Below are 71,759 nucleotides of genomic sequence, written 5' to 3'. Positions count from 1 at the left end.
TGTACTTATCTTTTGTATCTAGCACACATTTGCTCATTCTAACCTAGTGAGTTTGTGTGCTCTCAAGCTTCTCTACCTTGTGTGTGTGCATTGTTGCAACCCTAACCCTAATTCCAACAATTGGTATCAGAGCTAGCTTCCTTGACATGTGATCTAGTAATTTGCCTCCCTCCTCACGATCCAGTTTTCTGTCTCCGATTAAGATACCCTCTTAGGAGAAGGAGGTATATACTGTAGTGTTTTCAGGGTCCGCGGCGTGATTCGGGCGCGTCTTGAGCACCGCAAGGTTTCTGTAGACGTTCTGGAGAGGCATCATTTTGGATTGTTTCTGCTTGATTTTGGGTGTTTGGGCTATGCAGCGGCAAAGATTTGGTGTGTAGTAGCATCTGCAGTGTCTTCAACTTCGACCATCATACTTTCACCAGTAACACTCTATTCTCTACTCTGTGTTATTTTTCACACACTTTGCAGGTGATTCAGTCAGCTGCTGCTGTTGGCAGCCATCCGGGGTTGCATTCAGTGAATACTGAGTCTTGCAATGTGTTGAAAGATTTTGCATTTGGTAGACAATCATGGCTGGCAGTAGTGTCGTATTCAACATGTTGTGTGCTGAGGAGAAACTTGGTGGGACTAACTACCCATTGTGGTCCTATATGATGATGAGGCATGTACTGTGGTTGCTAAAGGCCTTTGGAATGTGGTCAGAAGTAGTGAAACTCGTCATGTTTCACAACTACCAGTGCAACCAGTTACTGTAGGTACATCTGAAGTAAAATCTAATACAGATGTGGCTCCTCCACATGCACCACCAATACCTCCCACTGTTGCTTAAACGAGATGGGATGGAAGAGATGCACAGGCACATGCATTGCTTGCACTTTCTGTGAAGCAAAGCATTATTCCTCATATTCGGTCATGTAAGACTTCGAAACATGCATGGGATGCACTTGCTGCATTATAGCAGGTGCGCAATGAAGCATGTGTTGCATATCTACACAAATAGTTGGAGTCTGAGCACATGAATGAGGGAGACTCAATGCACAGCTTCTTGGCCAAGATCAAAGATTTTAAGGAGCAACTCGCTAGTGTGGAGGATGAGATATATCCTGATTATACATTGGTGCCCACAGTTCTCAATGCATTGCCGAATTCTTATCAAAGTTTTACCTCTACCCTTAGGCTTATATAATGAAGGGAAATCCGAATGCCCTTACATTTGATCAGTTGGTTTCGGTACTCTTGCAAGAAGAGCAGTCTAGGCATAACAGATCTATTATTCGAGTTGGTGACCAAGCTTTTGTTGCTAGTCAAAAAGGCAAAGGTAAAGCTTCTTCGCATGATGGCTATAAGCCAAAATGAGAATCCTCAGGATGCAGAGAAAGAAGGTGATAAGCCTAAAAAGAAGGGAAAGTGTCACTATTTCAAGAAACCAGGGTACTACATAAATGAGTGCAAGAAAAGACTAGAGAAGGAGAAAAAGAAAGAATCAGACATGGCTGTGGTGTTGATGCATCTGCACCAAGTGCAGAGAAGAAGGAATCTATAAGTTTTGCTCAAGATGGTTGGGCGTGGACTGTACATTGCAATTATGACTCTTCTATTTATGATGTATGCATGTCAATGGCAGAATTGGATGCTTGATACTTTGACAGTGGTGCTAGTAAACACATTACTTCACAAAAAAATTTATTTTCATCTCTGGAATCTATCTCCCAAGTGCAGGAGCCGTCACATGGTTCCTCATATCCTGTCAAAGGAGTTGGTAGAGTTGTGCTCAGTGCTGCAAATGGGGACGCATTTACTCTTTCTAAAGTTTTATATGTGCCAGGCGTTAAGAGCTTGCTGTCAATTTCAACCTTAGCCTTGTCAGTCTTGATGGTGAAATTTGTGGATGATAGATATACAGTTCAGGATAGAAATGATGATTATTCTATCATTGTCTCTGGTAACTTGTTTCATGGCCTATACAAGATGGATGTATTTAAGAAGTTGCAGCATATGCTTGCTCAGTCTCTATGACTCGTGCTATGAGTGATGCATAATTATGGCATGCACGATTTGGCCATTTGAATTATGGCAGTTTGTTACGCCTTCAAAGGCATGATATGGTGTCTGAGTTGCCAGTTCTTGAGACACCTGCTATTAGACATAAATATGAGGGGTGTAGTCTTGGTAAAATGCATCGGGCATCATTTTCAAAATGATGGATCTGTGAGAGCTGTTAAGACATTACAGCTTGTACATAGTGATGTATGTGGTCCTATGAGGACACCATCTATTGGGGGATATCTCTACTTCATCACTTTTATTGATGATTACTCCAGATATAGATGGGTGTATCCATTAAAGCAAAAGTCAGAGGTTTTTATGTGCTTTAGGCAGTTTGTATCCATGGCTGAAGTAAAGTTGGCACCCTTCATTCAGATCAAGGGGGGGAGTATATGTCCAAGGAATTTCATGCATATATGGCTGAAAAAGGCATAAGGCATCAATATATAGTGCCATGCACACCTCAGCGAAATGGTATGGCTAAGAGGAAGAACACGTCTCTCATGGAGATGGCACGATCTATGGTGAAAGCCCAAGATTTACCTCATGGTTTTTGGTTAGAGGCAACTATGTGCGCAAACTATGTGTTGAACAAATGCCCTACCAAGGCCTTGCAGACTAAAACTTCTTTATGAAGTCTTCTGTGGCTCATTTGCGTATTTTTGGTTGTCTTACTTATGCTCTTGTGCCTAAGCAACAACATAGTAAGCTTGATGATAAGGCAGTTAAATGCATATTTGTGGAATACAGTTCAAAAAGCAAGGGATATAGACTCTACCATCCGGCCTCAAAGCGGATTTTGGTAAGTAGAGATGTTGTTTTTGTCAAAAACTCAGTTCAACCCATGCTTTCATGCAAAAAACATCACAATGTATGCTCATAGGACATGTTTGATTCGCTCCTACCTTTGTTTAATGGAGGGCAGCCATATGTATGAATGCTCAACCAAGTGCTGAAATTTAGCCTTTTTGCAGGTGCAAAATCAGCCTGCAAATTAGCCTTTTGATGAGGCAATTATTGAGGATATAGTGGATGAGGAGAGAGCAGCCATAGAAGAATCTAGGTGTATGCCAAAATGGCTTGTGCAGACATTGAGGGATAGCAAGTTGGCAGCTCCTTTACCTAGCAAAACTCGTGCAGGTTCTCATCATGCAGACTATTCTCATGTGGATCATGTTCCCATTTCTACTTTATGTAATAAGGAGGAACCTGTTTCCTTTGAGGAAGCACATGATGATGATCATTGGATGCATGCTATACAGGATGAGTATAACTCTATACTCAAGAATGATACTTGGTATTTGACAGATCTACCTCATGGCAAGAAGGCCATTGGTATTAAGTGGGTTTACAAGTTAAAACGCAAAGAAAATGGTAGCATTGATCGCTACAAGGCCAGACTTGTTGCAAAGGTAGTATGCCCACCAACAAAAGGGCATTGATTATGATGAGACCTTTGCACCCACATCTCATATGACTACCATTAGGTGTCTCATTGCTTTGGTAGCACATCATGGGTGGAATGTAGTGGGATAACTTAACTAGGTGACTTGGCACTCTAGCATCATTCATTTTAACACGCCCCAGTATGCTAGATTGGGTATAATTTTTAGGATTTCACTAGACTTCCTCTCTCTCCCTTTGTGCTAGGCTACTTTGGAATTATATCTACTTTGGCTATGAATTTAAGCTTGAGTGCATCATATGGCCTTAGAGACTGATTACATCACGCTTTTTACAGAGACAAGAGGGGTGAAAAAAATGTAATGGTTCTTTCTCTAGAAGAGTGCTTCTTCTATTGGGGAAGCTTTGGCCTCGATGTAGTTTTCTTGCTTCTTTTTGTGATAGCAACCGTCTTCTAGGTGACCAATTTTTCCACAATAGTCATAAACAAGTTTTGGTTTATCTTTATTGTGACATTCATTCTTGGTATGACCAAGTTTTTCGCAGCGATAGCATCTTGGAAGTTGAGATGTTGATTGATTTGTCCTTTGAAATCTCCCACCCTTTGCATATAGTGCTTGCACACTTGAATGTGATTTGAATGGTTCTTTATCCTTGAATTCCTATTCATGTTCAAGTAGAGATGATTCTATATCTTGAATTTTAGTATTGGGGACATTTTTAAGTGTAGCAATAAGTGATTCATAAGGTTCTTTGTCAACATAGTTGCATGCATTCAATGATTCAGATTAGGCTAAATGTTATGACACACGAGTGTCCACTAGTTTGTTTTGCTTTCACCTTGGTGATTCATGTATATCATGGCTCAGCAAGAAGCAGCCTACATTGGCCATTTCCAGCTGTGAAGCTAAGTACAGGGCATCTTTTACAGCTATAGTTAAGTGTGTGTGGCTCAGACGCCTTAATTTGGGTGTTGGATAGTCGTCTAGCACGACGATTTTCACTGACAGCTAGAGCGCATTAGCAATGTTTCATGCTCGCATTAAGCACATTGAGGTGCATTACCACTATGTCAGGGAAAGCCTCTCTGTAGTAGAGATCAGCTTAGTCTATGTGCCTACACATGACAACATGGAAGATTTATTCACAAAGGCTCTTCCTCGTGAAAAGTTCAAAGCTTTTCGTAAATCTTTGGGCTTACTGCCTTTTCAAGATTGATCGGCCATACCTTGTACATGTCCACATCATCACTCGAGAGGGGATTTGTAGCATTATATGGTAGTGATGTGTAAACACAACTAGGACCGCCGGGGCACTTTTTCCTTCACTAGGAGGTTTTTTCTCCCGTGCGTATGTACACCCTCTTATCTACTCATTTTGGGGTGTGTACTTATCTTTTGTATCTGGCACACATTTGTTCATTCTAACCTAGTGAGTTTGTGTGCTCTCAAGCTTCTCTATCTTGTTTGTGTGCGTTGTTGCAACCCTAACCCTAATGTCAACACAACTCTCTCCTTCACTCACTCATCAATCATTTGAGATTTTTCCATGCATTCTTCACTCTACTGGTGTTGCTTGAATTTAGAACCTTCCAGACAAACACACTTTGATGTGTGCTAACTAAAGGACCTAATCCAATACTTCTATGGTAGGAAGATCCTTAATAGTTAGATGCACTATCCTCGAGTAATTTTATCTCTCAAAATCTTTTTGGATCTCGAGTGCATGTAAAGATATTTCAATAGGCAATGGGCCAAAGTTCAGTGCCTAGATTCAATTTTTCTCTATTTAAGAGCCTCTAGTTACCTAAGGGCTGTGAGTTATTCATGGTGTGAATAACTTTGGTTTTTTACATCTAGAAATTTCACTTATCCTTCAAGTTCACGTTGATAACATTGACTAGTTCTATTCCCACAATTAAATTAGACTAAGCAGCATCCATAATTAAGCTAATCCAAAAGATAATCATGACGTGAATATCATCTAGGAGGTAGTCATGCGTGAATATCATCTAGGAGATAGTCATGTGTGAATAACTCGAGATAGTCATGGCAGTGAAAAACTTTGGTTTTTTTATGATAGATAAACTTGATCTTTTCATAGTAATTTTTTTACCAATGGATTTTATTAGTCAAGGTCTGACCTTTAGTCACCTTGGCAATCCAAAAAGATAAACTCTAGTTTTTCGTGACAAATTCTAGTTTTCATGTCAAATTTTTTTTATCTTTTAGACTCAAATTCACTTGAAATGAACTTAAACAATCATTCTAAATCATGTAGTCACCTTAACAACCTCAATAAATGAAATTATTTTGGCATGAATTTATCAAGAAAATCATGGCATGAGTATCTCCGAGATAGTCATGCATGAAAAACTTGTTATTATACGATCGTGAAAAAACTCTAGTTTTTCACACCAAATATTTTTCAAGGTAAGAGGATAAATATAAGGGATAAGAATTTATATTTTTGATAAGGAAATCCCTCAAACCAAGAAGTGATTTTATAGTGTGAGTTTCTCGAGTTTTTCCAGCCCGTGAAAAACTCCCAAGCATGAAAAACTAATATTTATCTTTGATCTAATTTTGGGGGTCCAAATCTTATTTTTACATGCTCAAAAGGTATAGTTTAACTACTTATCATAGCTAAGGCAATGAAATCTTCAACAAGACTCAAATAATAATACTTTTTTAGTTTTTTTATTTTGAAAAAGAGAAAAAAAATACCCTAGTTTTTCACGTGAAAAAAGTAAAAATGTTACAAACACAAAAAATAAAAATAAAACATAGTTTGGATTACTTCTCTCCATGCATATACCAAGTACCCACAAACTGATCCTTCAACAAAAAACAACAAAAAATAAAACTTATACTATACTTTTCATCATTCTACAACAATCTTATTCACTCAAATCTTCACACAAAATCTCAACAAAATTGAAAATACAAATTTTTAAGCATGCAAGGAAGGAGTTGAGTATTCTAATAAGAAGAAGAAAGAAGCAAGATTAGTTTCCCAAACAATGGTGCCAAAAATGTTACAACCCATTTCTACCCCTTCAAGAACTCTCTCTCATTCATGTAGGTATTGTAATAGACAACAATCGTCGTGGGGATACTTACCTTGCTTCCGAGCCTAGAATCTCTATGACCTCCAAGCTCCAACAATGCTCCACGAATGGTTGTTGCCTCCAAGCTTCCACTCTTACTGTTAAACAAGAGGCCAAGCTTCCAAGCCTCTCTCTTACTATTAACAAGAGGTTTGTTGCACCTCCTTGCAAGGACTTGCCTCTCTCACTCTCTACACTCTCTCACACACAAAGCATGGCATGTACTAGCACCAACAAGCAACTATCTCCTCTCAACTCTCTCTCTCACACACATATATGTACACAAGACCAATAGCAAGGAGCTAGCAAGAACTCACTTAGCATAAAGGGGGGTTGTCATTTCATTATGAAAAAGTGTCTTATGTACAACTGGCCCTTATGGCACCCAAAACTTAAAAACTAAGTAATAAGCTTAATCATTGACCAACTTTTCTCATAATCTTTACAACTTTTGTAATGCCTTTTCATGATACTTATTGCTACTCTCGTGAGTAGTGGAGAGTGCTTCTATCAATCCCAAACTAGGATTCACACACACACACACACACATATATATTTATATATACATGTGTGTGTGTGTGTGTGTGTGTGTGTGATCTATATTTATAGCATATCCATAGCCGAACAATAAATTCGAGAACCCAAACAGTCTTGATAAATGAGGTGTTAAACATGATTACATAACAATAGTATTGTCTACAATAATCATGTCATAAGTTACAGGAGATTGTGTCTCAAATAGTGAAACATGTGTCGCCAGAAAGCTTAAACTACAAGATATTTGAGAGGGTAGATCCTGTTACATGCATCCATCCAACACAGACAAACAAATTGTTAGCTTGTATGTATATTATAGGTGTCTTAAGACCTACCACATGTTATAGATGTCACTCAGAGACCCCAATGTTTAAGCTATGGTTGAGTCAATTAGTCCCTTTTTAATAGGATAGACTTCAAGAGTCAATTCCCAATTTTTAGATTGATAACCAGTATAGATAACACATCTTGTAAGACAAATAAATGGCATAATAGTCCTCATAGTGGGTAAACTAATGGGCCTTGTATGTCCATGCCCAAGTTACATCCCGCTGAAACTAGTCATGTGTTCTATTCCTAGTCATCCAAGGTTCAGCATATTAGTTTCCAGCCAACTACCAACATCATCAGAAGTAAGAGATAAGTGGAGTGAGCTATGATATTTTGCCATAGCATCAAGGCCCGAATTATCGATAGAAAAATTAGAAAAGGGGAGAAGATCCTCTTAATAGATATAACCATAACCTACCAAATGCTTATCATGCATCCAAGAAATAAGAGGGTCAGATTACTTGTAGTCAACACTATAGGTATAAACCTGCCCGAGCGATAGATGCCAATAGACAATGAAGTGGACCTATCGACGACAGAGTCATCGAATTATCGGAAGCAAGTATGTGTATCCACAACCAATAATGAATGTATTCCATAAATAGAAAAACAATTCAGAATGCCTGGTTTGAAATCAACTGTGTTACCACCATAAACAACATCACCCTTATGTGGAGATCAAACATTACAATTTTCAGGTTATTAGCGATCGATTCTAACAATCCTAGAGCAGGCCATATGAGCTAAATATTGTTCTCTCTGCTGCAACAGCCATGAATCAATATATATATCAAAAAGCCCTCTTAATGCAAGGTTTGAAATTAGCAATATATTATTAAACGATAATATCCAAATTATTATACAAATCATGCATTACGACTAAACAGTAATAGCATGGTTTGAAATTAGCCCAATATAACTCAACAGTAATAGCGAGATCATTAGTGCTAGCCAGTAATAGCCAGATCCTTTGAATCACAAGCACCTTATTAAGGACTAACAGTCATATTATCAAAAAAGTGAGAACCCCAACCAAAAAATATATAGATGCACTAAGTAAAACATATAGTGTATTAAAACCCACATATTCTACTGCGGTGTGAATTAACAGATACACGAAGCCCTCCTGTCCGCTTTCAGAATTGAAAAAAAAAACACTCTTATTCCAAGCAACATTCAAAATATCATGTCAACAAATAGACATAGGATTCTTTAATGGTGGAAATAAAATATCCTTTGAAAGAAATGCATGTGCATTTTTTCGGCCAAATAATCACATATATTAATAAATTATCAGAGTTTGTATATGCATGTATATTATTTAGGGTTAAAATTCAATTTTACAGAAAAGCAAGAGATTATCAGAGTTTAAATGAGTCAAACATGCAAACACCATAACATAGTAACAATACTCAAAAGCCCTTCAAATGGGATTCAAAAGATCATTATCTCATGAATGCAAAGATTGCCATCGACAACAAAGAATATATGACCCAAATCCATGGCATCGTAGTTACCTGAGAAGATGAACTTCCAGGCTGAAGCCAGCACAATCGACATAGCTGAAAACCAATACTACACAACATGCTAAGTGAGTTTGTATAACTCACACTAATGGTAGTCTTTTTATACCCGCGGTCACGCAAAGGATTCCAGCTACCATCACCATGAGCGTTCAAGGAGAATCAATCTACGATTTTGTGCATAGCACCCACTTCATGTGTTGCCAGGCATGACAGGTGTGGTTATGCCCAATAATGGTGGTACAACCAAAAGTGATCAGTCTAGTATTAAAGCCATAGGTAACATTTATCTGTCAAAAACAACCTTAAATCGATTAAGTTAAGAAACTATATGAGTGTTGTGTGTGTGTGTGTGTGTGTGTGTGTGTGTGTGTGTGTGTGTGTGTACAATATACACACACACAATATGTATGTATATATACACATATATGTGTGTGTATATGTGTGTGCTCACATGCACGTGTATAGCTTTAGGTTAATTAAGTAATTAATGTATATTAGCATTTTTTATATTTTTACTACATTTAGCTTAATTTAGACATGAATCTTTATATTTGTTGTTTGAGTAGATAATCATGGCATTTACACATATATGTGTGTGTATATGTGTGTGCTCACATGCACGTGTGTATAGCTTTAGGTTAATTAAGTAATTAATGTATATTAGCATTTTTTATATTTTTACTACATTTAGCTTAATTTAGACATGAATCTTTATATTTGTTGTTTGAGTAGATAATCATGGCATTAAGGTGTTGCTATGCATTGCTATTATGCTAGAAAACCCCCAAAAAAAAAATCTAGAAAAGGCCTTAAAAAAGCCAAAATCATAATGTATTCTCTCTCTCTCTCTCTCTCTCTCTCTCTCTCAAAGAACCATGACGGCAAATAAATAATTTTTTTCTTCAAAATAGTTAGATTCCCAATTGCCTAGCCATGCACTAATAAGTTCAAAATGAAGACATCTAAATAAATGGCAATATCCATGAAGACCAATGGTACACTATGGGATACAATATGTTGCAAAGAAGCCACTACAAATTACCCTCTTGGGAAAATTTAAGAAGGAATTTCCCCAAGGACACGAGCCAAACAAAAGAAAATACATAGAACACACGATATACTTGCAAAAGAGAATTACACACCACACCATTTCAAAACCATCAAAATTTTCTTTAGGACGTCTAAAAAAAATGCAAGCACTATATATATATAATATATATATAATATTATATTTTATATATATATATATATATATATATATAGTACTTGCATTTTTTTAGACGTCCTAAACTAAATAATTATACATATATATGATTTCATATACATATATATATATATATATATATATATGTGTGTGTGTGTGTGTGTGTGTGTGTGTGTGTACACACACACATACATGCATGTACATATATATATGTATATGTACACACACATATGTATATATAGATATATGTATGTATTATATATGCGTGTGTGTTTGTACATACATATATCTATATATACATACATATATATGTATGTATATGTGTGTGTGTGTGTGTGTGTGTGTGTGTGCATACATATATATTTGTGTATATATAGATATATATGTATGTATGTATATGCATATATATATACACACATAAATATATGTATGTATATGTATATACATACATACATAGACTAGAAGGTTGGCAATATACGACACACTAGTGTAGAATAGCAATATAAATATATTTCCTGACCCACCACGAGTGTAGAATATATTTTGAATACATCATGTGATCATGTGACTGAGAAAGATTTGAATGCATTTCCCTTATGTATATTTTGAAGCTACACAACAAACTAGTCCAACTACCCAAGAATCCTAGTTCATAATTGTTCACACTTCCTTGTTTATAGTGTTGTGTTGTGTAGTTTCACGTGTCCAAAATTTCAGATCTCAAAGAATTAATCCTTCATTCCAATAGTTTCACGCATGTTGACTTACAAGAGATCCCGACAGTGCAGTAACCTGATTGGCACTCTTCATGACTTTCCGACAAGTCAACCCAAGTCACCAACAGTGTTAATTACTTCAGCACACTCGAGATATATAGCATCAAGGATAATCACAAGGAGAAAAACGACCTAAAGTTTAATGGTTTCCAAAATTTGGATACCACAATTTGTGGCAAGTTATTGATTTGAGATCTAACCAACTGGTATAGTAAATGTGGGTGCCACCATTAATCAAGGTAAGAACCCCTTGAGCTTTATTGTTCTTGTTAAATATGCTTGCATCCTAGTACTACATAATTGGTGGCTACAGGTTGCCAACGCGACCTACTAGAGATGCTATCATATCTTTTACTTCAATGGGAAGATGTTGGGTACTTGCATCACACAAAACCATCGAATCTCACCTAATCCATGCCACCCACATTGCACCATACGACATTCTCAAATCAGTACAATACCATATGACTTTCAACTTCTGACCACTCTGAGCGTCGGGTATTTCGATGATGCGAGACACGGCTTTCTTTTGACATTAAAACCACACAAAATGTTCACCCCTGATCTGCCTAGTAGCTGTAGGCAAAGAACCAAGAAGTTGCTATAGACTATCATATAGCTTTAAAATATTTCAATGAGGCAAGAGTCAAGACACCACTTCACCCACAATTTTCAAAATATACTTTGACGTGCAAGCCAATCCAATCACCCCTGATCTGCTCAATAGATGTAGGCAAAGAACCAAAAAGTTGCTATAGACTATCATACTGCATTAAAATTATCTGCAGCTAATCTCCAACACACAAATATAATCAGATGGAAGCTTGGATTTGAAAAGGAGATCGAAGTCTACACAATTAGCTAGAATGCCCTTGGTCCCAGGTCCCACTACAAAATTAAAAAGAGGTAGGACTCAAATCTTTGAAGGTTCGCCTTCTAGTGCTTTGAATATGTCCGTTCTTGTAACAATACCTGTAAACAGTAAAGAAGAACCTGTAAGAATGCTGCAAACATCTGCTTACCTCATGCGTCGCTTTTGTTCATGCTCTAAGAATGATGCAAACATATGCTTAACTCATTGACAGAGAAGAATCCCTTAGAGCCATCCTGCCTGATGCATCAATCACTGGTGAATAGATCTGCTGGACTGCAGGATCACCCAGACAAAGGATACATACTTCACACCACTAGCAGACAGGTTCACCTTTTTCTGCATGCCAGGTAGCAGCCTCAATTCTTAAAAAAACTGTCCATCACTTTCCTGATGGCCAAGCTCACCATGGCTTTTGTGCAGGCCAATCAGAGCACACCATGCCCTGGAATCGTGAGCTTGACTTTATAGTGGCAGTTGCTCGGGTCTACCAGCACCCATCCATCAACAGCTTGTAAAGCCACAATCCGCATCACAAATGGTGCCCAACCCATTCTTCTTGCAAACTGTCGGATGGCTACGCCATAATTGTACCAGTTTTACTTTTTAAAAAGCAAGACTCACCTACAACTTGATTTGCCTCATTCACTACTGGAATGCGATGTATCTTATTTTTGAGCATCAAGATGGCAGCATCTGCATCAAAGACACCAAACAGAAAAGGAAGAACAGCATTAAACAGCTGTGTGTACAGTAAGATCTTTGAGATTCATACCCAAACCAGAAGCTTTGAGAAAAGATTCACCATTCACTGTTTTGTCGGCTGATAAAGAGATAGGAGGTGAGGTCATGACTTCACCCACCGTTGATTGTAGCTACAAAAGATCAAGGAAGCATCAGGCTTAGGAATCAAAAATTTGTGCTGAAGCATGAAAACTACTTTAAAAGCATCTTCAAGAAGCTCAAATGACCACAAAATAAGATATAGAAAGCTCAAATTCATGAAGAGAAAGAATCAACACTCTAGAAGTCCCCTGTGAGAAAAGAACCCCTGCCTGAAGGATAATCCAAAACACTTAAGGGCAGACAGCTGCTAAGGATGGTCTTAAACTCCAGCAGTATCCTGACCGCTGAGCCCCCTGTGCTGGTGGATCTCACTATCAAGCCAAACCTCTGGTAAGTGATCCTGTCACACCAACTTTTGTGACTTTTCCACTATACTGACTTCTTGGACTTGCGCATGTGTGCTGAGGATCCTTTTGGAACCAGATGACATGGCAAGATTGTCTCTGAGGGATACGGATGACGGAAATATTTGTCCATGAGGATAGAGATGACAGGAATATTTATCTTTGAGGATTCATATGACGAATGCTTTTCTTATATGTAAACATTTCTGATATCATTAAGGGCTACCATATTTTGTGCGCACGGAACTCATCGAATGGATCAGGGTTATTCAGCTAGATGACCGGTGCAGGTTTAGCTACCCCTAGCACATTTAAATTCCAAGTACATGGAATTGGAATAGATGGTTTATTATTTGGAACATGCATTCATTCATGCTTGGCTGAATTTCTTTTTTTTAGGTGCACATGTTTTTAATGCCTACATGTGCGTGGTTTTTATGGCATGTGTGTAGGAGGGTTGAGGATGCCTAAGAAAGCCCAAGGATGAGAGTGCTTACTTTTATGAGTTTTGTGGGCTTAGATGTGATCACATGGCTTAAAGCCATAAGTGTTTCCATGTATTTATAAGTGGGACCACCCTTTTTTTCCCGGAAAAAAGATACTTCAATTAGTTAATGAGAAAAACAGCCACAAAGGGCTAAGTACAACCACGAAGGGCCAAATACAAACTCACCTCATATAAGGGCAGAAAACAAGTGATCATAAGGGGAAGAGATACTTCTCCTCCGGCTGGCCGCTCTATGAGGAGAAGGCTAACTCATAAGGGGGAGGGGGGGGAAACAACCACACAGGTGGTCTGTAGTGCCAAATGGGGTCACCGGCTCTATCTATGAGGAAAGGGCCAAGCCTCCAAAGTCTCAAGAAGGCTTCCTGCCGCTTCTGCATGCGGTCCAAACCTCCCTGCAACTTCCCCCACTGACCGCGGAGGGTGTGAATGATGTCGAGCCATATGCTCTTGATGGTCTCAGCCGGCGGAGTGTGAGTACTCTCGATGGCCTCGCTGCATCTAGCACGCCAGATGTGCCAGGCTGTTATGCTACTCCAAATCTCCCAGTGCTGGCATGAGCCTGGTCGCCAAATGTAAACGAAAGGGCAACTGAACACGGAAAATCTATTCAATCATGAAATCTGAAAATACACATAAGCATGTTAGATAAAACAAGATGACAAATCTACACAGTACACCACACTATAGGGGCCAAAAGATGGGCTGAGACCCCCCCCCCCCTCTTCTTTATGGTTAGATTACCAAAAAGGAGTTTGCTTCCAATACAACTTTGCGGGTGCCCAAGGTTCACCACTGGCTGCACCTGTTTCTTCCAATACAATATGAAAACAAGAAAACATCACATAAACTCAATTTGCTGACAATTCTCAGCACAAATGAGCATTCCCAGCATTAAGCACATGCAGGACAACTATGGACAGCCCATAGCACTCCCACATCGGCCCAGAACAACTCAACATCATCTTCTTCCTGTTTGGCTCATAGAGCAAGTCGACCAGTCCTCAAAGGCTGTTTTCAGCAGTCAACCAGCCCTCAGTACCCTCAGAAGAAAGCGACCAGCAATTGTACACAAGCCAGCAAACCCCCAGTCGGAAGGAAAACTGTCTAGATGCCCACGACCAGCTCTTCCTCTCTGTTTTTAACCTCTGTCCAGCCTCTGTTCAAGCTGTAAATCAACCGACCAGCAATGGAGAACATGCAGAAGGAGTCAGTCAGCACCTCCCACACACCTGTTAGGTATTCGTCGCGATAGAAGGCTGTAAACAGCTTGGAGAAGCAGTCGACCAGTCCCCGTGCACCTGGAAAAACAAGCGCCTACCTCCAAACTAGAGTTTTCTCCCATAATAGGGCTTCCCTGCTGAAAATAGCCCACACGTGTGCTTTTTTGGTCCAAGACTCCAAAAAGGGGGTGCCTACATGAAGGAGGTCCAAATAATGTCCACGTGTATTAAATAAGTCCTGCTCAATGTGTACTCACTTGTAAGTTGTCCGGCCACTTATAAGTGAGTGTGAACCTACATCAATAATTATTAGCATGTGAACTCATAAAGCTGTAAATTGAGTTTTTGGGAATACTTACCACTTGCAAAACACATGTAGACTGTAAGATCCCTGTTCCCACCGAGCAACGGATTCGGGGTACTGGCAGCGGAAGTAGCGCTTCTCGCGCGGGACAGGGGTCCCACACTCGGGGCCTCGCCCACGGATATCCGGATAAGAGACTAATCCGTCGGTTGTTCCAAAACCGAACCCGGAAAAACTTCCTTTACCGGAAAGCACGGGCGATTCCACCAGGATAACTTTTTACTCTAACGTAGTCAAGATCATTTTTGATCGAGATGATCCGATTACATCTATAAGATACTTAGTCAGTTCAAGGAAGAAACTTGCACTTGGATCATTGGGATCAACGCTTTTTTCCCCATTCAAGAGGCACAGCCGTTGATTCCTATCCATAGAACAGTTACTGTCCGGGATTTATTTATTTTTTTTCTATCGTAAAAACAAAAGTTTGAGTCTCGGTTTACGGATCCATCAGTCCAGCCTAACCCCATCCGATCCCATGGGTTAGCCAACCGCCCAACCACTGTAGTGATGGGATCCAATTAAAAATTTGGTTAGGTTTTGTCCCGGGTACCAAGGAAAAGAGTTCCAAGGCCCCCTAGCCGGATATTCATGCAAAATAAAACTAGTCACACCACTCACACACCCAATATGAAATTGCCTTTTTCAACCAGATTCAACCAGTTTAAAACAATCCTTTAATAAAACCATAGTATCATTGATCACCATCTTCCAATTTATCCAATTGATTCTTAATTCCCATCATTCCTTCATCAGAGTATCTATGGCATCATTGGCAACTAGAACGCTCAGGAGCCGTTTCGATAGTTCCTAGCCCATAATACTTGGCAATATAATCACTTAACAAGATGGACTCTCATTGAAGATCAGCAAGATCAACCAACAGATCCATATAAGGAGCCATGGACTCATCCATTGAAGACCAGCAAGGTCAATCAACCAGATCCATGCTCGAATTCAGAAAACAACTCCAACTCTGATCCAATATCTTCCTCGACGCACGCGTGGGTATCCTAGGCGACCCAGAGCCCGAGCACCGTATGGTCAGCACCCTCTAGGATCCTTCGCAGGTAACCTAGCGCTTCACGCATAGGCCGCTTCCTTGGCCCCTCATCCACCGTACCGGAAGCTCACCATTTTAATCGCACCGAGGCTGGTCAAGACCTCGGCCGACCTTGCTACGCGAGACGTCCTTCATTGACTCCCCGTCAGCAGTTGCAACTTTCTCATCACGACCTTAATCACAAGACGGTCAAAATGCTCCCCCCAGCATTCTTGACATAAAACAATCATTTACAAACAGCATTTACAAACAGTTTACAATACAATTTCTATTTTAACTTTCATTTTTCCACATTATCTCTCCTCAATCTACATTACTTATTCCATATTCCATTTATATGTATACTCATCCCATCACCTCATTTCCATCTCATCACTTCAGATTCCCTCACATCACAATCGTATATTCACATCCATACATCCACAACTATATGCGTACATTCACATCTACATGCATACATCTACATCCCTATGCATACATCCACATCCACATTCACATTCACCTCCATACATCTACATCTACATGCATACATCCACTCCACATTCACATCCACATCTATACATCTACATCTACATGCATACATCCACCTCTACATCCACATCTACGTCTATACACCTACATCTACATGCATACATCCACATCTCCATTCACATCTACATCTATACATCTACATCTACGTATACATCCACATCTCCATTCCCATCTACATCTATACATCTACATCTACATATATACATCCACATCTCCATTCTCATCTACATCTATACATCTACATCTTCATGCATCCACCCACCTCCACATCCACATCTACATCTATACATCTACATCTACATGTATACATCCACATCTCTATTCACATCTACATCTATACATCTACATCTACATGTATACATCCACATCTCCATTCTCACCTACACCTATACATCTACATCTACATGCATCCACCCACCTCCACATCTACATCTACATCTATACATCTACATCTACATGCATACATCCACCTCCACATTCACACTCACATCCATACCTCTACATCTACATGCAAACATCCATATCTCCATGCATAATAATATTCTTTTAATTAATCTAGGATGATAGTTCCTAGGATATGGTAGGAAGTCCTCTTTTTATGCTTTGAATGAATTTATTTTATGCGTGATTTCTATAAAAATTTTGCCATAGCTCCGCTACTATGACTGATAAATCTCAATTTTTTTTCTAAGGGATAAAGCTCATTATTAAAGAAATAATTAGAATGGTCTCTAATTGGATCATCAATCCATAATGGTCTCTAATTGGATCATTAAGAAAACAATTAGAATGGTCTCTAATTGGGTCATCAATCCATAATGGATTGAATCATCAATGTGCATAAACTAAAAGCATAGCAAAAAGCCATTAATTTGGCCTCAAGCATAGCTTAATCTTGGATTAAGGAAAAGCTTTATGAAAAGCTTCATTTGGATTGAGAATGGGTCATGAGTATGACCATTTCTTGACCATTAGAATTTAAATATAAGTGAAAATTAACTTCTATAGCATTTATTAAATTATGTAACTCTTCACTACTATTCACCAATTAACTTCAATAGCATTTAAAAAAAAACCATACCAATTAAACTTCTCAAGCTTGAGAGGGGTTGAGAAGGGAGAATCATTGAGAAATCATAGAAAAGATCAAAATTCAATATACTTACCTTATGATTTGCTTGATTCTTTATTCACGGTAGAGGCCCCCAACCAATCAATTGGTTTAGTGTGTTGATGGAGCCACCAATGGGGATTGAAGAAAGAGAGAAGTATCAAAAACTAGTGAATTATTAAAGAATTCACAGTTCTTAGCTTAGGTAGAGTAGAGTAACAATGCCTAAGACACTCTATATTTTGGCAAAGCATAAGAGACTATATATTTTGGCTTAGGTGGAGTAGAGTAACAAAGCATAAGAGACTATATATTTTGGCTTAGGTAGAGTAGAGTAACAAGGCATAAGAGACTATATATTTTGGCTTAGGTGGAGTAGAGTAACAAGGCATAAGACTCTCTCTAATTTGGCTTAGGTGGAGTAGAGTAACAAGGCATAAGACTCTATATTTTTTTTTCAACAAGGGAAGGCTTCTATTTATAGGAAAATTTGAGCTCCTAACCAAACAAACTGATTCTAGAATTTTCCAAGTCAGTTTGGTCACTTTTTGACCATTTTTAGGTCAGTTAAGCTAACTTTTTGGAACTAGACTTGAATTAGGAGAGAGGAGAGATGAAATATCTCAATTTTTATGAGTTTAAAACTCATTCAAGCATGTGAAATATGCACCTCCTTTAAAGAATTCCCCTTCCTTACATATGTGTCAAAATTGTATTGCTCATAGTTTTTTACTAATAAACCTTGTACATTTTCAACTCTTCATCTTATGTGAAATATGCACCTCCTTTAAAGAACTCCTCTTCCTTACATATGTGTCATAGTTTTTTACTAATAAGCCTTGTACATTTTCAACTCTTCATCTTATGTGAAATATGCACCTTCTTTAAAGAACTCCCCTTCCTTACATATGTGTTTATTTACTAATAAACCTTGTACATTTTCAACTCTTCATCTTATGTGAAATATGCACCTCCTTTAAAGAACTCCCCTTTCTTACATATGTGTTTATTTACTAATAAACCTTGTACATTTTCAACTCTTCATCTTATGTGAAATATGCACCTCCTTTAAAGAACTCCCCTTCCTTACATATGTGTTTATTTACTAATAAACCTTGTACATTTTCAACTCTTCATCTTATGTGAGCATTTACTCATTTTTGGGTATCTTCTTTTACAATTTGGATTTATCTCCTCCCTACACATGGATTGATGCTATTGGCCCATAGGAACCTTAATTGGACCATAATCCAAAAATTTCTGAAAATCTAAACCCTTAGACTAAGGTTCTTTATACCTATTTCCAATTAATTCCCATTGCACATTGGAAATTTCTTTTTTAAATATCTGTTTCAGGGAAACTTATTTTAATAAGATGAGTTATTTTTCTATCCAAAAATATTCATAATCTGAATATTCTCTCTCTAGAAATTTTCTCTCTCTAGGTTAAAACAATTAGAAACAAGGTCTTTATATTTCTGAAGAGGGATTGATTACAGGGGAAGATACTAGACATCAAAAAGGGGTTGGGGGAGGAATCTTACATTCTACCCCACTTAAAAAACGCGAGATGTCCTCATCTCGCAACTTGGAATAATTTCGCAAGATGCACGAATATGAGACTTAGAGAAAAATTTTAATCACGATTAACCACCAAGAAAAGTCCTAAAGAGAGCAAGATTCAAAATAAGAACAAGATTTAAACTTTATTCATTCTCGGAACTTATACAGTAAAGATAGAGAAACTCTTTACACTTCCATAAGCCCGTCCATCATATGGTCACAAAAGCAGTCCTCACAAGCTGCACAAGTATAGGGTAACTCATCTATGGGAATGATTCTGCTGGTTATTGCCGCACCTATCTCAGTGGTATGAGGTGATCTAACAAAAGGACCTCTGAGAGGCAAGCCAAAAACGGGGTAAAGGCATATCTTCTCATGAGGAAGAAAACACGCCAATAAGAAGACCCGCTCAGAAAACCCAAGATGCCTTGATCTCATGACGCAGTAGTATCGGGGACCCAAACCCAAAGCTTGAATAACCATGGCCAAGCGGACATTGTTACGAAAGTGCTGCTGACCCCAGGGTGTTACCCTAGTTATGTTTTGATAGGTCCGCCATTTGGTCTGCGCTACAGAAGTTCCTAGGTGAGGAAAAAGTGAGCGCTCATATTGTTCTATAAAGTCTTTCTTCACAGACTCTCTTGCGTCTTGAAGGTGAGAAATCATCATGGATAAAACTAGTTCTTGTTGCCAAGCCATGAAGGAGATTAAGAAAGAAAGGAGATTGATGGGAGTAAGATTACTGTGAGCGACAAGTAAAAGTTACGACTTATATAAAGGAAGGAGCTAGCGTAACCTAGAAGCCAACGGTAACTTGCCACTGAAGTTTTACCGTCTTTCCATGATTTGTGTTTGACCCCTTTTTCTATAGAAGGCATTAAGAATTTTGAGATGAGGAGATAAAAGAAACTTGTAGGCTAAGTCACCTACTTTCATTGAAATCAGATATAAGGATCACAATATCTGGGGGATAACTTCTTATACTCCCCAAGAGATAAAGAACTTCTTTTGGGCCATACTCGAATGAAAACCAAAACCTTGGTATCCAAAACACCGATTCTCACTTCTAAACTCATTGTTCTAAATCCTTAAAATAGGCGTGACTCCTGAGAAGTATTTTAGGAAAAGGGTATTCTTTTTTTAAACAGAAACTTTCTTTTATTTTAGAGAGGGAATAATTATAAGATCAGAAAGGGAGATTCTTACTCGTGTATACCTCAAAGGCTGGGGAAGAATCTTACATTCTACCCCACTTAAAAAGTGCGAGATGTCCTCATCTCGCAAGGTAGAGGACAGCTCTTTTTCTTAAGATCCAAATTTTATTCTGGGGTTCCTTATATTCTGGTCAACCCAACAGAACACTGGGATAATTATCCCTTATATAGAACTCATCATTAAATAACAATTCATTTAACATGGTAATGGTCCATTAGACCGAAAAATTTCCTTCGGAACATTGCTCCACGGAAACTTCAGTCAAGCAAGTTCTCAATTTGACATCCCTTAACTTGATCTACCGGTCAAGTATTAATAGCAGCAATCTGACAGCACAACCCACTAATCTCATAGTGATTTGCTGAATTCATTATCATCATTCTAGTTATGAATATCATCACAGGGACTCGTCCCATTCCCCCTCATTGTGGTTTCATTATATTTCAACTAATTTTTAAAAATCAACATTTTTCAATCAGCATTTTCAATCAGAATCCAAATCAATTCATTCATTCTCAAACAGAATTAAAAATCATATCAATCACATTCGAAATCATCATCTAGATAGCATTAACGCTTATAATTTCAAGTCTTAGATTTACTCGTATATACTGTCAGTAAAGAGCTGCAGTATACTCTCGGTATATACGGGTAGTCACGGCTTTTGGAATTATAAGGTAAATACTATCATGTCTAGGCCTCAAGCAAGTCAGGGTTTCTATATAATTGCGGTACTTCCATCTGAAGAACCAATTACCAAATTATGAATTTCAGTTTGAATATCAAATTGTATGAGTTATATCACACAATTATAACCTTTTTGTGTTTCTTGATAAATTTTTGACATATTTATCTTCTCAGTTGATCTTTATTAACCAAATGCTCTGATACCAACTGTAAGATCCCTGTTCCCACCGAGCAACGGATTCGGGGTACTGGCAGCGGAAGTAGCGCTTCTCGCGCGGGACAGGGGTCCCACACTCGGGGCCTCGCCCACGGATATCCGGATAAGAGACTAATCCGTCGGTTGTTCCAAAACCGAACCCGGAAAAACTTCCTTTACCGGAAAGCACGGGCGATTCCACTAGGATAACTTTTTACTCTAACGTAGTCAAGATCATTTTTGATCGAGATGATCCGATTACATCTATAAGATACTTAGTCAGTTCAAGGAAGAAACTTGCACTTGGATCATTGGGATCAACGCTTTTTTCCCCATTCAAGAGGCACAGCCGTTGATTCCTATCCATAGAACAGTTACTGTCCGGGATTTATTTATTTTTTTTCTATCGTAAAAACAAAAGTTTGAGTCTCGGTTTACGGATCCATCAGTCCAGCCTAACCCCATCCGATCCCATGGGTTAGCCAACCGCCCAACCACTGTAGTGATGGGATCCAATTAAAAATTTGGTTAGGTTTTGTCCCGGGTACCAAGGAAAAGAGTTCCAAGGCCCCCTAGCCGGATATTCATGCAAAATAAAACTAGTCACACCACTCACACACCCAATATGAAATTGCCTTTTTCAACCAGATTCAACCAGTTTAAAACAATCCTTTAATAAAACCATAGTATCATTGATCACCATCTTCCAATTTATCCAATTGATTCTTAATTCCCATCATTCCTTCATCAGAGTATCTATGGCATCATTGGCAACTAGAACGCTCAGGAGCCGTTTCGATAGTTCCTAGCCCATAATACTTGGCAATATAATCACTTAACAAGATGGACTCTCATTGAAGATCAGCAAGATCAACCAACAGATCCATATAAGGAGCCATGGACTCATCCATTGAAGACCAGCAAGGTCAATCAACCAGATCCATGCTCGAATTCAGAAAACAACTCCAACTCTGATCCAATATCTTCCTCGACGCACGCGTGGGTATCCTAGGCGACCCAGAGCCCGAGCACCGTATGGTCAGCACCCTCTAGGATCCTTCGCAGGTAACCTAGCGCTTCACGCATAGGCCGCTTCCTTGGCCCCTCATCCACCGTACCGGAAGCTCACCATTTTAATCGCACCGAGGCTGGTCAAGACCTCGGCCGACCTTGCTACGCGAGACGTCCTTCATTGACTCCCCGTCAGCAGTTGCAACTTTCTCATCACGACCTTAATCACAAGACGGTCAAAATGCTCCCCCCAGCATTCTTGACATAAAACAATCATTTACAAACAACATTTACAAACAGTTTACAATACAATTTCTATTTTAACTTTCATTTTTCCACATTATCTCTCCTCAATCTACATTACTTATTCCATATTCCATTTATATGTATACTCATCCCATCACCTCATTTCCATCTCATCACTTCAGATTCCCTCACATCACAATCGTATATTCACATCCATACATCCACAACTATATGCGTACATTCACATCTACATGCATACATCTACATCCCTATGCATACATCCACATCCACATTCACATTCACCTCCATACATCTACATCTACATGCATACATCCACTCCACATTCACATCCACATCTATACATCTACATCTACATGCATACATCCACCTCTACATCCACATCTACGTCTATACACCTACATCTACATGCATACATCCACATCTCCATTCACATCTACATCTATACATCTACATCTACGTATACATCCACATCTCCATTCCCATCTACATCTATACATCTACATCTACATATATACATCCACATCTCCATTCTCATCTACATCTATACATCTACATCTTCATGCATCCACCCACCTCCACATCCACATCTACATCTATACATCTACATCTACATGTATACATCCACATCTCTATTCACATCTACATCTATACATCTACATCTACATGTATACATCCACATCTCCATTCTCACCTACACCTATACATCTACATCTACATGCATCCACCCACCTCCACATCTACATCTACATCTATACATCTACATCTACATGCATACATCCACCTCCACATTCACACTCACATCCATACCTCTACATCTACATGCAAACATCCATATCTCCATGCATAATAATATTCTTTTAATTAATCTAGGATGATAGTTCCTAGGATATGGTAGGAAGTCCTCTTTTTATGCTTTGAATGAATTTATTTTATGCGTGATTTCTATAAAAATTTTGCCATAGCTCCGCTACTATGACTGATAAATCTCAATTTTTTTTCTAAGGGATAAAGCTCATTATTAAAGAAATAATTAGAATGGTCTCTAATTGGATCATCAATCCATAATGGTCTCTAATTGGATCATTAAGAAAACAATTAGAATGGTCTCTAATTGGGTCATCAATCCATAATGGATTGAATCATCAATGTGCATAAACTAAAAGCATAGCAAAAAGCCATTAATTTGGCCTCAAGCATAGCTTAATCTTGGATTAAGGAAAAGCTTTATGAAAAGCTTCATTTGGATTGAGAATGGGTCATGAGTATGACCATTTCTTGACCATTAGAATTTAAATATAAGTGGAAATTAACTTCTATAGCATTTATTAAATTATGTAACTCTTCACTACTATTCACCAATTAACTTCAATAGCATTTAAAAAAAAACCATACCAATTAAACTTCTCAAGCTTGAGAGGGGTTGAGAAGGGAGAATCATTGAGAAATCATAGAAAAGATCAAAATTCAATATACTTACCTTATGATTTGCTTGATTCTTTATTCACGGTAGAGGCCCCCAACCAATCAATTGGTTTAGTGTGTTGATGGAGCCACCAATGGGGATTGAAGAAAGAGAGAAGTATCAAAAACTAGTGAATTATTAAAGAATTCACAGTTCTTAGCTTAGGTAGAGTAGAGTAACAATGCCTAAGACACTCTATATTTTGGCAAAGCATAAGAGACTATATATTTTGGCTTAGGTGGAGTAGAGTAACAAAGCATAAGAGACTATATATTTTGGCTTAGGTAGAGTAGAGTAACAAGGCATAAGAGACTATATATTTTGGCTTAGGTGGAGTAGAGTAACAAGGCATAAGACTCTCTCTAATTTGGCTTAGGTGGAGTAGAGTAACAAGGCATAAGACTCTATATTTTTTTTTCAACAAGGGAAGGCTTCTATTTATAGGAAAATTTGAGCTCCTAACCAAACAAACTGATTCTAGAATTTTCCAAGTCAGTTTGGTCACTTTTTGACCATTTTTAGGTCAGTTAAGCTAACTTTTTGGAACTAGACTTGAATTAGGAGAGAGGAGAGATGAAATATCTCAATTTTTATGAGTTTAAAACTCATTCAAGCATGTGAAATATGCACCTCCTTTAAAGAATTCCCCTTCCTTACATATGTGTCAAAATTGTATTGCTCATAGTTTTTTACTAATAAACCTTGTACATTTTCAACTCTTCATCTTATGTGAAATATGCACCTCCTTTAAAGAACTCCTCTTCCTTACATATGTGTCATAGTTTTTTACTAATAAGCCTTGTACATTTTCAACTCTTCATCTTATGTGAAATATGCACCTTCTTTAAAGAACTCCCCTTCCTTACATATGTGTTTATTTACTAATAAACCTTGTACATTTTCAACTCTTCATCTTATGTGAAATATGCACCTCCTTTAAAGAACTCCCCTTTCTTACATATGTGTTTATTTACTAATAAACCTTGTACATTTTCAACTCTTCATCTTATGTGAAATATGCACCTCCTTTAAAGAACTCCCCTTCCTTACATATGTGTTTATTTACTAATAAACCTTGTACATTTTCAACTCTTCATCTTATGTGAGCATTTACTCATTTTTGGGTATCTTCTTTTACAATTTGGATTTATCTCCTCCCTACACATGGATTGATGCTATTGGCCCATAGGAACCTTAATTGGACCATAATCCAAAAATTTCTGAAAATCTAAACCCTTAGACTAAGGTTCTTTATACCTATTTCCAATTAATTCCCATTGCACATTGAAAATTTCTTTTTTAAATATCTGTTTCAGGGAAACTTATTTTAATAAGATGAGTTATTTTTCTATCCAAAAATATTCATAATCTGAATATTCTCTCTCTAGAAATTTTCTCTCTCTAGGTTAAAACAGTTAGAAACAAGGTCTTTATATTTCTGAAGAGGGGATTGATTACAGGGGAAGATACTAGACATCAAAAAGGGGTTGGGGGAGGAATCTTACATTCTACCCCACTTAAAAAACGCGAGATGTCCTCATCTCGCAACTTGGAATAATTTCGCAAGATGCACGAATATGAGACTTAGAGAAAAATTTTAATCACGATTAACCACCAAGAAAAGTCCTAAAGAGAGCAAGATTCAAAATAAGAACAAGATTTAAACTTTATTCATTCTCGGAACTTATACAGTAAAGATAGAGAAACTCTTTACACTTCCATAAGCCCGTTCATCATATGGTCACAAAAGCAGTCCTCACAAGCTGCACAAGTATAGGGTAACTCATCTATGGGAATGATTCTGCTGGTTATTGCCGCACCTATCTCAGTGGTATGAGGTGATCTAACAAAAGGACCTCTGAGAGGCAAGCCAAAAACGGGGTAAAGGCATATCTTCTCATGAGGAAGAAAACACGCCAATAAGAAGACCCGCTCAGAAAACCCAAGATGCCTTGATCTCATGACGCAGTAGTATCGGGGACCCAAACCCAAAGCTTGAATAACCATGGCCAAGCGGACATTGTTACGAAAGTGCTGCTGACCCCAGGGTGTTACCCTAGTTATGTTTTGATAGGTCCGCCATTTGGTCTGCGCTACAGAAGTTCCTAGGTGAGGAAAAAGTGAGCGCTCATATTGTTCTATAAAGTCTTTCTTCACAGACTCTCTTGCGTCTTGAAGGTGAGAAATCATCATGGATAAAACTAGTTCTTGTTGCCAAGCCATGAAGGAGATTAAGAAAGAAAGGAGATTGATGGGAGTAAGATTACTGTGAGCGACAAGTAAAAGTTACGACTTATATAAAGGAAGGAGCTAGCGTAACCTAGAAGCCAACGGTAACTTGCCACTGAAGTTTTACCGTCTTTCCATGATTTGTGTTTGACACATTTTTCTATAGAAGGCATTAAGAATTTTGAGATGAGGAGATAAAAGAAACTTGTAGGCTAAGTCACCTACTTTCATTGAAATCAGATATAAGGATCACAATATCTGGGGGATAACTTCTTATACTCCCCAAGAGATAAAGAACTTCTTTTGGGCCATACTCGAATGAAAACCAAAACCTTGGTATCCAAAACACCGATTCTCACTTCTAAACTCATTGTTCTAAATCCTTAAAATAGGCGTGACTCCTGAGAAGTATTTTAGGAAAAGGGTATTCCTTTTTTAAACAGAAACTTTCTTTTATTTTAGAGAGGGAATAATTATAAGATCAGAAAGGGAGATTCTTACTCGTGTATACCTCAAAGGCTGGGGAAGAATCTTACATAGACCACCTGTCAGTCCCAAACAGGTGTGCACATACACGTCCACAGGGTGCCCATGCGTCCCCAGCCCCATGGACAACACAGGCAGAAATCTCAGGCATTGTCCAGGCAAACAAGACAAGCCATCCAAAGATAAAATCAAAGTCATGCACACACATGAGTGCAATTATATTGGAAGAAATACCCATCTGCTCAATTGTATCCGATAAAATGTCCAGAGCTCATGATCCTTCTAGAACCTTCCCAGAACATAAATACAAAAGATCTCCAAGATAGTGAAACCGGCCTTCAAAAACTTGACGGGCGGTGAAACAAACACTCGCACACAAAACACTTCAACACCTTTGAGGACCTGAAAAGGAAAATAAACAAGAGGGAGCTAGAGTGCTCCTGCAAATAGTACACGCACACCGATTGGCCCCAAATCGCAGTGGCACCCCTTGCGGTATTTCTTTACTTGATCAAATTTGAGTACAAAGTACAACTTATAGAATCCTCCACCAACAGGATCCCTTGTAGTTTCACCCAGGTCTTCTAAATGAGAACTCTCGTTATTAGAGCACCGCATACCATACACCTGTACAACACCTCTCTACTTCCAAAGGTCTTCTCCATCTCTACCATGGATCCCTCAAACCCTTTCCCAAATAGCAGTAGGGTTGTACCATACCACATGTCCTTCCCTATAGCCATAGCTTGCATATAACCTCGAGAAAACTACAACCTCTTCACATGAATCCAAAGACATGTTTTCCACATGAAACCAAAGACCTGTATCTGATAAACCAAAGACTCGTATCCCATAAACCATAGGCCTGTTTCCTCAAAACCAAAGTCCTGTTTCCTCTCGGAAACCAATGTCCTGTTTCCATGATACACCATCCAATCACGGTGCCAAAACCAGGGTTGTTTTCCTTAGCAATACCCTGTGCCTTTTTCCATAACCCAAAGAGAGAAAGATAGAGGATGTGTCAAGCAACCCCTAAATACACGTAAGTTTGAGACGAAGAGGAACAACACATCTCTTCCATGAACATCCTCCCGTGTATCTTAGCTTGATCTTCTGTATCCAAATCTCTTCAATTGTGATGGCACTTCCAAGTTGAACGATCTTTAATCAACCCCAAAGAACAATCCAACTGTCGAGTCATATTGCTTTCTTTCTTCCATACTAAGTGCATCTGGGTGATGAAAAAAAAAATCATGCTGCACAATAAGGCCACACCATCACATCAAAGTGACGAACAACTCTTGCTTGTTCCTTCAAAACCTGCAGCAAAAGTCTAAAACCAAGTGGAAACACGTAACCAGTGTTTGCATCATTCTACATATGACGCACATATGCATGACACATATATGCATTCACAAACAATATGCTCCTCAAGATGCTCTACTTATTCCAAAGTAACAATCTAAGGGCTGATCACAAGCCTTACGCCCATGGACATCCCGCAGGACCCACGACTGGAGGTACAACATGAGCATATGAAAGCACTCAATGCATCCAGATTCCAAACAATACATCCACCAAGTACTTTCGACATATATCTCTCTTGATGCTTTACCCACTCTGTACATGGCCATCCCGCAGGAGCCACACCCAGTGATGCATCCATGAACATAATAAAGTACTTGATGTATCATACCAACAAACATGGCTCACACGACACAATCGAGAGTATTACCCATGTATTCTCAAGGATACCAGGATCCAATGGCACCAGAATACAATAATACCTCAGAAAGTGTATGCATACATGCACAAATAGAGTTGGATCCATATATCCATGAACCAAACCAACTCTAGGACTGCTCGCAAGACTTATGCCCTCCATAGAGTCTCGAAGTGTTAGCTCAGGTTGCTGCAGACTTTGAGCTCAACCAAACCATGTCATTCCAGAGGAGATCAACTCCACAAATAGCATCATCTCAATATCCAATTGACTAATCCTGTGGTCAAGAACAGCCAGAACCATATGACAAAGATCAATGTCCCAATCGTCCTCAATCATACCTTAGTTCCAAAGGCAAAAACCATCCATAGTTGTAGTTATAGTTCATGGTGCAGTCGACTATGAACCATACCCAACTTTACCATCTCATGTGACTAGTACACAATATCATAGAAGTCCCATAAGCAGATATATTGTCAGCCTCAGTACCTTCGGTTGATTACAAAGATGTCACCAAGCGACTCCTAGATTAAAAACTGAGCATGTCTGTAACAAGGGAACAAAACCAATCTGAGTGTCATGGATCAAGTCTGGGAGGGAAGGCTGAAGGCGCCTCCTGATGGCCTTGGCCAAAAATCTTGTAGGTCGTCCCTAGAAGGGTGATGGGTCTTCACTACCAGATCTCCAATCTATCACCACCCTCCTTGGGAATCAAATGTATCAAGCCCTTTGTGAGCCTCTCTGGCATGGCACCTGTGAGCATAATCTCATTGAAGGCAGCACAAGCCTCTAAAAGGAAGAAGTGAGCAAGTAGCTAAGTAACTAAAAGGAAGAAGTGAGCAAGTAGCTAAGTAATTAAGTCCTACAAAATCGAGGTAAGAGTAGTACATGACAAGAAGGCTCAAAGGAGCCCAGGTGGAGAGCCACATGCCTCACATAATGGCCCCAATGAGTTCAAGGAACACCTTGGTGGCTCATGTGAAGGAAATAAGTCAATGTTCATTGCCAAAGGACTCCCCCCCTGAGCAAGAAGAAGAATAGAGAGCCTTGCTCAAGGAATTTCATGATGTGTTTGCTTGGAAATACAGTGACATGAAGGGAATCCCTCTAGAAGTGGTGAAACACACCATCCCTCTACATTTCATGATGTGTTTGCCTAGAAATATAGTGACATAAAGGGAATCCCTTCAAAAAAGGTGAAACACACCATCCCTCTACATGAACATGAAGAAGAAAGAAGAAAGAAGCGCATCCGTCCTCGGGCATTTTCCCCTGGGTAATGCCTTCACCGCCTCCGCCAAAACCGAAGAGAGGGGCGAACCACCTCTCTCGTGTGTCTCCAGACTCTTGCGCGCATCCATCACCTGGGGGGATAATGGGCCACATGTTGAAGTTACCGCCCATGCACCAAAAATCAGCCTGGGGAAGGGCCTGTCAGACAGTGCTCCAAAAGATAGCTCAACCTGCAGCCACATTCGGGGCATAAATGTTGAGGAAGCCAACGCTATCCTCTCCAATCAGAATGGTAACCCATTGAGCACGTCCTCGAACTATGACTTCTGATCCTATCACAAACGACAAAAGTTGCTCACTGACAGAGAGAGACACTCCTCCTTGCGTCCCTGAAGGGCCGAAGGATGGAGACCAAAAAGTATGACTCCTACCTGGTAGAATCTTCCTGCAGCGGCAAGTACGCCCCTCAATAAGATGGTGCTCCTAAAGGAAAAGAATGTCGATAGATCCCCCACCATAGCTCAATGCAGCTCTCCTCTAAGGACGCCTCGTCTCTGAAAGCACTTAAGGCCCACCTAAGCCCTGAATGTTCCATGAGACAATCCTCATATCAATCTCGGTAGGAGGCGGAACTATCGGAACTGCCCTCCACTCCAAGAGTATTGGGCACGGGCTTGGACGGGGAATAGTCACAATCGGTCCTAGTGCGGAGTCGCGCCAAGTGGGCGTGGATCCTGCCCTCCATGTACTGCCACTCTGCCCGAGCGCGAGAGTATGCATACTCCGTGCTCCATCGATCACAATGGAGGTATCTATAAGAAGGGGGGAGAGGTATGCATGAACACAAAAAGCAACACCTCCAGTGTAGAGGTCACCATTGTTAGAATACTAAATGTATGAATGAGCTTGATCTCATACTCAATGGATGAGCTATGGTGGATGGAAATGAGCCATATCATAAAGCTAGTAATTAAGCACTAGTTAAGCATGATTAGGGAGACTTAATCACAGCATAATAACAACATAAATGGGGCAATAGAATTCGTATTTCTTCATTAGGAATAGCCTCTTAAATAGACATGATACAACCTTTACAAAGAGCCAAAAGGCATCTCCTAAAATCTCTCCATCTCCCCAAAGGTCATTGTCCTTTCACACACCCAAGAGGTACTACATACATCATCAGTTATGTCATGACAGAATCTACCTCATTTACTTGATCCTCTAGCTTTTACATTGCCTTTAACCTTAGGCCATGAAGTACCCTTCAACCTTAGTTCTTTTGACATGACTTTGGATCATTCCTTCTAACACCCTTCCTTGATCAAGGCATGTCATAGTGTAATACCCTTCCTTGACCAATACATTGCATAAAAGAAAATAGCATGGCTCATAGGGAGCATAGCTCTACATTGCATGAAAGAGATAGCATAGCTCATAGGGAGCATAGCTCTACATTGCATGAAAGAGATAGCATAGCTCATAGGGAGCATAGCTCTAAAAACTGAAAAAAACATAAACATGAAAACATGTCTCTCCAATACTCCATATCCATGAACATTGTGCCTCATGTGCACCATCATGTGTTGAGCATGGAGACCCAACTCCCATCAATCCCCCCCTTGTGGGCTACATGGCCAACGTATGAGAACTGTGAGCATACATCATATCACATGACCTACATCATCGGTGGTCAGAGGTGAACATACATCTTGAGTAAAGGAGAGCATCATCATGGCTTTAGAAAGCCCATTCATCATCAGGTACCTCTTCATCATTATAAGAGGTGGATATATGATTACATTGTTCGGTGGTAGTAGTGTTGGCTGCATTGGTTGAAGTGCTAGCAATGTTTGCTTCCACTTTGTTGTAGCATTTGTCTGCTAGATGTCCTGGCTTTCCACAAATGGTGCATTGACGCTTTGGTTTGTCTTTGTGGTAGCAGTTCTTTATGGTGTGTCCCATTCTTCCACAGTGTGAGCATTGAAGAGCTTTACCATTTTGTTTTTGAACAAGATATGCAGGAGTCATAAGTTCTGTGGTGGCCCTTCCTTTAAGTTTCTTTTCTTCTTCTAGAAGGACACTTTCAATGCCTTCTAAAGTGGGATCTTGCATATACTTCAAAGTGGGCATTATGGTGTCATATTCAGGAGGCATAGATTTGAGAAGTATAGCAATGGCATCACTTTCTTTGACTGTTTCATTTATGGCTTCTAGTTGAGCCATTATGCTCTTCATTTTGTTGATATGAGACGCAAGTGTCTCTTCCATTTTTAGCTCCAAGCTGTAAAAGTCAACCTTTAAACTGATTTTACTGTGTAGACCTTGTGCTCCAAAAGATTTGTCAAGTGTGTTCCAAGCTATTTGTGACGAGTTACCATTACCAATGTAATGAATGTAACTATCTTCCAATCCAAGAGCAATGAGAGCAAGAGCTTTCTCATCCTTGGTTTGCCATGAGATTTCCCCTTCTCTAGTGTTGGGCTTAGGTATAGATCCATTGACGATGCCCCAAACACCATCTTTCATCAACAAAAACTTCATTTTGACTTGCCATGTGTGGAAGTCATGGCCATTGAATTTTTTAATGAGGATTTGAGATGACATCTCCATGAGAAGGTCTTACCAAACAATGGCAGTGTCTAGTCTCATGAGAAATAAGAGAGTTCAAAAACTAGAAGGCACCATCACAATACAAGTGCATGTTGTTACTTAGAAATTCCCCAAACCCTAAAGCTCTAGCATGATGATAGTAGTAGGTTCTAGTTTTTACCCGCATCCTTGGCTTTCTGATTCTTCTTGTGCTTTTGAGGGATTTTCTCACATATGATTCATTTGAGGATTCTGCATCACTTTCCATCATGATAAACATCATCACAATACCATATGATAGTGAAGTACAAAATCATATTGGATTAGCTCAAACCTTATCCATTCATATGAAGGCTGTCCCTAAAACAGAGTTGACTTTGAGTGTTTCATTGAAGAGCTTCCCAAATGATTCACTTAAAATGCTTTGAACACAATGAATAGCAGTGATTTGCTAAGCTATTGAGCTCAACACCATCCAAAACAAGTGAGTAAATCACTGATATGAGCCTCAACACTCCAGACACTTTGAAAACTGATGAATGACTTGAAGCAGCAGCTACAGTGCATCAATGCTCATGAAATTCAATATGTATAAGCTTCATAACATTGCTAAAGTGCTCACCAAAGGAATTAGTAAGCCATGGACCATGTCTCCTGCTGTAGCTGATTTTTGCAGAAAAAAAGCGCCGATTTGCAGGCGTAATGGCGACGCGATGCTGGCGATTGAACTCACGGGCAGCTACACGCTGAAAGCGCCGCCTCTTAGCTTTCTTTTGCACCAAAAAGTTTGTGAAATGGTTGAGTATTCAGCCCGCAATCAGCAAAAGACCAGGGTTATGTAGTTGAAGCTTCAATGGAAAGCTTCATTTTGATGAAAATGAAGACCATGGTTTAATGCCTTGAAGATGATGATGATAACTAGGCCTAGGAATGAAATGTGGCTCTGATACCATGTTAGAATACTAAATGTATGAATGAGCTTGATCTCATACTCAATGGATGAGCTATGGTGGATGGAAATGAGCCATATCATAAAGCTAGTAATTAAGCACTAGTTAAGCATGATTAGGGAGACTTAATCACAGCATAATAACAACATAAATGGGGCAATAGAATTCGTATTTCTTCATTAGGAATAGCCTCTTAAATAGGCATGATACAACCTTTACAAAGAGCCAAAAGGCATCTCCTAAAATCTCTCCATCTCCCCAAAGGTCATTGTCCTTTCACACACCCAAGAGGTACTACATACATCATCAGTTATGTCATGACAGAATCTACCTCATTTACTTGATCCTCTAGCTTTTACATTGCCTTTAACCTTAGGCCATGAAGTACCCTTCAACCTTAGTTCTTTTGACATGACTTTGGATCATTCCTTCTAACAACCATCTCCCCTCCCTCGTCTCTGTGTGCTGATCCACCAAGCTCCATCCTGGCCAAAGGCCATGGATGAGTAAGAACATCGGTGATCCGGAGATCCTGCAAATGATGCGATAGCTCAACTGCCTTATCCTATATGGTAGCGGCCACCAACTATGGATCCCACTTTGTCTCGAGGGCTACCCTCAAGGGGAAAGAGAAGATCATCGCGCCGTTCTCTCGCGTAGAGGGTCTGGAGTGGTGGAAGACCACACATACTCGAATAGGGGCTACGGTCTCCTCGAACCTGTTTGTCCCTTCCATTGGAAGACACCAAAAAAAACTATAATCCACAGGCTACCCCAAGTTCCGTGGGGGGGGGGGGGTGCCGCCTGGAGACTCAGGTGGGAGAGCCCTCACTAGTGATGAAACCGGTCTATGGACACATAAAGCGGTAATTCATTCACAAATAACCTGGACTTACTCAGACACACAATCACAGAATCCTCGCTCCCTCGCTCAACAACACATTGGCCCCGAAGTCCGGCGCCCCTTGCGGTATTTCTTTATTGTTAAAAAGTTGGAAAATACAAAGCTCAAGTGCAACAGAGCACTCTACTTGCAGCAGCTAAGTTTTACAAATTCTGGGAGAAATTTGCCAACATAACTGCACTAAAACTGTTCCATAACATTCAGATTGAGTCCCAACTGACAGGCTCACTTCCATAGGCATCAGACTACCCAGTGGAGTCCAAAACATCACAATTCAGCTTGCTGTAATTTTTTGCACAGACCTGTTTTCAGCTCTGTTTTCAACCCAAAATAACCCTTGTACTGTCCTAGAGGACTTTAGCAAAGTCCTACTGCATTTTGGCATCAACCGGGCAACATAACAGCCCAAAAACAGCACCTAAACAGTGCTGAAACAGCGTTGTATTGAAGAGGTTATTACCCTCTTCCATCCCTGCTTTGGTGTAGGAACTAACTACACCGGTTCCTGTTCAAGGAGGCAACTAGCCTCTGCATATAAGCATGAAATTCACACAACTGTACCTGATTTTATCTGATGAGAGCATTACCATAGTCTGCGAGAGAGAGAGAGAGAGAGAGAGGCTGTGGGGAGCAAGCTCAACCCTCAGTACATGAGTTGCAGGGCAAGGGAGTGCACCACCATAGCTCTTAACCTGCAACAATCCACCATCATGGCTGCAAATGAGCCTCCTTCAGCCCAAAATCCCACGCTTCCCTCTTCCCAGTGTGGAAAATGCACATAAATTTGACACTTGGCACATTTTTAAGCCTTTTCCACATGCAATCTTCCAAGCTAAAAATCTCCTGACTGGTTCACATTCTCACAACAGTCCTTTGCCAGCTTTTGGTCCCCTTGACATTCTGCACAAACTGACGCGAACACTTTTCAATTCCGACACTGCCCAAAATAGCAGTTTCCTAGATTTTAGGGATGATGTCATCTGCATTCCTTCTGGTCTCCTGACCATCTTTGACCACTATGGTCACTTCAGAATTTGCTTAGAATTCAAGATACATTCACATTTCGGTGGCGGCCACTTACTAGTGTAAACCGGCCTATGCCCTCATTCAGTGGCCATGTGTTGGACACTGTCATTCATCTTTCAGTGCAGTTCTCAGGCTTAGCCAACCACTGGTCCAAAGTCCCACTGGCTGACCCATTCTGACATTGCAATGGCCCAAGCCCTTCCAAGAGATCCCGCGGGAAAACAACAGCAACCAAAGAGAAAGAAAAGAAAAATATATATTTATAAAGAAATGTAAATAAAGAAAACAACTGCAAAAAGTTTCACCTCCTGGTGACATACCCCCCGAGGCTCTTGAAAGAAGCAAGCGACCTCGATTGCAAGTCCACATGCAAACGGATGACACAGGACGATCACAAGATTCCCCAGGTGATTAGTGTCATCGCATGTATCTCCTGCCAACGGATGACACGGGGCGATGATAGGAATTCCCCACTACCATTTGTGCCATCGCAGGTTCAAGCCTTTCAAATACATGTTTCCGAATGCAACACAGGGCGATAGCACATATCTTGTACTATTTGTGTTACAACATGTAAATCATTCATTTGAAGCGTAACAGATACAACTTCAAAGCACTGAAAGTTCATTCATTGATTAGGTGATTGACAATAAATGTGAAAACTGTACATTGCCAAACATATAATACAAATGTACAGGTCATTCATAATTTAGCTTCAAAAAGCATATTAAATCACTGCAGGTTCTAACAGGAAGGCTTCCTTGTAAAGTTGCATCAACTGAGGTGAATCAGCCAGTTCAACCTCATCCATCCATTTAGCATCCATTGGTGAATAATTTCTGAATTTCACCAAGTATCTTCTTGCAACTTGTCCTTTCACTTTTCTGTCTTTATGGGCCAGAATCTGCTCAGGAACCAGAATTTCATTCAATTCCTCCACTTCAGGCTATTCCTCTGGCACCATATCTTCTGGCACATTGCCAATAAAAGACCTCAACAGGCTCACATGAAATGCATTATGTATCTTCCAGGTTTCTGGCAATTTCAACCTGTACCTCTACCTGGGTAACATGTTGCACTGGATCAGCTAGTATCACAGCTGCCTGCTCAACATGCTCTACCCTCATTTGCAACTGTTCTTGTGCCCTCTCTATTGCATGCTGGGATGCTTCAGCCTGGGAATCCCCTGTACGTGACTGCAAAAATTTCTTCATTCTAAGATTCTTAACTAGCTGCTGAAAAGTTCCAAGCATGCTAAGAAGCTGTGCCTGAAACAAATCCTCCTGTTCCTGTTCTTCCTCTAACAAGGCTGGCTGTACTACTGGCTCCGTCCGAGCAGAGACTGACACCTGGGCACCTGTCACCTCTATACGCTGTCTGCGAGTAGAAGAGGAACTCTCTTCGGCAGGGAGCGTGCGTTTCCCTTTGTCTGTCATACTGTCAACTGAAAGTTTAAGGGAACCTGTATCCAAAGAAAGAGACCGTACTCTTTCTCACCTGTAATCAGTTGTACCTCACTATGTGTGTCTCCTGTTCACCCAATCCAATCCGTGTCCGGGCTCTTGCAGAAAAGAGGACCCTATCCCGGCAATGGAACCATGAAACCGGTCTATGGACACATAAAGCGGTAATTCATTCACAAATAACCTGGACTTACTCAGACACACAATCACAGAATCCTCGCTCCCTCGCTCAACAACACATTGGCCCCGAAGTCCGGCGCCCCTTGCGGTATTTCTTTATTGTTAAAAAGTTGGAAAATACAAAGCTCAAGTGCAACAGAGCACTCTACTTGCAGCAGCTAAGTTTTACAAATTCTGGGAGAAATTTGCCAGCATAACTGCACTAAAACTGTTCCATAACATCTCAGATTGAGTCCCAACTGACAGGCTCACTTCCATAGGCATCAGACTACCCAATGGAGTCCAAAACATCACAATTCAGCTTGCTGTAATTTTTTGCACAGACCTGTTTTCAGCTCTGTTTTCAACCCAAAATAACCCTTGTACTGTCCTAGAGGACTTTAGCAAAGTCCTACTGCATTTTGGCATCAACCGGGCAACATAACAGCCCAAAAACAGCACCTAAACAGTGCTGAAACAGCGTTGTATTGAAGAGGTTATTACCCTCTTCCATCCCTGCTTTGGTGTAGGAACTAACTACACCGGTTCCTGTTCAAGGAGGCAACTAGCCTCTGCATATAAGCATGAAATTCACACAACTGTACCTGATTTTATCTGATGAGAGCATTACCATAGTCTGCGAGAGAGAGAGAGAGAGAGAGAGGCTGTGGGGAGCAAGCTCAACCCTCAGTACATGAGTTGCAGGGCAAGGGAGTGCACCACCATAGCTCTTAACCTGCAACAATCCACCATCATGGCTGCAAATGAGCCTCCTTCAGCCCAAAATCCCACGCTTCCCTCTTCCCAGTGTGGAAAATGCACATAAATTTGACACTTGGCACATTTTTAAGCCTTTTCCACATGCAATCTTCCAAGCTAAAAATCTCCTGACTGGTTCACATTCTCACAACAGTCCTTTGCCAGCTTTTGGTCCCCTTGACATTCTGCACAAACTGACGCGAACACTTTTCAATTCCGACACTGCCCAAAATAGCAGTTTCCTAGATTTTAGGGATGATGTCATCTGCATTCCTTCTGGTCTCCTGACCATCTTTGACCACTATGGTCACTTCAGAATTTGCTTAGAATTCAAGATACATTCACATTTCGGTGGCGGCCACTTACTAGTGTAAACCGGCCTATGCCCTCATTCAGTGGCCATGTGTTGGACACTGTCATTCATCTTTCAGTGCAGTTCTCAGGCTTAGCCAACCACTGGTCCAAAGTCCCACTGGCTGACCCATTCTGACATTGCAATGGCCCAAGCCCTTCCAAGAGATCCCGCGGGAAAACAACAGCAACCAAAGAGAAAGAAAAGAAAAATATATATTTATAAAGAAATGTAAATAAAGAAAACAACTGCAAAAAGTTTCACCTCCTGGTGACATACCCCCCGAGGCTCTTGAAAGAAGCAAGCGACCTCGATTGCAAGTCCACATGCAAACGGATGACACAGGACGATCACAAGATTCCCCAGGTGATTAGTGTCATCGCATGTATCTCCTGCCAACGGATGACACGGGGCGATGATAGGAATTCCCCACTACCATTTGTGCCATCGCAGGTTCAAGCCTTTCAAATACATGTTTCCGAATGCAACACAGGGCGATAGCACATATCTTGTACTATTTGTGTTACAACATGTAAATCATTCATTTGAAGCGTAACAGATACAACTTCAAAGCACTGAAAGTTCATTCATTGATTAGGTGATTGACAATAAATGTGAAAACTGTACATTGCCAAACATATAATACAAATGTACAGGTCATTCATAATTTAGCTTCAAAAAGCATATTAAATCACTGCAGGTTCTAACAGGAAGGCTTCCTTGTAAAGTTGCATCAACTGAGGTGAATCAGCCAGTTCAACCTCATCCATCCATTTAGCATCCATTGGTGAATAATTTCTGAATTTCACCAAGTATCTTCTTGCAACTTGTCCTTTCACTTTTCTGTCTTTATGGGCCAGAATCTGCTCAGGAACCAGAATTTCATTCAATTCCTCCACTTCAGGCTATTCCTCTGGCACCATATCTTCTGGCACATTGCCAATAAAAGACCTCAACAGGCTCACATGAAATGCATTATGTATCTTCCAGGTTTCTGGCAATTTCAACCTGTACCTCTACCTGGGTAACATGTTGCACTGGATCAGCTAGTATCACAGCTGCCTGCTCAACATGCTCTACCCTCATTTGCAACTGTTCTTGTGCCCTCTCTATTGCATGCTGGGATGCTTCAGCCTGGGAATCCCCTGTACGTGACTGCAAAAATTTCTTCATTCTAAGATTCTTAACTAGCTGCTGAAAAGTTCCAAGCATGCTAAGAAGCTGTGCCTGAAACAAATCCTCCTGTTCCTGTTCTTCCTCTAACAAGGCTGGCTGTACTACTGGCTCCGTCCGAGCAGAGACTGACACCTGGGCACCTGTCACCTCTATACGCTGTCTGCGAGTAGAAGAGGAACTCTCTTCGGCAGGGAGCGTGCGTTTCCCTTTGTCTGTCATACTGTCAACTGAAAGTTTAAGGGAACCTGTATCCAAAGAAAGAGACCGTACTCTTTCTCACCTGTAATCAGTTGTACCTCACTATGTGTGTCTCCTGTTCACCCAATCCAATCCGTGTCCGGGCTCTTGCAGAAAAGAGGACCCTATCCCGGCAATGGAACCATGAAACCGGTCTATGGACACATAAAGCGGTAATTCATTCACAAATAACCTGGACTTACTCAGACACACAATCACAGAATCCTCGCTCCCTCGCTCAACAACACATTGGCCCCGAAGTCCGGCGCCCCTTGCGGTATTTCTTTATTGTTAAAAAGTTGGAAAATACAAAGCTCAAGTGCAACAGAGCACTCTACTTGCAGCAGCTAAGTTTTACAAATTCTGGGAGAAATTTGCCAGCATAACTGCACTAAAACTGTTCCATAACATCTCAGATTGAGTCCCAACTGACAGGCTCACTTCCATAGGCATCAGACTACCCAATGGAGTCCAAAACATCACAATTCAGCTTGCTGTAATTTTTTGCACAGACCTGTTTTCAGCTCTGTTTTCAACCCAAAATAACCCTTGTACTGTCCTAGAGGACTTTAGCAAAGTCCTACTGCATTTTGGCATCAACCGGGCAACATAACAGCCCAAAAACAGCACCTAAACAGTGCTGAAACAGCGTTGTATTGAAGAGGTTATTACCCTCTTCCATCCCTGCTTTGGTGTAGGAACTAACTACACCGGTTCCTGTTCAAGGAGGCAACTAGCCTCTGCATATAAGCATGAAATTCACACAACTGTACCTGATTTTATCTGATGAGAGCATTACCATAGTCTGCGAGAGAGAGAGAGAGAGAGAGAGGCTGTGGGGAGCAAGCTCAACCCTCAGTACATGAGTTGCAGGGCAAGGGAGTGCACCACCATAGCTCTTAACCTGCAACAATCCACCATCATGGCTGCAAATGAGCCTCCTTCAGCCCAAAATCCCACGCTTCCCTCTTCCCAGTGTGGAAAATGCACATAAATTTGACACTTGGCACATTTTTAAGCCTTTTCCACATGCAATCTTCCAAGCTAAAAATCTCCTGACTGGTTCACATTCTCACAACAGTCCTTTGCCAGCTTTTGGTCCCCTTGACATTCTGCACAAACTGACGCGAACACTTTTCAATTCCGACACTGCCCAAAATAGCAGTTTCCTAGATTTTAGGGATGATGTCATCTGCATTCCTTCTGGTCTCCTGACCATCTTTGACCACTATGGTCACTTCAGAATTTGCTTAGAATTCAAGATACATTCACATTTCGGTGGCGGCCACTTACTAGTGTAAACCGGCCTATGCCCTCATTCAGTGGCCATGTGTTGGACACTGTCATTCATCTTTCAGTGCAGTTCTCAGGCTTAGCCAACCACTGGTCCAAAGTCCCACTGGCTGACCCATTCTGACATTGCAATGGCCCAAGCCCTTCCAAGAGATCCCGCGGGAAAACAACAGCAACCAAAGAGAAAGAAAAGAAAAATATATATTTATAAAGAAATGTAAATAAAGAAAACAACTGCAAAAAGTTTCACCTCCTGGTGACAAGTGAGGCTGCTGTTAGAAGTCATCTCCTGTCCAGTTTTATACACCATGGCCTTTGTTGTGGGTGTGCCCGCCCTTATGAGATGTTTTATCATTTTTCCCCACTCTCCGCATTTTTCCCCTATTTTTTCCCATTTTTCTGTGGCTTGGGAGGCAGCCCATGTCCTGGCCGACTGCTGAACTGGTCCACGACTGCATCTGGGAGGTGGCCGACTGCTATTGATCTGGCCGACTGGAGATGTGTCTGGTCGTGGAGTTCTCAGGGCCAGTCGGCCTGCTGTAGGCAGCCGACTGCACATGTGGGGGCATATAAATAGGCCCCAGCCCCCATACCACACTTGTATCATATCGGGATCTTCTTGTGTATATCAGAGCAGAGTTACACGTCTACATCTCTCTCTCTTGTGCTGTTTTTCTGCCTGCGTTTTTTTGCTCTTGTGTTCCCAGATCTGGTCAACATTTCCGCTGCATATTTTGACATGATATCAGAGCCTAGGCTCTAGATAGGTCTTGGGATTTGTGTGAGCAAGAGGGGGACTGTTTTGTGGCTGATTGGTGGACTGTTTTGGGCTGATCGGGAAGAGAAGGTGCAAGAGGAAGGCGGGCTGATTTGCTGGACAGCCACTTGCAGGTTTTAGTTCTTCTTTGTTCCCACCCACCCACCCTTTTCAGAGTACATCCCCGCTATGGCAGATCTCTTTGAGATGGCCGAGAGACATGTGAAGATTCCGACACTCCCCACCTTCCCGGTGGACCGTCAGTTGGACGGAAGCAACTACGGCATATGGAAGGTGATGATGGAATCTGTTCTAGAGTCCTACGACCTCGCCGATTTCGTCGTTGTTGGGGTTCCACGGCCGGAAGTAGAGGAAGGGGAGTTACCGTCGATCTGAAAGGACCGGGAGGCCCAGACACAGATGTGGGATCGCGTCAATGCCAGGGTCCGTTCGTTTATCTTTCTCAACTGCACACCACAGGTAATCAATCATGTAAAGCATATGACGCTGGCCAGAGGTATATGGCAGCATTTGGCCTCACTTTACAACAGGGTATCGCCCATGAAGAGGATTTCCTTGGATGTACAGATGCGGGTTATGAACCCTGCAAAGTCATCGACGATGCGGGAGCATATTAACAAGCTGTAGGCTCTTCAGCAGGAAGTTCTTCAGGCTGGGAAGGAGATATCGTCAGAGGACATGGCCATCACGTTGCTGTCACACTTGCCCTCTTCGTACTCGGCATTTTACTCGTCTTTGATTACCAATGGCAGGCTCAGCACCATCACGTGGGAGGAGCTTGTGCCCATGGTCCTAGACCAAGAGAAACGATTCACGAACCCTCCTCAGGGTGGAGGTTCGGAGGCCTTAACTGGCCAAGGCCATAACTCGGGCAAAGGGAAGGCTTCATCGGAGAAGTCTTCTGAGAAGAAGTCCGACGCTGACCGTGAGAAACTAAAGGCAGAGAGGACCTGTAATGATTGTGGCGAGAAAGGCCACTATTGGAGGCAGTGTCCCAAGCGAAAGACCGAGAAGGGTGAAGATTCCTCAGCAGCAATCATGAAGACTCCGGCTTTTGTGCACCTGAAGGTGATGGACACCAATGTTTCATTTTCTTCAAGCAGGGAGGAGATTGGAGGACTCTCCGCAACGGATACTCAGGAATGGATTCTCGATAGTTGACTCCTTCCCGTTCCGGTTTACAGGATCTCTACAGGCTTTCTGGTCATATTCTTACTAGGGATACGTCCACTATCCCAGTTCACAGTGAGGGCAGGATGGAGATAGTTCCCGATGGCAGAGGGGGGAAGCATTCCTCCCAAGTGTTGTATGTTCCGGCACTTGGTTTTCATCTGTTGTCAGTGCATCAGGTTTGCAAGACTGGCGTACGGGTGGAGTTTGATGAGCATTTTGTTGCTCTCCGGCGAGAAAGGCCACTATTGGAGGCAGTGTCCCAAGCGAAAGACCGAGAAGGGTGAAGATTCCTCAGCAGCAATCATGAAGACTCCGGCTTTTGTGCACCTGAAGGTGATGGACACCAATGTTTCATTTTCTTCATGCAGGGAGGAGATTGGAGGACTCTCCGCAACGGATACTCAAAAATGGATTCTCGATAGTGGTGCTTCCAGGCACATGACTCCTTCCCGTTCCGGTTTACAGGATCTCTGCAGGCTTTCTGGTCATATTCTTACTGGGGATACGTCCACTATCCCAGTTCACAGTGAGGGCAGGATGGAGATAGTTCCCGATGGCAGAGGGGGGAAGCATTCCTCCCAAGTGTTGTATGTTCCGGCACTTGGTTTTCATCTGTTGTCAGTGCATCAGGTTTGCAAGACTGGCGTACGGGTGGAGTTTGATGAGCATTTTGTTGCTCTCCGGGACAAAGCAACAGGCCAAGTGGTTTGGGAAGGCGGAGTGGGAATGGAGTTTACAGGCTTTCAGCACTCTCTCTCCCAGGTCCTCAAGTTTGTGATGAGTGGCAGTCTAGTAATGGCCACTTAAGTGTGGATACGCTGCAGGTGTGGGCTTTCCGAGACCAGGTGGTGGATAGCTTGCCAGTAGATGGCAGCAATTGGCAGGAACTTTCCAGTACTGATGTTGGTAGTTCTTGTCTTCGTGAGTCAGAGGAAACTGAACAGGTCACTTATGCTCTGATGTCTCGTCGTGTTTGGGACATAGAACCTCTAGTAGATGAGGATGTTCTTTCCACGGGGACCTTTCGGAAAGCCAGGCAGGTGGCAGGTGCTTACTTGTAGAAGGAGGTGGTTTCTCCAGGTTTTGTGGTTCCGGATTCAGAGGGGGTGGTTGACAGGTTTCATCAGGTTTCCAAGACTTGTTTGTGCGCCGTAACAGGTGTTGATCCTTGTGAGCAGTGTGATGCCTCTTTGACTCAGAAGCAGGATGGTTCATTGATCTGGTTGATGGACACCAGTTTGGACGAGAGCTTCCTGATGAGGCAGTTGAGCTCATGGTTGCGGATGTCTCTTTGGGAGGCAGGATTGCGTTTCCTGTGGTTTCTGCGGCATGCGAAGGATCATGGACTCTTGTACACAGGAGGGGGATTGTTGGATGGAGTCCGACTCCACGGCTGGAGTGACTCAGTTTGGGGAGGAGATCCGGACACGAGGAGATCTACTTATGGCCCAGGAGCAGTTTTACGGAGCAGCAGGAGGTTACATTGCAGGTTTGGGCTTCCACTGGAGGAACCCATGGTCATCCAGAGGCACTTTGTTCGTGAACAGATCGTTGTTGATGACATCTTGCTAGAGTTCTGTTCAACGGAGGACAATACGGTGGACCTCTTCACAAAGTCGCTCTCTCAGGACTTGCTCGGGCGGCACCCCAGCTCCCTGTGGTTGGTTTCACAGCCAGGAGCTGAGAGGGGGTGTTAGAAGTCATCTCCTGTCCAGTCTTATACACCAGGGCCTTTGTTGTGGGTGTGCCCGCCCTTATGAGGTGTTTTATCATTTTTCCCCTATTTTTTTCCATTTTTCTGTGGCTTGGGAGGCAGCCCATGTGCTGGCCGACTGCTGAACTAGTCCACGACTGCATCTGGGAGGTGGCCGACTGCTGTTGATCTGGCCGACTGGAGATGTGTCTGGTCGTGGAGTTCTCAGGGCCAGTCGGCCTGCTATAGGCAGCCGACTGCACATGTGGGGGCATATAAATAGGCCCCCAGCCCCCATACCACACTTGTATCATATCGGGATCTTCTTGTGTATATCAGAGCAGAGTTACACGCCTACATCTCTCTCTCTCTCTCTCTCTTGTGCTGTTTTTCTGCCTGCGTTTTTTTGCTCGTGTTCCCAAATCTGGGCATCATTTCCGCTGCATATTCTGACAGCTGCAATGGTCATCTCCACCGGCTCTGAGAAACGATGAATCAAGCCGCGAATGATACTCGGCGGCTGTCTCCTCTCCGGGTCAAGGGCTGCAGGGAGCCGACGGGAATGCTTTGGAGAGGTAGAAAAAGGAGGGGAGGGGGGGGGGTCGGGGGTCGTAGGCACAGAGAAAGAGGAAGGGGCAAATGGAGCGACTGCGGGGAGAGTCGTAGGCAAGGGTGGGGGGGGAGGAAGCGGGGAGAAGGCGAGGGGGAGTGGGAAGGCGGAGAGGCCGGAGAGGAATGCTGCTGAGAGGTATCCATCGGAGAGGAAGGTTGCTGGGGAAGGCTCGACAAGCGAGGGAGGGGGTCAACCTGCCCCACTAGGCATTGAAGGCCAAAGGAGAAGTTGCGAGACGAGGAATCTGCTGCCACCTCGCCGGGGGGGGGGGGGGACCCTCTCCGTGACTGAAGGGGGCCTGCAATATGCGAGCGGGTGCTGTGATAGGTGCTCGAAACGGTTCTCTAACAGAACCGAATCCTCCTGCGTGTTGCCAGCCTAGCGCGCACGGCGGCGACGCTCAGCTCTAGTGCTCAGTTGGCGACCGAGGCGGGGACCAACCGTCTGCCACTCTCCGATTGATGGGTCATCCATGGTCAGAACCAGGTGCTCCGCGGCCTGGGAACTTGCTCCTCCCTCGGCCTCCTAATGAGAATCTGAGTGGGAAGTAGGAGGGGGAACCACCACGGTCACCTAGTCTGACGCCAAGGGCAAACTCTGGCCAAATGACCAATCTGTCTGCAAATAAAGCATTTGCCTGGAAGGCCGGAATACTCCACTCGCTGCATAATGGGATCACCCAAAAGACTGGGAATAGATATCATGTGAGGTACAGAATCCGAAGAGGCAATACAAATGCGGAGAGATGGAATCCCCGCTGCTCGTGCGAGGGCCGAGGCAACGGTGGGGGATTCCATCACTCTCCCAATGGCACCACCAATCACTGGGAGAAGAGGAAGGTATTCCTTCCTGAGGCCTAGAAAGCAGACTATCACGGGAAAGCCTGAAACTCAGCTAATGGGTCACATACCGAGTCGAAGCCGTGCTACCACCGTGCAAAGAAGGCCTAGGCCGTACGCAGTGCAATGGGGCTCAGCTACATGACAAGATCAAACGCCGCTGGTGAGTCGAACTCAACCTAGTAGTAGCCACGCCCCAAAGAATCAATATCTGCGATCCTTGTTGGCGCACCTAGGAGGCTAGCCTAAAGAAGATCTCTGAGTTGGCCACGCGCAGGGCGACTACCAACAATCTTGCATACCAGAGTGGAGGCCTCTAGGGATGCGACAATCGTAGCGAGAAGCTGCAGGTCCACTTCGGAAAACAAAAGGCAGGTAACGACGGCCTCAATCGGGGGAGACGGAGCAGCTACCATGGAGTCTTCCTGGGGGCAAAGACTAGAAGAGGCCGAAACTTGTTGAGGCAATGAAGAAATACCCACACCCTGAGGACGCTGCCGGAGGAACAAGGACGGGCTAGACTCTAGAGATGGCGGAGAAGAAAGGAAAGAAAGGGGCGGAGGGCTAAGATAGAAAAAGAAAAGAAAAAAAAAAAAGAGGAAGAAGAAGACGAAGGAAAGAAAGAAAAAATAAAAAATAAAAAATAAAAAAGAAAGAAGAAAAGAAAAGAAAAAAAAAAGAGGAAGAAGAAGAAGAAGAAGAAGGAAAGAAAGAAAAAAGAAAAAAAGAAAAAGAAGAGAAAAGAAAAAAAAAAAGAGGAAAAAGAAGAAGAAGAAGAAGAAGGAAAGAAAGAAGAAGGAAAGAAAGAAGAAGAAATATACGATAAGAAGAAAAAAAAAATGGGGGAGCGGGCTGAGGAAAGGTGCAAGCGAAATCGGAGGAAAGAGTCGTTTGGGGGGGGGGGGGGGGGGCGCGCAAGCGGTGGGGGGGAGGGGGGGCAAGGGCGTGCACACAAGCAGAGAGAGAGGGGAGGCGGGAAGGCGAGGGGGGAGGTTGGCACAGCTGCAAAGACTGGGAAGGCTCGAGGCAAAAAGAAGGGGGCACAGAAGGAGATGAACAAGCGCAGGCAGACAAACGCAAGTGGGGGGGGGGGAGCTCAAGGTCGCGCTACAACTTCTTTAACTCATGCTTTTTGGATAGTGGGACCCCCCTTTACTTAAAAAGGGATAGACAAAGAGGGCCAACCTTTATTAAAAAGAGCCAGACATCATTCATAAAGCGAGTGGAACGGAAAGCAAGATATTAAAAACTTATAAGAGTTTTTATCAAAAAGCGCATTACAAAAAAGCACCCACCCATATAAATAAGCGGAATGGATTCTTGTGGAATTAATCAAGAGCAAGGCGCCATCTCTCTATCTCTATTCATTGTTGTTGTACGTACTGTTTCAACGCCCTCATCCCGATCTGTACCAACTATATGGTCGTCCCCGTGCCATCATCTCTACAACCATCTATGCCAAAGCTTTACGGATGCCGACCGTGTGATGTCATCGCTATGTTGTGCCACCTATATCATCATCATCGTACATACACAGGTCTGCTATATTGTATTACATTCCCACCCTTACTTCATCATGCAAGGACTTTCCCTTCGCCACCTACTTGAACACATGAGTGTTGATTTGGTGGTTTGCTTTTGCTGGGTGGTGCTCGCGGAAATCTCATTTGCTGAGAAGACCTATGAGGGTACAGAGTTGCTGACAAACGATTGACTGGACGGGGCCCCTGCCGACAGGCCCTCAGGTGAGTCAGAGCAAGCAGGAGACCCTTGGGTTGAGCCTCAGCCTTCGGATCCTACGAGCCACCAAACCGTCGACATCGATGACCTCTTGAAAACTTTGGGGAAAATGGAATCTTGTATTCAGAAGGAATCACTCCTGGATTGTATTTGGTGTTAATAAATCCTTTTTTTTGTTTGGAAGAGGGAGGGGGTAAGTGTCGGCCCAAAGCATTATTCTAGCCCCTAGTGTTGTGTCTTGGGAATCTAGGAATCACTCATGGATTGTATTTGGTGTTAATAAATCCTTCTTCTTTCTTTCTTTCTTTTTCTTTTTCTTTTTCTTTTTCTTTTTTTTTTTTGGGGGGGGGGGTGTTTGTTTATTGTTGGCCCAAAGCATTATATTGGCCACTAGCGTTGTGTCATCTCTTTGAGTTGCTATTTGCTTGTTAAATCCTGTGTTGTTACGTGAATTTCGTTACATACACGCCAGGGGCCAAACAAATCCAGCCCTGGTGGTCTAAACAAAGAGCAGCCAAGATGACCCTTCTTAGGCGTCCATGGCAACGGTGCCTTTTGAGACAAGCCCAGGTGCTGCCAAGGAGGTGGCCCGGACACAGCTGTCAAGGCCCTCAGTTCCGCCCACAGAGGTGAACCATGACCCGTGTGCAGTCATTGGTTGACCTTGGTAGTGGATATACTGAGTTGTCATTTGATCTTGGGTGTGAGGATAACATCAAGCCTTGCTGGAAGAAAGTATGGCAATGATTGGAGACAAAGAATGGTGATGCCCAATGTTGGCTTCAGTTCTGAGCTTTAAACGAAGTATTAAGTATGACAAAAATCCGAGGAACAACTAAAGAATCCTAACAGATACTTGAAGAGCTCCGATCAATCATCAAAGTACATTAGCTCAAGAAACTCTTAAGGGCTTCAAAAGAACCAATAAAGGATTAGATGTGTCCATAGTTATCTGCATTGAGATATGAGCAACAGATAACTAACCCCTTTTGAGGCCTTTGCTCTGTCTTTTTTGGACAGAACTCCGATACACTTGAGGTCCTTATTAACCACTGGCAGGCCAGAAATGCTCAGAAAGAAGTGGTCCACCTCCTCCAAGAGCTGGTCGGGCATGGCCGTGAATATCTTCTTGGACATCACCTCAGCAAGGAACGTATGCGGCTGTGCCTGCATACAACACCAAAGAAGAATCAATGACAATTCTGGCTGTGAAACTCAAGGCAGGAACAATTCCTCTTAAAACAAACCGGCCACTCACAAAACCCTAAAACTTAGGTCTGAAAGCCCTAATAAAAGAACAAATTCTGATGTGTCATCTCCCTATGAACTTCACTGCTAGGAATGGTTGTCCCATCTGCTGGTTGCAGAAAGATGGCTTCCCGCTACTGTGGCTGGTATCGCAAGTCGCCATCCACCTGCAAAACTGCATTCTAGCAGGCATTCCCTAATCCTTGACAGCTGATTAGGCATGAACGTTCTCAAAACACGTAGCATAGGGTTCACAAAACAAAATTCTATAGAACTCTCCCTTCTATGTCCCAACCCGCCTAGGGCTAGGGTGGGGAATACGTGGATTAACCCAAGATTAGATTGTGATTAACCCAAGGCTAGGGTTGGGACATAGAACTCTCCCTTCTATGTCCCAACCCGCCTCGGGCTAGGGTGGGGAATACGTGGATTAACCCAAGATTAGGATTGTGATTAACCCAAGACTAGGATTAAGGCTTAGCACAGGCATGGGGACCTAGAGGGTTCACACGTGGACTAAGGGCGCTAGCAAGAAGAGGTCTAGATTGGCTAAGAGCTTATAAATAGTAGCCTAGGGCTAATAATGGCTAAAAGCTTATAAATAAAGCAAGACATCTTATAAATAAAGCATGAAAGCTTTAGAAATAAAAGCAGGCCACTTATAGTGACTTGGGATCAATTATTGGACACAAGAGATCAAGGAGCCATAAAAGCAGGCCACTTATAGCGGCTTGGGATCACTTATTAGACACAAGAGATCAAGGAGCCACGCAGTAGCCTAGGGCTACTATGGAGCGTGCAGGATCTCACAATGATGGAGCTGTTGACTGATCGGTGACTGGCAGGCTCACAGCACGGCTCAAGGTACTGAACCTATGGTTGGGTGGTGAGTTGCTAGCCACAGTCTATCGCGGTCATCGCAATGTAATCGATGTTCAGGTCTATGGAAACCTCGCCATGGTTTCTCAGATATGTCCTCTATCTTGTTCCACAGTGGTTCTATGTCAGCTAATCCATGGGCATGGTCCTATGAGGACTTTACACTCCCTATCTACAGAAGCAAGAAGGTATCAAGTAAGGTAACATCAGCTCCTTCACAACATAAACAACAATTGGCTTCACAATAGTTTATATCCACACAACTTTAGTAAAAGAAGCAACCTTAAACAGATCGCTCACTTTATCATGTCACAAACCAACCTGATCCTCATAGTTACACTGAAAATTCTGATCTGAAACCCCTACTTCTCACTGAAACCCTAATTCTGGAAATAAATCCCTACTCTTCAAACCTTGGTTTAGAACAACCATGAATATGAGAATAAATCTAGCCCTACTTCAGACTGTAACCCCAACTTAGAACCAGATTAACCATAAATCGAATTCAAGAACGCCACTTCAACAACCGATCTTCAACCCAATAACAGAGAAAATGAAATGTCAGAGATATGAGTGAAAATGCAGCTAAAGGATGCGTGTCTCACCTCTTCCTTGAAGAGGACGGGCTCGTAGTGCTTGCAGAGGTCCTCAAAGTTGAGCATGGAGAAATTCTCCGGCCACTCTCCGGACAGGATCTCGCCCTCAATCTCGCTGTCCGCCGGCGCCCTTGTGGCGGTTCTGGCCCCATCACCACCCGCAGAAGCATCTGCGAACACTACCAACGACCAAAAGCGAGGGGAAATAAGAGCAGAAGAAGAAGATAAAGAGGTTGCAGACAGGGGAAAGGCACAAGGTAGCGATGGCTTGCGGGAGAGCGAAAGGGTAGTCGGTGCAGAAAGAAAGATAGGAAGCGCCATCGATAATTCGTTGTGTGTATAAAAGAAGTTAGAGCTTAAACCTGAGGAAATATAGAGCTTTCAGAGTGTGGTGGAAGGAGAGCCCATCGCCATAGCCAGGAGCTACGGAGAAAACAGTGTCTTAAAACAAGAGTCATCAGAGTAAATTAAGTCATTAATATATTATCTTATGTTCCAAAAAAAACAAGAGTATAAATTTTAAATAGCCACCCTTTGGTTTTAATGTAGAATTAACAAGAGTATAAATTTTAAATAGCCACCCTTTGGTTTTAATGTAGAATTAATTTAACAAATGAAGAACATTCTTAACTACTACTCCGGAGACTTCAAAGGAATGGATACCATAGAGTAGGCCTTACACTGATAGGTTTATATATATATATATATATATATATATATATATATACTAACTAGATTGCTTAGGTACCCTTATCCTATTGATTGCTTGTACCTGTGTGTTGTCAACGTACTTTGAAAAAACATGTGTCCTTCCGTTTACATAAAAACATTTTGAAGCGCTTAAATGAAGATGGACACTGCAACCCGTACCATTTGTCCAGCACGTCCTCTTCATATGCGTGTCTTTCTCAAGTTTATATGAACAGCTTATAGAGCTCGAACAAGCATGAACATCAAGGCTATGATTATATTCTACGTGAGAAATCGATGGACATTGACAGAGATCTCAGGATACATCACAAGGTTGATAATTCCAAATTCATTACCACATTTAAATTTGAGTTACACGTCATTCATCAAGTCATAGGATTTTTGTGCTCATTTGTGTGAGTGAAGTATATAAAAAAAACCATACATAAAGTATGGCGGGGAGTTGACACAGTCCTCCCCGAAACTTTATAAACATAGAAGAACGTGCCCTTCCCCCATTTCCCAAATAGCACTTTTGATATAGAAAGTGGACCAAAACACCTTCAGTGTTGTTGAAGGTGGCCATTAGTCCTACATATTGATTCGTGATACAAAACTCATTTTCAAATGTGGAAATGAATTTGTAATTTTCTAATTTGCAAGGTACTTTTGAATCCCCATCGAACATAAGAACGGGCTTTGAGCTCATCGATTGCAGATGTCAGTCTAGTGCATTGCTTCCAAGTATGCTTTAAAATTCATGTTCATTCGAGCATTTCAAATATCTACACTACACGAAGTATGCTACCCAAGCACTCGCAGAAAACGTGGTAAAAGAATTAAAGAAAAACAATCTTGTTTTGCAAGCTTCAAAGCATGGAGTGCACTTGGTTTTGATGATGATGATGTGTGTGTGTGTGTGTATGTGTGTGTGTGTGTGTGTGTGTGTGTGTGTGTGTGTGTGTGTGAGAGAGAGAGAGAGAGAGAGAGAGAGTTCATGCTTGCGTTTATGCACCAAGACATCTTGTGCATAAGGTAGTTGGGGATTCTCAAACATATACAAGCTTGCAAAATGTACCCACCTCAAAACGCCAATTGTTGGCAAATGAAGACGATGATCTACGATACCTTGGCGGGGAAAGAGGACGTGGAGAACGAGGTGGCCTGCTCTCATCCCAACCCCAACTATCCATCCTGGGTGGGCACAAACGCCTATAGAAGGCTGTTTGCCGATGAGGCTCTGCACAGAGAAGAAACTATTATTGGTCGAGGCAAGCAAAAGAAACAAACAGTTTTTACCTTAGACAAGGACAGGAGGTGCTTGTTGTGACAATTGCCTATCGTGGGTGGACGCAAACACATGCTGCACAGCAGAACTATCAAGCTCAAAGTCATGGACTATAATGTGAAGAACTACAATCAGTGCACCATGGAGTATAGCATCGACGAGTTCGATGGTGGCGAGGTACCTTTTCCTTCCTTGTTAGGATTCCCCTAATCTTTCTTCTCCGTCAAAGAACGCCAGCCTAACAGCCCTTCTATTTCATGCACTTCAAGGGGTCGCTTAACTACTACGAGTGGAACATCCAAGGCTTCCCTTCTGGTCCCGATGGGCGGGTGATAATGGATCTACTTAGCTTCGCCAAGACAAACCCGGACTGGCCCTTGGGGAACACACAGCCGCCAACCATGCCTCTTTGTCCTCCATGGCAAACGGCTGTTGGCTTCAGGTTCAGAGAGAACCCATACATATTCGCATGTGCCCACTTGAGCTTGTCCTAGGGAGGCTTTTTCTTCCTTGTCTCCTATGCAACTGCTCAGATGGGAGATCGCCTTTGATAACCAAGCCTACCAGTAGCTCATGGGTGAAGAGCCAGAAGTAGAAAGAGATGATGTGGGGCATTGTCACCACGCACCTAGATCTAGATCTGGGCGCTGCCTTGTGCCACTTTGTCTTCTTGGAACAGGTCGCTTTCTGCCAACCATGGGTACTGATTACACCACCCACAGTGCGACGGAGGCTCAAATTATACACAGACTCCTCTCGCTGTCTTTAAAAGCTTGCAACAGTTTTCTTCTCTGAACTCTTAGGTTGTAGCCTTGGAGTAGGGCAGTTGTTGGCCATCTGTGTGTAATTTACGTCTCGGGTTGTGCAATGCCTCTCTCTTCTTTTCTGGGTAGAAGAGTGCCCACCTTGATCCTCCCTCATTTCCACTTTCAAAGCTACACATGCGTGTACAATTTCATTCCTACATTCTCTTCTCCTCCTCCTTTGCATATTGTGGAGCGATCTATCAGACATGGGATTCTCCGATGAACCTAGCACCAACAGAGGAGAGGGAGCATCCAAGCATGCACAAAACCTTTGTGCAAGCATGGGATCCAGAAATCGGGAAAAGGCCTCTTTTTAGCGTGCACCTACTTTTTACGTTTTTAATTGAGTGTTTTATTTTTTATTATTGCCATGTGGCCAGCTCTAGATGCTTGCTGAAAACCTTTGCGCAAGCATGGGATCTAGAATTGAGAAAAGGCCTCTTTTTAGCGTGCACCTGCTTTTTACGTTTTTTAATTAAGTGTTTTATTTTTTATTATTACCATGTGGCCAACTCTAGATGCTTGCTAAAAAGCAAGCATCTTAGGCTACCCAAGGTAAAAAAGACTTCTCAAGTTTGTGAGAGAAGCAAATCACCCTTTTTAAAAGCTTCAACTCTAATTTGTATTTTAAAAGCTTCAACTCTAATTTGTATTTTAAAAGCTTCAACTCTAATTTATATTTTGGGAAAAACAATTAAACCATAAACATTAAAACATTGTCCAACTCAAACTTTTAAACCCAAACCTCATGACCCATTATAAAAAGTCTATGTTGATCCATTTCTTAGAATAGCTTAAAATGATGACCACGCTGAGTATATTATTCAACCTTTGCATCCGATTACTAACACTCTATGTCAAGAAGCCTAGACAAAGAGTGACTATGAGTGCATTATAATCCAGTCAAGTTGGTAGTCACTAAGATATTATAATCCAGTCAAGTTGGTAGTCACTAAGATATTATAATCCAAGCAAGTTGGTAGTCACTAAGAGTGCATTATAATCCAATCAAGTTGGTAGTCTCACTAAGAGTGCATTATAATCCAGTCAAGTTGGTAGTCACTAAGATATTATAGAAGAGAGGGGCAATTGACAATGTGAGCTAGATAAAGCAATTAGTTTTTTATCTGTTGCTATGAGATATTATAGAAAAGAGGGGCGATTAACAATGTGTGCTAGACGAGGCGGTTACCAATTTTCTATTTTTTATTTTTATGTTGCCCCCTTATCAACCCATGTGGCACATGGCAGCCCTCCACTAGGAATGTGGATTTTGTACAATAGCAAATGTACCTTTGCCTAGGGTCGTGTGCCCTCCATTGTCGTGGTGGCGATATGTACACATGCGACCAATAACATGGCGCACTACCATTGCATGTAGAAAAAACAATCGTACTCAGAATCAATGACCAAATAAGGGCTTTGAAAATGGACGGGCAGATTAATGTTCACGAAAAACATTTTTGCGAACAAGCAAAAAAAATTTTGCAAGTCTAGATCCTACAAGTATTTTCATGAAGTTTGCAAACTTTCTTGCTAAATTATAACTAAAATGTATATAATTTTGAAGATTTTGAAAATTAGTATTTGAGTATTCACAAGCGAAACCAAAAAATTTGTAGTTTCATTATAGCTATTTGTGGGTTTTCACTGAACATTAGGGCGGATGTGTGCCTTTAAAAGGGCCCACGGAACAATAATTGTTGTACATAAACGGATCGCTAGAATGACAACAAGAGCCATCTGATCCCATCAAGGTCACAAATGATGGTAATTGTCTTCACAAAATATTGAAGGAATCATGACAATAAAAAATAATATGTTTATAATAATTTTAAATATATATTGATTCTTAATGTGATTATATCTATCTATAATACCTTATTAGAGTTACCACATGGTAGCTCCCAAACTCCATCACGCTTTAGAGATGTAGCGGCTAGTAGTGTAGTAGGTAATGTGGGTAAGGGCAGCAGGGCCACATGCAGCAAGGGCGATAAAGGGTAAACACAATATTTTTAGATATTCCAAGTCCATCTCTAGAGACGTAGTTGCTAGCAATGTGCGTAAGGGTGACACAGGGCACATGTAACAAAGAAGGAGTAAAGGAGAAAGTGCGAGAAAAGGGCACACGCAGTAAAGGAGCCTTGAGGCACACGCAACAGAGATAGAGTAAAGGAGACTTGCTTTAAGGGCCATTTCAACTTAGCATCAAAAGATAGAGCCGAGTAATCCTAGGTTGCCCAAAATGGATAGCACCGACACCACCATCTCAAGGAAAATATGAGCTCTTGGCGGAGGTGTTGGATGAGGTGGAGCATGACATACGAGATGCTTCATGGCATGTGCGGAACACCAATTTTATGGAGGATTACGTAATATAATATGTGTGTGTGTGTGTGTATGTATATGTATATGTGTATATGTGTGTGGGGGGATTGTTGTTGTTGGTGGTGGTGCATGTGTGTGTGTGTGTGTGTGTGTGTGTGTGTGTGTATTATATACATAATATATATATATATATATATATATATATATATATATATAGTAGCAGTAGTATATATATATGCTAGTGCTAACATTGTCCAACTCAAACTTTTAAACCCAAACCTCGTGACCCATTATAAAAAGTCTATGTTGATGCATTTCTTAGAATAACTTAAAATGAAGACCACGCTGAGTATATTATTCAACCTTTGCATCCCATAAACCTCATTGCTCCTGGTTTATTAATGCCACATCACCAGGGCTTTACTCTATTAATGCCACTGACATGGCATTAATAAACTAAAGCCATACCCTAAGGCCATCTACCCCCTCACCCTAAGTAGCTACACCCTTCTTTCTTTTGCCCCTCTCCCACAAAATGTTAATTTACCCCCTTCTCTCTCCTCTTACCTCTCTCCTTGACTCATCCTCATGGGAAGAGGAGAGAAAAACCTTATATTTCAAGCCCATTTTGGGTGTCACAGTCCTTAACTTGACAACCAATATATATTATATATATGAACCTGCAAGAAACTAGGGTTGGCCACTCAAGGCATGGAGTGACAACATGGGTGTGGGTCACCATCCTAACATCTCAAGAGGGAGAAGTCCACCATGGAATCTTAGAGCTCCGAAGAGTAGTGTACTCATGAAAATGAATATGGTCAAAAGGGTACAATGCCCATGAGCCTTATGCCTAATATAGCCCAAGGCCTCCCAAAAGTACACATATAAATGACCCTAAGCCCAAGTGCCCAGGCCCCATTCCCCATGTGCATGTGCAACAAAATCTACTTCATTACAAACCATCCCCTCCTACAATGATTTCGTGCTCGAAATCAAAGGGTGGTCGTGCCCAAAGAAAATAATGACAAGGGTATCTATGCAACCGCCTAGATCGAAAGGAAATTCGAGGCATGCAAAATCCAAGGCAATGGTCCCATGATAATCTAGTGCAAGTGGAGAGGATAAGGAACCACTGTTGATGATGACAAAGCTAGTCGAGTATTCTCCACGATCAAAAGGACATGTATGGTATACATCTCGAACCATTGAAGCTAAGATGGCAGTAATTCTTGGATCAAAAGGAAATCTTGACTCCAAAGAAATAGTAGCTCCAGGGTTGAAAGGAAAACTCATAAGCCCATCCTGATGACCACAGTGTAAATCTAGCACGACAGGTATCCATCGAAAAAGCTCGAAACTCCTGGCCAGAATGTCAAATGGTCCTGGCATAAAAGAGCCATCGTGTAGACCAAGACTGAGATATGTCGTAGGTGCATCTGAATGTCGAGCCACATATACAAAAACTATGCTCCTCAAGTGGCAAAGAATGCATCCAAAGTAAAATGTCCTGGCTCCAAAGAACATAGGCCTGTGTCGACATCCATAGGAGCTAAAAGAACATATCTCAAGGACGGCATCATGCGAGGGTAAGAGTGAACCAATATTGTCATCCCATGTAGCATCGCTCAAAATGTCAAAGACATGATCCACTATGTTAATAGGTATATGGGCATGAGCCAAACCATACACTACCTCCTCATGTACAAAACCCTCTATGTGTGTATGATGATCTAAGATATCAATATAATCATCAACATCATCATAATCATCACTAAAAAATAAAGAGGTATCCTCACGTGAAAGATAAATGGTATCATCTCCTAAGTCATCATCTATGGCATCCCCAAGGCCTCCAAGGTCATCCTCATAAACATGGTCTATCTCCATCAAAGATGCCCCTATGTGACCTAAATCCCATGATAAATCTATCTCCAATAATATAGGATCTAAGGAGATGTCTAGATCAAATGCAAATATCTCAAGATCTATGCCATATGATCTACAATGAAAATGGTCAATATGCATAATCCTACTACGATGTCTCGCATCAATGAAATCATTACTACTCTCATGCACTATCCCTAACTGCTTAAATACATGAACTCTATCCACACGAATGCTATGAATACTAGGATTAATGGTTGTATCAGTGATATCTCCCACAAATAGAAATCCTAGAATAATAGCCTGATGCATCTAACACTAGGAACTCAAGTCTATGCTCATACGTGCCTCTATCACCCATATGCGGAGTATCACGAACCTCAAGTGTGCTAATGGATACATCACTAATCAAATGCACACTATCCTCTAGAATGTCACCATGATCAACTAGAGTATCCTCATGATCCATAAGAAAGATGATAGGCATAGAAGTGTCGATGCTTAGTATGCTCACTGCCATCTCTACCCTCCAGATCATGCCCACATGATCTAACTCATACCCATCACTCTCGCTATCACTATCACATACATCATCATCATGTGCATATATGTCAGTGGCATCATGTACATGTGTATCACTATCATCATGTGTATGTGTGTGTGATACATCAATATCATCATGTGTGTGTGTACAATACAGCATCATCCCCATCAATGATGGCTAGTCGATGTAGTGGGTGAGTTGTAGAAGCTCTCAATGCCCATGTGAACACCATTGTGATAGCGACGAAAGTGGCAGCATGCTCGTTCCATGTCTTCCAAGGATCCAAACCTGTCATGCTATAACTCAAAAAATGTATCCCATGAATGATCACTATAATCATCATCACCCATATAATCATCTATATTCGTAGCATGAACATCATCATCATCCTCGGCGGAATGATATGGATCAAACCCCTACTTGCACGCATACCACTCCTCCCATAAGTGCTGGTATGTGCAAAGGGTCCCAAATCGATCAATGAAATCCAAGTAGGCCACATAGCTCCTCGTTTGATCCCATACAAAGGAATGGAGAGATGCATACATAGCCGTGTGCTCATCATAATAACATGATAATGTTGCTTGCTCATCCAAGCTAAACATATGATAATCATGATATGCATATAGCTTGCCTACATGGCATGCATACACAATGTTGTACCTCGGCGCCGTAGGTGCATGTGAACAATGTATCAAAATCTCAGATAATGCATGTGAATAATCACCAATGTAAGCTCAAAGCTTGCTAACACCTCACAGAAATATACTCGTGTGAAGAAGGCTCTCAATGCGTAAAAGCATGTGGCCAAACCCAAAAAAAACATGTGAACACCATCAAATGCACCAAAGTGGTTAAAAAATGTGTGTGTGAATGCCCAAAATACACCAAATGGCCAAAATTGTGCGCGTGAATGCCCAACCACCTCCACGAGGCTCAAAGCATGTGAACAAGCCCCGAATACATGTGAACATGCCCAAACAATCACCAACACACTCAATGTGTCCACCCACAATGACAACAACTCAAGATATCCTGGACCACATCACATGTGAATGTGTGCCCAAGACATGTGTGACCAAACCGCTTCGTAACTCTCGCATCTGAACACTGGCCTTCATGAGAGAGTGTCCAAGGTAAAGGTGCCCGTAAATGAAGTAAAGATGTGGAGAAAGAAAAATGAGCAAGGAACTATGGGCAAGCCAAAGATAAATGGTGGTAGTGTGAAGGACCAAAGGTGAGGGTGGGTTGAACCAAAGGGAGTGTGAAAGGCCAAAGCCAAGGTGTGGACATAAAGTGTGAAAAGTTATAGAAACCCTAAATCTTAATGCCCATTTTAACTCAACTTCAACTTCTTCTTCTTTTTTGCTTTTCTCTCCCTTCTCCTCACGTTGGCTAAGAGGGCTTCTGCACTCATGTTGGCGGCCTGATAATGTCTTCCTTGTCCAACTGCGATGCTGATGATGCTGAGCCTAGAGCCTTTGGACTCTATTATGGCAAGGAAGAAGAAGGCCTCAAATGCAATGCCCACAATTCTATCTTGAAACAATGCCCACGATTCGTAGCTCTCTTTTTTTTTTTTGAAGCGAGGGTTTGTTGTGCTAGGCGATGAAGTTATGTATGTGAAACAGTTGTGTTTCCGCTTAAGAAACACTTACTGTGAAATGGTTGTGTTGCTGCCTGTGAAATGGTTGTGTTGAGAAAAATACCTTCAATAACTTGTTCATCACCATAAATAAATGAAAATGATATCCTCGAGTCGCCACATCCATCCTACGCAGTATACCCGTGTGATAGCAAATACGACACTACACTACACTAATTATTTACATAAGATTTTGAGGTCACTCACTCTCTCTCTCTCTCTCTCTATAGACATTCAGTATTTCAAGCCAAGAAAGAAAAATTAATAATGCCACTGTAAATGAAAGCAAGTCAAAAGCAAAAGCAAAACATTTGCTTATCCAAATGTTAAAAAAAACAAATAGGAACTCACTGAGCCCCTACACCCATCTTAACAATTTGAACCATCCCTTGAGCAATAGATGGGACACGTCATACTGTGGATCTATATGGTGGCTTTACCTCAATGTCAACCATTTAATCCACACAATGTAAGTAGATTTATATATATCAATTCAATACCGGCAAGGATAGCACCAGTGTGAGAGATAAATTGAAGGAATTTTACCATCTAACTCTCTCCTATTTTACTTCATGTCTTTACATCACAATAAAATAATTGTCATTCTAAAAGAAACATCAATCAACTTGAAAGCATGCACACTTATTGAAAGAAAACATAGATTGCACATGTCACATCTTTGCAAACATTCTCCTTTCAAATGCTTACTTAATTGATACAGAGATATTTATGAATGTATTCTCTGGCGTTTAAAGGTTGTTGTATCAATAGCTCATTCTCTACCTTTTGGGCATAGATTGCATTTACATTCTTATGCATGCCATTTGCAACACCTCTTTGTAGACAACATTGGCTATGAAGACTTCGTTTGAACTTTCCATGCTGCTTTCATGTTCCACAGTATCCTTTACACACACTTTCACTGCATCAGATGGTCTAACACGTGACATAACAACATACAATTGTCTATGTGTGAATACTTGTGTGGCCAAATAAAGTCCCAACACACTCATATCTAATTTGTCCAAATTTACCTTGATTGTTTGGATGGTAAAGCCATATCTAATTTGTAAAGTCCATTTAACAAATTCTAGTTATGTACAATCCATTTAACAAATTCTAGTTATGTACAATCATAAGCACTATGAATGAACTTTAAAACATTCACATATTACCAAATATGTGAATGGCACAACATTGCATCAACAATATCCTCATGCGATCCCTTTGCCACAACGGGTAAGATTTGTCTGAAGTCACCACCAAAGAGTATAATTTTCCCACCAAACACTATATCACTTTGCATAATGTCCTGTCCAATGCTTCATATGCATACAGATGCATCATAAGAGCCTCATCCCAAATGATTAATCTTGTAAGCTTCAACACCTCAGCCAATGGGCTATTACCTTTGATACCACTTGTGCTAGAAGCATTGAGAACCAATGGGATTTTGAAACACGTGTGTGCTATACGACCATTTGAAAGTAACAATGCAGCTATTCCAAACAATTCACATACCAAAGCAACTTGATTCTCTCCACATAATCAAGAGAGCAAGACATTATAAAGGTATGTTTTGCTTAATCCACCTAATTCATCAAGGAAAAAAATGCCACCATTGTTCAAAGAAACGGCCTCAAATGATAATATCAAATGCTCTTGATTAACAACAACTATTTAGACTCCTTTCCATGGAAAACCTGTTGATAAACAGAATCAAACATCATCTTTTCCATCAGCAAACCATTGTTGACAGTAGCAACACTTGATCTATCAAGAATAGGCAACCCTTCAAAATTATGTAGTCGTTTTCCATATTGTTGTAAGAGGTCTTGCATTTGCAATAGAGCTTGATTCTTCGCTATAGAATGACAAACACCAACATCAGCACACCCTCTCTACAAGCCATGAAAAAAATCATATGAAAGTTTGGTACATAATTTGTTCCAAAGCTATCCGGGAGATAAAGGCTAAAAAAAAAAAACCAGTGTAATGACAAAAACTTGACGCAGTTAAAACCCTATTTTTTGAAATGCAACTTCTTGAAGACATATATACCACTCCTCATCTCTCTCCAGCATTCCTTTGGCTTCACATGCAGCCTTAAAATAGGAATACAAATGTCCATTCATTGTTTGTACATCCTTAAAAGATTTAGAGGCTTTACACACTGTGAGTAACATGTGTAGGTAAAATTGCTCACCTACACTAAGGCTAACATTATACATATTTCCAATCATATTTCCTCTTTTTCTTTTAGTCCATGATCGAAGAGCTGTATTTCACACCCATTTGCAAGGAAAATCAACATATAGCAACCTATTTGCATCTGCATGCAAATTGATTAGCTCTCTTCGAGGCTTTACACACTGTGAGTAACATGTGTAGGTAAAATTGCTCACCTGCACTAAGGCTAACATTATACATATTTCCAATCATATTTCCTCTTTTTCTTTTAGTCCATGATCAAAGAGCTGTATTTCACACCCACTTGTAAGGAAAATCAACATATAGCAACCTATTTGCATCTGCATGCAAATTGATTAGCTCGCTGAGAGTAGTTCTTTGGTTTTTGTCATAACTAATTACATCACCCAAATCATCATGGTCATTGAATATCACATTATTTTGCATCATAAGATGAACATGCAACCTTTGTATATCAGGCTTTTCATCATGCAAACATATTGGTATAAGCACCAACATGCCTCTGACACACAGACACGTATTGTGCATCGAGATATTGACTAACCTCGTCAATAACCCCATGTGTATCTTGCAACTTTAAAGTAGCTCTATCATGTCCTTTGTATACATACTTATACAAATACTTCACTGTTGTAATGGTAGAGCATACTTCTATGTTAATATGGGCTTTGTATCTCAGAGAGAGAAAAGGGTTATATGGAACAACCCATTGACTATCCACCCTATAATCTTTTACTTGGATGAAACTACCATCGTCTCATCGTATGTAAGTTGGAAACCCATTGTCATCAACGATCAGTCTTAGAAAACTTTCAAGGATAACGATGTTTGTAACTCCCATTAACCATGCAAGGAGAGCGCATATTTTGTTCCCCACATGGTCCATGGACATTACAATGATTGATTATGTTGTGCAGCTCAGGAAGTTCACCACATATACCAATGTATGATAGTGAGTAATCTCAGTCGGTTTACATCCATTTTTCAATATCAATAATATATGTGCATGTGGCAAGCCTCTTTTTTGGAATTCAATAACAGAAACAAATCCCACTACCCTTCTGAATAATGCTTTTTTCACCAATAAGTGCATCATATCCTTATGCTTCTCATAGAAGACCCATGTTGTCAAGTTAGGTCGATCTTGAGCAGCCTGGCCAAGCTGCAGTAAAGCATTGCTTATTTTATCCCACTTACGATTGCAAGTAAAGGTAATAAAGAAGTCAATTTTACCTATCTTCCTAATAATTGCCATTGAATCCTGATACAATTGATGCATATATCAAGGCCCCCGAGTATACGTAGATGGTAGAACTATCTTGCATCCAGTAATGCCCCTAGAGACTCTATTGACCCCATCACTTATATTAACCATATCTGCAAGCCCTTGGTATACTTTAGCACGTAATGATTTATGGTTATTACGTATTCATACTAATCTTGATTCTTCCATGTTACTATATACATCAATAATGTACTATTGTAAAACTCGACCACTGCGCAGAAGACGAGCATTTGTATCTTCCCTTATTTGTAATCTATATGCATAATATTGCCGTTGAGTTACAGTCTTTGTCGCCTCATTTGAACCTTGTCTATTCCTACCATGGAGTGGAATTCCAACATGCCAACCATTCTCTCCTCGAGGAAACAGAAGAACATATAATGAGGCATATATGAATGATGCAAGTTAGTATTCTTTTTATAGCACCTGTGCGAGACATTATTTGAATATCTCTATGACCTACATGAAAATCATCTCCTTGACCCGACATGATAGCTGCTACCTCACTTCCTACTATAGGAACTAAGTATTGCCTTGAGGTCAAGCTTCAGTGTGATGAACATTCTCAAATCTGCATATGGACTTTACTGCAACATTTCTCTCATTGTACGAAGTGCACAGGTGTATGGATTATGTTTATGCATCATTGTTTGTAACCTTTCAAGCACATTATGATTCCCATGAAGTCATTTCTCTAATTCATGCTCCGTATCATACACATATAATTGTGCAAATTGAGGAGATGCATCTTGTGTTTCATTAGGTATTACAAAACCAACATGATGATAGGTAGTACCATAGATTCTAAAATTAAATACTCCTCCCCTAGTGAACTGATTATCCAAGTGAGCACCCAGTGAAACGAATGCCAAGGAATTGTTATAAGAGCGTATATTCTTCCTGTATTCCTTACTTGCATTATCATTACCAAGTAGCAACTCAACCAATGTAGGAGGGGGACTTTCCAAAGGTAGTAAAGAGATATTCCCACTTGCATAACATTGTTTGCCCACATATTGTCAAAGTATCTTGACGCCTCACTTTCCAATTTAGTGCACCACAAAAATGGCACTTATAAGTAAGGGCTCTTAAAGAGTGAAAGTACAATCTCTAGAACATACCACCATAGTTTTTGGGTGCTTAACATTCTAAGGAAATGAAAACACACCTGATAGAGTGACATTCGGATTTAATACCTTTTTACATCACCAACAGCACAAGAAAATAAGTTGAAAATTATCAATAGGACCAATCTCATCTATAGGTAGCTCACTTAAATCAAAAGAAGCATGGCCTCGTGCCATATTTCTATGTGCCTGAACACTCTGATATTCATTGATAGGTTCTTGAAGGACTGTAGCATTGGGAGTTGCTCTGTTACTCGGATCTAAGTGGATTCTAGCATAGAATTCTCTATGCTCCTCCTCATCTTCAACCTTTCAAAATGTTTCGATTTCATTTACATTAAAGTACTATATTAAATTAGCAACAATTTGTTTTCAAATGCAAGTCCTTGTTTGCAAACAATTATGACGAGAGACACACGTGTTGCATCCAAAATTCGAAATCAACGAGCTTGGTTAAAACTTAGGTATATACAACTCCTAACCATCTTCAGTCTCCTTTGAAATACAAAAAAGTAAATACTAATTTGCTTTTTACAAACATTCTTAACTTCAAACGAACAACATAATATTACCTTATTACATTTATTCAACTTCAAGTGTCATTATCCTCACATATGATCTTGGACGCGTATATCACACATGTGACCCTACTCTTAGGGATAGACTCCACACAGTAACAAACATGATATAATTATTAGAGAAATTTATAATAGATAAGTGTTTCTAGCATAAACAATCCATCTCTTTATGACACTAATAAGTGAAAACCTCTCTCCGTGTCCCTGCAGAGAGAGAGAGAGAGAGAGAGAGAGAGAGAGAGAGAGAGAGAGAGAGAGAGAGAGAGAGAGAGAGAGAGAGAGAGAGAACATAGAAATATAAAACATGAGAGATAGAAAAAGAAAGCGAAAGAATAAAATAGAAAGAGATATATAAAGACTTTGAGAAAATAGAGAATTCATAAATATCACACGGAGAGCTAAATCTGGAAAGTTGCTATACAATTTGTCTCTTGAACAAAAACATCATCACTCTCACAAAATCTCCAGGCTTGTTCTTTACATTCTTTATTACATTCACCTAGGCGTTCCCTGATTTTAACATGCAAATTTTCCATGAAAGAAATCATGTCTAGTTGGTTAGCCTTCATGTGACAACTACTATCAAGAACGCGATGAAGATAATGTGTCAATTCATCTCTTAGCGTATCTTCCCTTTGGTTGCCAGTTCCACGGATCTCATCCCAAAGGGCATCTGAGTACTCCTTGCAAGCAACCTGATTTTTCTTAGTGCGCTCGTATATGTCCATAATAGTTTGTAAATGTTTTTAAAGCTTGGTTGTCCAGATGGAGACCTTGACGGAGCAAGGTGTTTTGCAGCTCAAACATTCATCAACTTAGGTGAGGTAGACAAAGCTACTTCAGAATTGGAAGCTCCATTCGCAAAGCAGCCACTGTAGCATTTGAGCAGTTATTATTCTAGATCTCCATTTGCTGAAATCCAAAATGAATATCTTAAGGCTCTCCAAACATTTCTTTATATCTTTGTCAATATATAACATAACCCTAATAACCCAACTAAATACCAACTCTATATACATGTAGATACCTCATTTATGCAAAAAGTACACAATGTGTACTCTTAGCGAGACATATAATTGTCTCTCTAAAAGTCTAGAATTGGCAACCATAAAGAAAGTTCTTTACTTTTTAAGCACATTTCTCTGCTATTTTAAGGCTAATATAGTATGTCTATTCTCTTAAGCCCATATATTCTCTCTCTAGAACTCTCTCTACAATACAAGGCAATGGTCTAATAAATGAAAAGTTTCTAACTTAGCTAGCCAAGCATATCAATATTATAAACTCTATTTATGTGCACACAATAAAGTATTAGACATATAAAAAGCATTATTATATTCACATTTGTCATACAAATTATCAATATTAAAACACTCAATGAGATATAAAGAGATATAGAAAGTATTTTAATGTGGAGTCTCTTCTCTCTCTCTCTCTCTCTCTCTCTCTCTCTCTCTCTCTCTCTCTCTCTCTCTCTCTCTCTCTCTCTCTGTGCTAACCAAACATATGAACATAAATAAATCTCTTTATCTATGCATCACATATTAACTACAAACACACAAATAGATAGAGAGAAAAAGGGCAACAATAAAACTAACCTCAAGTTGAAGAGGGAATGATATTCGAAACCACCGACTTTGCTAGCTATCGTCCTTGTGTTTGCATCTACACAATCACATAGAAACCAAAACAACATAAAACTTATGGTCTCTCTATTTTTCTCACATTGTCCTAGCTACTACGGTTCACACCAAACACACTAAAAAAGGCAAAAAGAACTATTTGTGTATTGCATATGTGTGTTTGTGCGTGAGCACACACATATATATTTATTTATCTTCAAGGTAGGCATATAGAGGAACTTTACTACAAATATAGGTAAAAATATATGTAATAACTACAAATATATATGGTATAATATATATTATATTTCAAAAAAGCATGTGATTGTGCATGTGCATCCATGTGTGATCTATGTTTTACATGTACTACATGCACTCATGCACTACATATGTACACATAAGATACCAATTGAACATCTCTTTACTTCATGCATGTTTTTTTAAAATAACAAAATATATTTAAGCTTTATTTTTATTTGTGTGTGTGTGTGTGTGTGTGTGTGTGTGAGAGAGAGAGAGAGAGAGAGAGAGAGAGAGAGAGAGAGAGAGAGAGAGAGAGAGAGAGAGCACTTCTAAAAACTTTAACATAAATTTCGATGCAAGCCTTTGATGAGAGAAAATTTGCTCCACATGCAATCAAGGGCAAAAAACATGCAAATGTTAATTGAAACTTCACTCAAAGATCAATATTACATTTCAAATTACCATGTGAGCATGTGCATCCATGTGTGATCTATGTGTTACATGTATCAACATGTGTGTGAGTGCGGGTGTGTTTGTGTGTGAACACACACATATACATATATTTATCTTCAAGGTAGGCATATAGAGAAACTTTACTAAAAATATATGTAATAACTACAAATATATATGGCATAATATATATTACATTTCAAAATAGCATGTGATTGTGCATGTGCATTCATGTGTGATCTATATGTTACGTGTACTACATGCACTCATGCACTACACACGTACACATAAGATGCCAATTGAACATATCTTTACTTTATGCATGTTTTTTAAAATAATAAAATCTTTTTAAGCTTTATTCTATGTGTGTGTGTGTGTGTGTGTGTGTGTGTGTGTGTGTGTGTGTGAGAGAGAGAGAGAGAGAGAGAGAGAGAGAGAGAGAGAGAGAGAGAGAGAGAGAGAGAGAGCACTTCTAAAAACTTTATAAATTTCAATGCAAGCCTTTGATGAGAGCAAATTTGCTCCACATACAATCAAAGGCAACAAACATACAAATGTTAATTGAAACTTCACTCAAAGATCAATATTACATTTCAAATTACCATGTGATAAAGCATGTGTATCCATGAGTGATCTATGTGTTACATGTACTACATGCACTTATGCACTACACATGCACACATATAAGATACCAATTGAACATATCTTTCCTTCATGCATGTTTTAAAAAAACAATAAATCCTTTTTAAGCTTTATTCTATGATGATGGTCACTCTCATGTAGACCATCGTCATAGAATAATGCATATGCTATTATTCATTAATGAAGAAAAATGTGGTGCTACATGTACATATCACTCTCATATAGACCATTATCATAAAATGATGCATATACTATTATTCATATTGAAGAAAACTTTGATGAAAAATGTTATTAGACTTTATTCTTCAACATCCACCAATTTAACTACATGTATCTACATGTGTGTGAGTGCGGGTGTGTGTCTATGTGTGAGCACACACACATATATATACATTTATCTTCAAGGTAGGCGTATAGAGAAACTTTACTACAAAATTTTAACTACTATGTGTGTGTAAAAATCATAATTGTAAACAGGGCTTTGTGCTATTTATATTAAAACATTAAAAAAAACTTTCACCTTCATTAAAAAAAACAGCTTTCACTTTTCAAGATACACACATTTCCATATATATGTGTGTGCATATGTCTTAATTGAGTGCACATACATTTGAAGGTTATATGAAAGCAACGTATATTTTATCAATTAGTAACCTTTTTCCTTCTCTCTAATAAGTGACAGAAAAAAATTGGTTACTAAGAAATTCAAAGTGTGACCTAAAATATCACATTGTGATTTGCTATTCCTATTATTAAAACATTAAAAAAAACTTTCACCTTCAATATAAAAAAATAGCTTTCACTTTTGAAAGATAACACATTGGCATATATATGTGTGTTTTTGCATGTCTTGCGTGCGTGAACAAACACACTTACATATGTTATATGTATGTGAGTATATGCACGTGCACACACACACATATGCTGGCTTGCCTGCATGCATGGAACCCACCGTGTAAAGTATTCTATTAAGGTTAAATGCATTGCTAATTACTAATAGAGCCCTTTTGTGCGCATGCAATTGGCCCGGGTCAGCATTGAATGCGTAGGGCATGTACGAAGGTTTTACAATTTTCTTCTAGAGTGCATGGCATCGAGCATCGTTCAAGAGTGCATGGCGTCGAGCATCGGCCTAGCCCAGATGTGTGAGGGAGCTTGCTGCAGCTTGGGGCCATGGGTGTGAGAGAGGAGGGCGGCTTCCTCAGCCTCTACACGTCCACCCTCCAGGGCTCCAATGCACAACGGCATCGAAGGATTTCACATCTCCTTCTCTCTCTCTCACACACAATTAAAGAAAACACTTTCGAGACAATTTAAAAAAGCATAGTGCTTGCGGGCTTACTCTTGACATGGTTGACGTGTTGATAAGTAAGTTCGTTGTGTACCTTCCAAAGAGAGCTCTTGACGTAGTTGACGTGTTGATAAGTAGGTTCGCGGTGGACCTTCCAAAGAGAGCTAGAGAGAGAGAACAACGGTGTAGGAATCTGTTTTAAAAAAAAACGTATTAGCTATAGAGAGAGAGAGAGAGAGAGAGAGAGAGAGAGAGAGAGAGAGAGATGGTGCAGGAATTTGTTAAAAAAGAGATAAGAGGTTTGCCTTGGGCCTTCCAAAGAGAGCAAGCGAGAGAGAGAAGAACGGCGCATGAATATGTAAAAAAACATATTAGCTAGAGAGAGAGAGAGAGAGAGAGAGAGAGAGAGAGAGAGAGAGAGAGAGAGAGATGTTAACCTTCCAACTTCCAAGTAGAGTGAGAGAGACAAAACACAGCAACAACAAATAACTTTGCAACAATGGAGGGTGAAAGGAATTTGAACCCGGTATGTGGAGGCGGCGGCAATCAAGGTGCCTGCAAATAGTCTGACGGGAGCGAGGGCGCTGAAAGCCTACAATGAGTCAGATGAAGGGCGGGGAGGTGGTGATGGCCTGCATGCATATGATGGAGGGCAGCCAAACGACTTTACAACGATGGAGGGCGGAAGGAATTTGAATTCGATTCGTGGAGACAACGGCAACTCGGGCCCATCGCTATTGTGAATGCTAAGTTGTGTGTGGGCTTTCTTGGAAGACAACTTTCTGTCCTTGGTTGGATTTCCTTGTCTCTTGCCTGTAGCATGGCTTTTTTGCCTTGATACCCATGAGGATTTATCTTTGTTATAGTATCCTTGTGCTTGAAGTTGGGCTTTGGGAACCCACTATTTTTTGGTTGAATACCTTTGTTGCCTTTGCTTTGGTTCTCTTGAAGAGGGATGATCTTTCGATGTGGATGCTTGTTCTGTTAAGCCTTCTATTTTTCGTGGCATTGGAGACTCCATGTTGCATGCCACTGCCTGTTTTCCCTTATTTAATGGACTCCATAATGGCACGATGATGGTGTCTTTGCCATCATTGAGTTGTACTTCTCGTTTTGCCCATTGGATGTGACAGTTGTGCCGGCGCAAATCCAGGATCGTCCAAGAAGCATCTTCTCTTCCATGGTTACCAAACACCTTCCCGACAAGGGATTATTTCTGATTGAGATGTTTATATTCAAAAGTCCTATTGTTTGTGTAACACATGGATGCATACTGGGAACTTGTGTATTAGTTGCCTCTAGGGGGGGTTTGTATAAGGCTACCCATGTCTCATAGGAAATCAAGTTATGACTTGACCCCTTATATCAATCAATGCGATGCTTGTTTGTGTGACCACCCTTTGTAGAGACTTTTACACTGAGTCGTGTAGGTTCAATATCCAGGTCATCCTTGTCAAGCAAGGTGAGTGAAGCCATGTTTATGTGTAGCATTCTCCCTTAGAGTCTTTGTTTTGCTTTGGCTTCCCTCGCCTTGGATTCCTCTTGAGCTTGTTTGATCTTTTCATTGACTAGCTCTTTCTTTTGTTTTAGGAGATGCTCTTGTGTGAGCATTTTTTGGATCAGGGGTCCATAATATTATTTGGGTTTGCTTCCATTGATATACCCTTCCATTTTCACCCCTTTGATAGTTTCGATTCGGACTAACCCTTGAGGGGTGATTTTGGACACTCTAAAGGGCCCTAACCCTCCTCTGTATTTTAGTTTCTTTTTCTTGGTGCTTCCCACACCATACATGAGGATGAGGTCCCCCATTTCCAGTTCTTTGTGTTTTAGGTTATGGTCTACTCAGTGTTTACTCCGTAGTTTTTCGACCATAAACCCATGCAATGTAATCAACTGGGTTTCATCGAGTATCTCCAAGTCAACCAGCCTCTCGGCTAACACATTTTTAGTGAGCCTTTCTTGTATGGCAATTCGCAGGCTTGGAAGAACTAAAAATTCCAGAGGCATTACCGCATCAATGTCATAAGCTAGACAAAAGGGAGTATATCCCGTTGCTACCTTACATGATGTACGATAGGCCCATAGTTTTGTAGAGTCAGCTTGTGCTCCCAATCCGTACAACTGGCTTCTAAGGTTTTAGTCTCAGGATAGCACATAAAATCTTGATTGTGCTCTCTACTTGGCCATTTGTCTCTGTGGGTAATAAGGTGATGATTTATGATGGACTACAAGGAATCCTATAAGTAATTTTTCAATCACCTCATTTAATGAAATGTGATCCCCAGTTCACTAACTAATTCCAATGGGCAACCCCACTTCACTGAGTAATTCCAATGGGCAACCAAATTTGAAAATGATCTGTTCATATAGGTACTTGGCCAGGTTCGAGCATCAACTCTTTTAGAGGCATCAGCACCTTATATAATTCTCTAGCAATCAATTGATAAGGTGCGGCCAACTTAATAAGCCGATGCATCTTATCTTTGTTCAAAGGTCAATCTTGTGGGAACCCATGAGCTAGATAGTGGAATACTTCCTCACTCCACTTAGGCACCATGTCAAGTTTGAACATACAAGCATCTAGGAGGTCATCCATCAATGCCAGTTGTTGCAGGCTATCCGTTTGGAACTCTATACATATGGTTTGCCAAAACATGTTGTGTTCCTTTTCTCACCATGACCGTAAAGTCAAATTCCAAGAGTAGAAGCAACCAATGTCTGATTCTTCCTGTGGTGCAAGGCTTGTTCAATAGATATAATAGGGCCTGATGGTCCACAAAG

The 71,759-nt window shown here is 41.0% G+C and overlaps 1 protein-coding gene across 2 annotated transcripts; it reads right to left on the bottom strand.

Moving 5' to 3' along the window:
* Positions 1-11,115: 11,115 nt before the first annotated feature.
* Positions 11,116-50,791, bottom strand: LOC147640480 (uncharacterized). Of its 2 annotated transcripts, XM_086781138.1 has the most exons (5): positions 50,345-50,788; positions 48,597-48,779; positions 12,612-12,681; positions 12,431-12,502; positions 11,740-11,907 (listed from the first exon to the last, which is right to left on the bottom strand). In XM_086781138.1, the coding sequence occupies exons 1-5, from the start codon at positions 50,654-50,656 to the stop codon at positions 11,849-11,851; spliced, it is 696 nt and encodes a 231-aa protein (XP_086637264.1). In that variant the 5' UTR covers positions 50,657-50,788; the 3' UTR covers positions 11,740-11,848. The 2 variants fall into 2 exon arrangements, with proteins under 2 accessions (XP_086637268.1, XP_086637264.1); XM_086781142.1 differs by lacking the exon at positions 48,597-48,779 and having other exon boundaries at positions 11,116-11,907; positions 50,345-50,791.
* Positions 50,792-71,759: the final 20,968 nt, after the last annotated feature.

Source organism: Cibotium barometz, chromosome 3 (genome assembly GCF_041138505.1).
Source record: "Cibotium barometz isolate CiBa-2024 chromosome 3, ASM4113850v1, whole genome shotgun sequence".
In the NCBI taxonomy this organism is placed as follows: domain Eukaryota; kingdom Viridiplantae; phylum Streptophyta; class Polypodiopsida; order Cyatheales; family Cibotiaceae; genus Cibotium; species Cibotium barometz.
This window is presented reverse-complemented; position numbering and strand designations above follow the sequence as displayed.

Excerpts from the sequence above, each read along its gene's own strand:
- LOC147640480 (XM_086781138.1), bottom strand. The coding sequence starts at position 50,656 with ATGGCGCTTCCTATCTTTCTTTCTGCACCGACTACCCTTTCGCTCTCC. Across the intron at positions 12,682-48,596 it reads GAGCAAAGGCCTCAAAAGGG|CTACAATCAACGGTGGGTGA; the intron begins GTTAGTTATCTG and ends GATCTTTTGTAG. Across the intron at positions 11,908-12,430 it reads TGAGGCAAATCAAGTTGTAG|GTATTGTTACAAGAACGGAC; the intron begins GTGAGTCTTGCT and ends TACTGTTTACAG.